The sequence below is a fragment of the Spermophilus citellus genome, assembly GCF_964194105.1.
Source record: "Spermophilus citellus genome assembly, chromosome: 5".
Lineage (NCBI taxonomy): Eukaryota > Metazoa > Chordata > Mammalia > Rodentia > Sciuridae > Spermophilus > Spermophilus citellus.
This window is the reverse complement of record NC_138186.1, coordinates 65,441,872-65,513,960: the sequence shown is the minus strand read 5'-3', so window position 1 is coordinate 65,513,960 and position 72,089 is coordinate 65,441,872. Positions and strand designations below refer to the sequence as shown.

General features: G+C 34.5%; 1 protein-coding gene across 1 annotated transcript; it reads left to right on the top strand.

Moving 5' to 3' along the window:
• Positions 1 to 44,746: 44,746 nt before the first annotated feature.
• On the top strand, positions 44,747 to 57,775 carry LOC308648807 (beta-defensin 110-like; the record flags this gene model as incomplete). Its single annotated transcript, XM_081293838.1, has 2 exons — positions 44,747 to 44,801; positions 57,642 to 57,775. The coding sequence occupies 2 exons, from the start codon at positions 44,747 to 44,749 to the stop codon at positions 57,773 to 57,775; spliced, it is 189 nt and encodes a 62-aa protein (XP_081149964.1).
• Between the last annotated feature and the right edge of the window lie 14,314 nt (positions 57,776 to 72,089).

Below are 72,089 nucleotides of genomic sequence, written 5' to 3'. Positions count from 1 at the left end.
TCCTTGGTGGTCTCAACCATGTCCTCAGATCAAGTGTGTTACACTATGGGAATTGTCTTATGAGCGATCAGGAAAGAAAGCACCCTGGGCACTTAGTTTCTCCCAAGGAGCCCAATGGTGTTCATTTATGAAACCCTGTACTAGATTCATGAGTTTCTTGGTGAAATCAGATTTTAAAGGGAAAATGTAGAGGGCACTTGTTGAGAGGACATGGATAAGGCCCAAAAAAGGCTTCCTGTGGGTTTGCATAGGAACTCAGATTATTGTTTCCAGACTACCAAAAATGAGAGGAGAAATTGTGATTTAGAGACTAAGCATTTTTTTTTCTCTTCCTGTAGCTTGACTTTTATAAATCAGGCTTATACATACAATTTTGTTTCAAAAAATACACAATTTACGAAGTTTGAAAATCTTCAGATATTTTTAACCCTTTTTTCTTAAAAATGAGAAATAAATAACACTAGGAAATGATATGAATTTGTCGAGCTCAAGTGAATAATAGGCTATACATGGGACTAAACATACCGGTAAGCATTCTAGTTCTATGACCTATGTGATTAAGGTCAGCTATTAACCCTCTCTTAATCTGCAAAATGAAGAAGATACTATGTATTTTATAAGGTTGCTTTGGATGGTAGGTGAGATAATGTCTCTAAATAATGTCTCATAACAATCTGTCAAGAAATTATAATAAGCATGAGAATTCTGAAAACAATTACCATTTATGTGAAAAGCACTAAGATTAGGATTAAGCTTATTGTCTTGAGGGAAGAAAAAGGTAGGTGTTATAGAGTAGGAAAATCACAAACTCAAATTTAATTATCGGGTCGGCCTAACATGTACTTCAGGTTGGAAACAATTTCTATGTTTCTCATACACTACCTTGTTCCCTGAGGATAACAAGTTTTTTTTTCTTTCCTTTCTGCCATCCTAAATTTTCTTCTCATTTCATTTTCATGCTTAAGACTTCTAGTGTAGTACAAATAGTAATGATAACAGTGTGTATTTATGCAATCTAAGAGGAGAAGTTTTCACTATTACAATTAAATACAAGTTTTACACTAACATTTTATTATTATTATTTTTTTTTTATTGGTTGTTCACAACATTACAAAGCTCTTGACATATCATATTTCATACATTAGATTGAAGTGGGTTATGAACCCCCAATTTTACCCCAAATGCAGATTGCAGAATCACGTCGGTTACACATCCACAATTTTACATAATGCCCTATTAGTAATTGTTGTATTCTGCTACCTTTCCTATCCCCTACTATCCCCCCTCCCCTCCCCTCCCATCTTCTCTCTCTACCCCATCTACTGTAATTCATTTCTCTCCTTGTTTATTTTCCCATTCCCCCCACAACCTCTTATATGTAATTTTGTATAGCAATGAGGGTCTCCCTTCATTTCCATGCAATTTCCCTTTTCTCTCCCTTTCCCTCCCATCTCATGTCTCTGTTTAATGTTAATCTTTTCTTCCTGCTCTTCCTCCCTGCTCTGTTCATAGTTGCTCTCATTATATCAAAGAAGACATTTGGTATTTGTTTTTTAGGGATTGGCTAGCTTCACTAAGCATAATCTGCTCTAGTGCCATCCATTTCCCTGAAAATTCTATGATTTTGTCATTTTTTATTGCTGCATAGTACTCCATTGTGTATAGATGCCACATTTTTTATCCATTCATCTATTGAAGGGCATCTGGGTTGGTTCCACAGTCTTGCTATTGTGAATTGTGCTGCTATGAACATCGATGTGGCAGTATCCCTGTAGCATGCTCTTTTAAGGTCTTCAGGGAATAGTCCGAGAAGGGCAATAGCAGGGTCAAATGGTGGTTCCATTCCCAGCTTTCCCAGGAATCTCCAAACTGCTTTCCAAATTGGCCACACCAATTTGCAGTCCCACCAGCAATGTACAAGTGTACCCTTTTCTCCACATCCTCGCCAGCACTTGTTGTTGTTTGACTTCATAGTGGCTGCCAATCTTACTGGGGTGAGGTGGTATCTTAGGGTGGTTTTGATTTGCATTTCTCTGACTGATAGAGATGGTGAGCATTTTTTCATGTACTTGTTGATTGATTGTATATCCTCCTCTGAGAAGTGTCTGTTCAGGTCCTTGGCCCATTTGTTGATTGGGTTATTTGTTATCTTATTGTCTAATTTTTTGAGTTCTTTGTATACTCTGGATATTAGGGCTCTATCTGAAGTGTGAGGAGTAAAAATTTGTTCCCAGGATGTAGGCTCCCTATTTACCTCTCTTATTGTTTCTCTTGCTGAGAAAAAACTTTTTAGTTTAAGTAAGTCCCATTTGTTGATTCTTGTTATTAACTCTTGTGCTATGGGTGTCCTATTAAGGAATTTGGAGCCCGACCCCACAATATGTAGATTGGAGCCAACTTTTTCTTCTATCAGACGCAGAGTCTCTGATTTGATATCAAGCTCCTTGATCCATTTTGAGTTAACTTTTGTGCATGGCGAGAGAAAGGGATTCAGTTTCATTTTGTTGCATATGGATTTCCAGTTTTCCCAACACCATTTGTTGAAGCTGCTATCCTTCCTCCATTGCATGCTTTTAGCCCCTTTATCAAATATAAGATAGTTGTAACTTTGTGGATTAGTCTCTGTGTCCTCTATTCTATACCATTGGTCCACCCGCCTGTTTTGGTACCAGTACCATGCTGTTTTTGTCACTATTGCTCTGTAATATAGTTTGAAATCTGGTATCGCTATACCGCCTGATTCACACTTCCTGCTTATAATTGCTTTTGCTATTCTGGGCCTTTTATTTTTCCATATGAATTTCATGATTGCTTTATTTATTTCTACAAGAAATGCCGTTGGGATTTTGATTGGCATTGCGTTAAACCTATAGAGAACTTTTGGTAATATCGCCATTTTGATAATGTTAGTTCTTCCTATCCATGAACAGGGTATATTTTTCCAACTTCTAAGATCTTCTTCTACTTCTCTCTTTAGGGTTCTGTAGTTTTCATTGTATAAATCTTTCACCTCTTTTGTTAGGTTGATTCCCAAGTATTTTATTTTATTTTTTTTTGAGGATATTGTGAATGGAGTGTTTTTCCTCATTTCCGTTTCAGAAGTTTTGTCGCTGATATACAGAAATGCCTTTGATTTATGCATGTTGATTTTATATCCTGCCACTTTGCTGAATTCATTTATTAGTTCTAGTAGTTTCTTTGTAGACCCTTTTGGGTCTTCTAGGTATAGAATCATGTCATCTGCAAATAGTGATAATTTAAGTTCTTCTTTTCCTATTTTTATGCCTTTAATTTCTTTCGTCTGTCTAACAACAGCAAATGTAATAGAAGGCAAGAAATAATTAAAATCAGAGTGGAAATCAATGAAATTGAAACAAAAGAAACTTTTGAAAAAATTAACAAAACTAAAAGTTGGTTCTTCAAAAAAATAAATAAGATTGACAGACCTTTAGCCATGCTAACGAAGAGAAGAAGAGAGAAGAACTCAAATTACTAACATACGGGATGAAAAAGGAATATCACAACAGATGCTACAGAAATACAGAAGACAATTAGAAATTATTTTGAAAACCTATATTCCAATAAAATAGAAGATAGTGAAGACATTGATAAATTTCTTAAGTCATATGATTTGCCCAGACTGAGTCAGGAGGATACTCACAATTTGAACAGACCAATATCAATGGATGAAATTGAAGAAGGCATCAAAAGACTACCAACCAAGAAAAGCCCAGGACCGGATGGGTATACAGCAGAGTTTTACAAAACCTTTAAAGAAGAATTAATACCAATACTTTTCAAGTTATTTCAGGAAATAGAAAAAGAGGGAGCTCTTCCAAATTCATTCTATGAGGCCAACATCACCCTGATTCCGAAACCAGACAAAGACACCTCAAAGAAAGAAAACTACAGACCAATATCTCTAATGAACCTAGATGCAAAAATCCTCAATAAAATTCTGGCGAATCGAATACAAAAACACATCAAAAAAATTGTGCACCATGATCAAGTAGGATTCATCCCTGGGATGCAAGGATGGTTCAATATACGGAAATCAATAAATATTATTCACCACATCAATAGACTTAAAGATAAGAACCATATGATCATCTCGATAGACGCAGAGAAAGCATTCGACAAAGTACAGCATCCCTTTATGTTCAAAACATTAGAAAAACTAGGGATAACAGGAACTTACCTCAACATTGTAAAAGCTATCTATGCTAAGCCTCAGGCTAGCATCATTCTGAATGGACAAAAGTTAAAGGCATTCCCTCTGAAATCTGGAACAAGACAGGGATGCCCTCTATCACCACTTCTATTCAATATAGTTCTCGAAACACTGGCCAGAGCAATTAGACACTAACATTTTTTATGCCAGATTTAATACATCTCTCTCTAGTTTTCTGAAAGTCTTTTTACAATTCTTGTTATATTTTTATCAGGTGCTATTTCAACATGAAGATGTTTTCCCTTTATGCTGTTCATATGATAAATTACAATGGTTGCTTTTGTAGCGCTAAATAAAACTTACATTTCTGTAAATTAATAACTGATTTTATGAATTACACTTTTAATATGGTTGCATTGCAATTTTAACGTATATATGTAAGATGTTAAGCCTATTTTCATGAAATTTATTGGGTGAAATTTTCATAAAATGTTCTCAGTTTTTGGAACCAAGTTTATGGTGACATCATAAAAGAAGATGAATTTTGTAAAGTCAGGGAGTGCATTCCACACAAGTCAACCCACATACAAATTTATGGGTTTTAACAACCCTCAGGTTGTATGATTTACTGAAAGAATTTGTAAAAGCCACCGAATACTGCCATACTCATATTGTTTATTACATGGAAAAAATATATATTAAAATCAGCCTATGGAAGAGGTATATAAGGAAAATACCAAAAATGTAGTTTCTAGTTATCTCCTTCCCATGGAGCCAATGACAGTGTTACATTCCTGAAACAAGAGTATGACAGTGCATAGAATATTGTCAAATAGGGAAGCTCACCTAAGCCTTGCTGTCCAGAATTTCTACCTGGCCTCTTTGATGGACTTATATGGCTTTATTTATTTCTTTATATTTTGGAATTGTTGATTTTTAGTCTCTAGTCCTTCTAGAGTTGATACTTCATGGCTATCCTTTGGTTATGAACCACTCCACATATTGTAGGCATGTATCATGGCAAATACCACCTCCCCCATCATAAATCACACTGATACAATATCCATTTGTGAAAATCCTAGAGGAGCAAAATACTCCAACTAGGCTGGAAGTTCCATAGGTCTTGCAATTATCTTCAACAGTCAAGTGTGAGGACTACAGACTTCTACTTGGGTAAGGCTAATGTTGTACTACACAGACAGTTTGCTTTGCTTCTCATCTCTAGATAAATACTTATGATAGTTGGTTATTTTTTCCTTCAATGTCTGGAAGATTGTGACTATCTACTGTCATGCTTTAGTAATGAGACAACTATAAATTACAGAAAGTCATATTTTCAAAGGATCTCAGAGCTGTTGAAGCATCAACATCTGCGTGAGCTTCCTGTTAGCATAGAAAACACCTGAGATAATCAACTTACAGAGAAAGGTTTATTTTGACTCAATTTTGGAGGATTCAATTCATTACATGATGTCCTCACTTGCTTTAGGTCCTGTGGTAAGGCAAGCACATGAAGCTTTGGAGTATATTTGAGATCCAAACTGCAGTAAGGACTATATGGGTAAAATTCCAGAAAGAAGGATTGTTTTTTTAAATACATCTTTGGCCCTTTTTATTTTTTATTTTGAGACAGGATCTCACTAAGTTGAATAAGTTGGCTTTAAACTTGAAATCCTCCTGCCTCAGCCTCCTGAGTCACTGGGATTATGGAGGTGTGCCACCACTTCTCAGTGGAAAGAAGATTTTCTAAGCAAGCTAAGATTTTCAGAATTTTTCTAATCTGAGATCATTTGTCCAGTTTGAGCTAAGAATTAGATTTGGTTTATGCAAATAATGTGGAAAAAGAGGAACAAGAAGAACTTTCAAAAATTTAGTGTGAAAGGTAAAAATTGGAGAAACTCCAAATATATGATCATTTATTCCAAAGGATATAGGCTGAAGAATGGCAAAAGTAGAAATTTGAGGACTGATGGAAAATACAGAGTGGACTTCCCTGTTTCTTGATGTAAATGAGGAACAAACAATTGTCTTTGAGATAACTGAAACCAAAGGAGGAATTGTAAAACAAGCATTACCCATGTGAATTCTTGATGGATTAAAGTAAATTGCCCCTCACTTGATCCCTTACGAAAAGAACTATACAATTCATTTCCAAAAAATGTTTCTTAATATACAATGTCCATCAAATAGTGAAAACAATATCACAGACCATGCAAAGAGGAAAAGAAATGTGACTTTTCTTTTGCTAAGATGAAGCCAAATAATAAAAGATATGATAAAACCCAATTAATAGAAGTAGAACAACCGTGTCTCAAATATGAGAATTAGCAGTGAGGAACTTTAAATGTTTTATGACTATTTTACATAATAAAGGCGTATAGTTTGGGCTAAGAGTAGCAGGCTTTATATTTGCCCTATTATCAGAAACGCCTCAAAAACTATAATAGATACATAAATAATAAGACACTGAGCATTTGATATTGGAGGCGAGTGATTCCAGAGAGACAAAAAAGGACAACTTTAGTCCTACAATTGCCCAGCTTAGTACTTTGGGAAGTATTCTGGACCACTGAGCACAAGCAGGGATAAGTCAGCCACAGCCCGACAGATGCCCTAAGTTAAACCAGAATAAACAGTGAGTCCAGAGAACAAGGGAGCTAGAGCTGTCAAGACAAAGTATATGAGAGAAAGAGCTGAATGAAGAGGAACTCAGACAATCTGTGGTGATTCCTCTTCAAGGATTCTGCAGAGATAAAGGGAGAGATCAGTGAAGGTCAGTCAAGAAAGAGCATGTGGACAAGTAAAGATCTATCCAAAAGGAATAGAGGGAATGGTTCCAAGATACCTACAAAATTGAGAAGAGTGTTTGATCCCTTCCACTTGATTAGAAAGGGCCATACTTCATGGGAGATGGTTGACCAAAACATTCCTTTTAAAAGGGAGCCCTGTTCAATTTCTGGTACAGGTGAATATTACCTTATTTGAAAAGAAAGGTGTTTGAATAGGTTTTGTGGAAGAGATAAGGAGATAAATACCTTGAGAGATGGCCTTTTATGGGAAAAGCAGAGATTTTGACACACAAAAGAGCAGGATGAAGTGTGACCATGGAGGCAGAAGTGAGAGCTATTCAGCCACAGAAGCAAGGTGGAACTTCATCCCTGGAAAGTCCTGAGGGAGCAAAGTGCTCCTCACCCTTTGATTAAGGCCCTTTGATACTAATTTTCGATTTTTGTTTCCCAGAACTGTGGGAGAAAATATATGACAAAATTCCAGAATTAAAAATTAAATCATTAATAGACAGAATGAAAGAGGGGGAAAATGAGCAAAGAACAGAGGAGATGAATAGTAAGTTTACAAACATAACTTTATCACATTAAATGATAAACTGAATACCTCAGTGAAGAGAGACGTTGCTGGGGTAATGGGTCAAACAATCCAACAATACCATGAGTAGTATGTTCTATAAAGCTAAAGACAAAAATATATTAAATTTTTTTAAGAAAAATATCTAGGATGAGAACATTAATTTCTAAAAAATATTTGCCATGGCTATTTAATACCAGGTAACTTAAATTATAGGGCAAAGAATGACAACTGTGGATAGTGAAAATTATTTCATCATAATAAAAATAAACTGGTCAAGAAGACAGAACACCCCAGTTTTGTGCTCCTAATAATGGAGTTGATGAATATCAGAAAAAATTGAAACATAAACAAATATATATATATATATATATATATATATATATATATATATATATATATATATTCCTCCCATGCTCCCTCTCCCTATCCCACTATGAATCAGCCTCCTTATATCAAAGAAAACATTCGGCATTTGGTTATTTGGGGTTGACTAACTTCACTTAGCATTATATTCTCTAACTCCATCCATTTACCTGCAAATGCCATGATTTTATTCTCTTTTATCGATGAGTAATATTCCACTCTAGATAGGGCAGAGGGGTTGGAGAGAGAGGGAGGGGGCATGGGGTTATAAATGATGATGGAATGTGATGATCATTATTATCCAAAGTACATGTATGAAGACATGAATTGGTGTGAATATACTTTATATACAACCAGAGATATGAAACTTTCTGCTCTATAAGTGTAATAAGAATTGTAATGCATTCTTCTGTCATATATAAATAAAAAAAGAAAATAAGACTTTTGTAGATTAAAAAAAGATTAGGATTAGTATATCTTTATACAAGTTATAGGTGTTCTAGAGATATTCTGAGCTTTCAAACTGGATTCCATGGGGGCTTGCTAACCTGAAATGTAAGCTTTCATCAAATAGGATATTTGGTGTTTAATTATCAAAAGGCAATGATCCTATTAGTTTTCTAGAAAGCACATTAGGATGCAATTTGCTATTTTTTTTAAAGTGTCAACCACTTCCAAATTCTTTGTCTAAAACATAACTATTCTAATAGCTACTTCTCACGATAGCCTTGCTGTATTTCATATGCAGAATTTTCATGTTTCACATGTGTGACAAGAACTGGCTCACAGGGCTGACTGCTGGAGAGCCTGTGACAGTGGGAACCACTGTTCCTAATTGTTTTTAAGGTTAATGAAGAATTATATGGAACACATAATGACTAGACTTCAGTAGCTGAAATAATCATACAATTGAAAGCCTCAATGAAAGTGAGGTGAAAAAGGCCAAATGAAGTACCTAAAGTAAGGTCACTCCAAAGGAAGCCAGTCACAGTGCCACCAATCCACTAATATTCAGCCATGGGTTTAAAACCTTTGGTTTCAGTTGTATGAAGTGAAGAACAGCTCCACAAGGGCTAGGAATAAAGCAAAATCTTAAAATTTAAAAAAAATTAAATAAAAAAATATATACAGAAAAATGGATATTACTCATAATATTCAAAAAGTAGAAACATCCCAAATGTCTATCAATCGATGAGTAGGTGTTAAGAAATGGGGAATACATTTTATGCAACTGAATCTTATCTACCAGAAAAAGAAACAGGGATAAATCTGAAAATTTCATGAAAAGTGATAGAGTTCAGATAAAAAAGTTGCATGTTGTATGATTTAATTTATAATTCCTTTGGAGAGCCACAATTTTTGACAAGGCTATCTCCCTTTATCTCTAAGGAGTGACAGGGATTCCCATTGATGCTACTTGTTCTTGTCCCATCATTTCCTGTTTGGCTTCTCTGCTCTTCTTTCAACTGTGTAACAAATGCTCGCAGTATATTCATTTTGTTTCCTAAAGTGTTTTGTGTGTGTGTGTGTGTGTGTGTGTGTGTGTGTGTGTAATCCTTGCCATACATATACATAGAAATATATAGATACAAATATACATATCTATCTATCTATCAATCATTTTAGCTATGATAAACTTCTGGAATCTTATTTTTAAAATAAAATAACATGAATTAGCCTTTGACTTTACATTAATGGCCAAAAAAACCAAAACATCACTGAACACAGCTCACTGGTCAAGGGAATTTTCCATATGTAATATTCCTTGTTCTGGTAACTATGGTGCAAATTTGAGCACAGGGAGCTCACTGTTTTGGTTCATTGATGCTTAATGTGGGGCAAAATGATGTATTAAAAATTTCTTTGCCCTTTATTCTCCAGGGTTTTCCAAACTCCACACATTTTCCTTACATGTTTTGATTAACCTTGGAAGCTTAGGAGGTCCCAGAAGATGTTGTTCTGACTCTTCAAATAGACTATGCCTTCATTCTCCCGATTTTCATAAGCAATACATACTGAGTGACCTAGGTATTTTGATTTACTTTTTTATCCCTCAGTGACCTCATGTAGCAGTGGTAATCCCCTCACTCCTAGGGTTGAAGGGAGGAGATGGCATTGCCTGAACTCAGAAGCTGTGACTCTTCAATTGAAGTTAGAGTACCTGCCTCACAAGACAAACATGTTTTAAGCATGGTACCTGCCTTCTAGTAAGTACTCCAAAAAGCTGCCATGATGAGCATGCCTGCACTTAAGGTTATAAATGCATGTGGTTTCTTTAGATTTAGAGATGAAAGTGTCATCTGCTGCTATTTGCTTGCTAAGCCTCATGTAGGTAGGCTGAATTTTAATTTCATTTCTAGTTTGAGTCAAGTAAATCAAATATATAGTTAAGAGGACTTGGTGACTGATGAAATTATATTCCCTATATCTGATCTTTCTCAAAGTGATCACTAAACTTAGATTTAAAGCTTTAAAATAATATTTAATAAATTTTTCTTTTCACACAGTGCTTTGTTTTTGATTTTATTGAATTTTAAGTGATAATAACAAGAAAGTAAGTGGCTGTGTATCTAATGAATATAAGCATGTTTATAAATGAAATAAATCTCTCTGAAGAGTTTCAGAAAATTCAATGTTTCTTGCTCAGGTGATGAAAAATAATAAGTTCTTAGGAAAAAAGTGAATTTAATTTGGAAATTTTTGCTTATAAAAGAGAACTCAAGGCCCAATGAGTTATTCTCCTTATTTCTTGACCAGAAGAAGGTTAAAATATTTTGTGCACATCTATCATCCAAGGTGGTGAGGTTTTTTGATAAACCTAAATATTGAAGACATTAAAACATTAATTGAATAGTGGATAACTGTAGGAGAATAAGGAAGTAAAGAAAAAATAAAGCAGTATAAAATATTGTCTTTAGCATCCTTATTTTTGTTTTAATTTCCACAGTCAGTATTTATTTTCACTAGATTCACAAACACTCCAGAACATTCAGAATATGCAGTCCTCTAACTTGGGCTTAGACCCACAGAAGGAAAATAATACACTCATGAGATATGGAACAATTTTCCTAGAAATTTGATGACATTTGTCTTATTGATGTGCATATTTTTTTGCATGGCTTTTAAAAATATTTTTTTCTTAAGGTAGTGACGGTGTCTTCTTTATCTCTTTTCTAGTTATCTGAAGTGCCTAAGTGATGGTCATGTGATCAGTGCATCCAAGCATTACTGAATAATCTAATTGTTCATGATTAAAAACTCAATACTTGTAAAGAACAATAATTTAAATTATATACATTCTTATACTCAATTAATAAAAACTGCAGATAACAATCTACTTCTATCATAAATTCTAGATTCTCCAGAATGTGTATAATTTGCTAGACATGCAGAACGATATATTGATGTAATTCTTTTTTGTTCCAAAACAAACAAAAAATTATGGAGCAGTTTTCAAGTTCTCCATTGGGTTAGACCTGGGTCACAAAGTGACTGTAATGTTATCCTGTTGCTGTTTGGAGTTTTTCTCCCTTGCATTTAACAAGCAAAATATCCAAAATAAGAGCACTATTGCTTCTCTTCTGCCATGTCATTGGAAAGGACTAAAATAGAAAATAATGAGAACTTTTCTCTTTTCTTCTGTTCACAGAATTTCTGTTAACAGAAAAAAAAGCACCCAATGTATTGTTTTTAGTTGAATTTAAATTTTGGTTTTAGTAACTAGTCAGTCCTTTCCCACAGTTATCTCATAACAACTAGAGCAGCCACAGGTACATGGTAGTATTCAATTAACATCCATTGAATTAGGTTGAATTAGGTTTATATCTCTATGACAGGCTTACCTCCCCCTGTCTCTCTCTCTCTTGTCCTTTTTTTTTTTAATACTGAGGATTGAACCCAGAACCTTGTGCACAATAACCCATATGGTCTCTTAAACAATCTCAGTCTATGTCAGATGATGGTGGCATTCTCAATAATGAGCTTCCCAGTAAGTCTTTAAACTTTTAGCATAAGCCCTTCAGTTTTAATTTATGTTTTATAGAGTAAATAGTAGTTATAGAATTCTTGGTTATAACCCTTTATTACATTGCTCAGAAAGCCTTCCCAAATTTCTAAATATCTATATTTATTTAAATTTTAATATCCGTAAGTAATATTCTTATAGCTATGGAATGGGATGACTGGGACAAATTTATAGCCAAATGCATAGTGTTCTCTTTAGATTTAGTAAGAGAATCTTCAATCAAAGAACCATTGCTCCCTATGAGGTCTGAGGAACAATTTCAACTTTTCACAATGTCTCTTATAACATAATTTGATTAACACACAAATGATCTCAGAACTAACTCCATGATACAAAGAGAAGCACATAAGTAAAAAAAATGCATTGTGATTTTATAAAGTGGGTATTTATGCATTGACATTCATAAATTTATTTGAGGGGACAGGCCTTTCTTTAAAGGGCAACTAAGCTGGATAGAGTAGTATCAATACTTATTACTATACTGTCATGATTTATGTTCATTTAAATGTCAAATACATATATTAATATTTAATTGATATTATTTTTTAAATATATGACAGTGGTATGCATTACAATTCTTATTACACATATAGAGCACAATTTTTCCTATCTATATTTGTATGTAAAGTATGTTCTCACCAATTCATGTCTTCATTCATGTACTTTGGATAATGATGTCTATCACATTCCACCATCATTCCTAAATGTCACATATATTTTAAAAGAAAAATATATGGATTACGAAATCATTTGACCCACAAGATCTCAATATTTTTATGTGTAAAATTAAATATTTCTAATGGCAATTTCAGTCTAAAATTCTATGGTTTGGATTTCTCATTACACTGAGATTCATTATTAATACAATGTTTTTTAGATAATAAATATGAATATATAAAACATGCACTTATGGACTGTCAAGGGAGTGTCTGCAGAACTATTAGTAGCCTTGTTCACTCAGTAATTCCTACCCATGTTTTGGGAACTGGTATAGTTTCTTTAAGAAACTGTAAGAGGAATCAGCAGATGGCATTTTCGTGTGACAAGGCACCACCAGCTTTTTCTATCCACCATCTCTTTGAATGCAGCACTATTCAACCACCCACAGTAATGTTCTTGCTTTTAACAAGCCTCAGTAAGTAAGACTACACAAAGGATTTCTATAAACATAAGGGTTCACTTTATCCGTGTTTCAAACACACCTTAGTTAATACAGAAGATCTGTGGAATAATTTCTCCTAGGAGATCATTCACAATGAAGATTCATATCTTTTTCTCTGTTTTTGTAATCTTTGGTGTCTTCCTACAAACAAGTAATATGAATATTATTGCCAAAAAAGTCAGTGTTAAAGGATAGGGTAACTAGAATTTTGAATCATTATTTTGATACCAACACCACTACTTTACATTTACATATAATCCTCAGAAGGATAAAATATTTGACTAATTTTTCAAGCACATTTCACTAGTAAAGACTATAAATTCACATGAAATAGAAAAAATAAGTAACATAATTGAAGTATTATGTGGTTGGACAAAAAAATGCTACATTGAATTAATCAATACATGAATGTATGTTTAACCATTGTTCAAATTTGACTGAATTTGACAAAATAGATTTGGAAAATTGTGAATGGAATGAATTTATGGTTTGAAATCATTCAGCCCCACATTTAATGCACCCACAACAGAACTTTAAGTCAGGTAAAATAGAAGTGTGACATATTACCATGTTCATAGTGCAGACAAGCTGCATGTCCAGTCATTTCTAGTTCAATTCTTCTTCTTTATCGTTCTGCTGACCCTGGATCACCAAGACTTCTTTCATTATCAAGATCATAGGAGGTCACCACAAAATATATTTGTTGCATACATGACACTCTCACACTTCAGTTCTACCCTGACATATATAAGTAGCTCTTCAGCTAACAATTTCCCACCAAAAGGGAAGAAGTGGACAAATTTCAATTGTAACATAACTCAAAGAGTGGAAGTTTATTTATATGAGAATATTTTCTTTCATCTTCATAAAAATTCATTAGAACATGCTCATTAATATTTCCTTTCTTGCTTATCTGACATTTACTGGCATATGTAAAAAATATAAATTTTAATGTGACATGATTTTTTTCTTCTTAATGATTTTAATAGCTAGTATTTGTTATCCCTTTTGAAAGGATAAATTCATAACTCTTAACAAAGGATTTGTAAGGAAACCTTATTAGTTACCAGTATATATATCATCTTATTCAATCAGATTTTAAGCATGTGTAAGATGCTTATAATTTTTAAATCTGCTTCTAAAATAAAAAGCCATAAAATAAAGACGAATACATTAGTGTCCTTATTTCTGAAAACTTTTTTCTTCTTCTTTCAATGTAATTTTTTTCTTTATAGTTGGCTCCCAAACACCTATCACCACTTCTAAAAAATTATTCACAACCTTATGTAGACAGAACTTTCAAAAACTAACCTCAAGGAGAAGTGATTCATTCACAATATCTGAAAAAGCACAATACAGGACAGATGAAAACAAAAAAAGGTAATATATAACAGGTAGTTTTATGTTTGCACATTTTGATCAATGCCTGTCAACTGAAGTGAATATCCTAAGTGTATTCTGTATCTCAGTCCCACTTAACAATTTTTGTCTGAGAAAACAGAGAAAGAAGTCTTATTTTAAAGATGATGCATCTAATTATACACTGAAAGATAACTAGATGAATACCCTACTTTCATCAGGGAAATTTTCTGATCATTATTTCTGTAACCGTTTTTTTCTTTTCTTTTCTTTTCTTTTCTTTTCTTTTTTTTTGAGACAATATTTCCCTAAGTTTTTGAGGCTGACATCAAACTTGGATCCTCCTGCCCCAGTCTTCTGAGCAGCTCCAGAATTCTTATAACCTTTATAGATACTGTGAGTCTATTATGCTTAAGAGTCTACTGCAATCTCAGTTTCCCTCCTATGTGACAGCTAGAAAAACTTCTTTTTGTTAGTCGCCACAGTCCAAAAATATTGATATCTTTGGATAAAGAAAACACATTGCCATGTTGAATAAGTTATTACACTGTTCTGGTTAATGTGAAGGTTTGTGTAGTTAAGATAACTTAAGGAAAGTTGAGCAACAAAATATAGAATAGGGGTTGGGAACATTTTTGTTGTTGATGGTACCAGGGATTTAACTCAGGGGCACTTGACCATTGAGCCACATCCCCAGACCTGTTTTGTATTTTATGTAGAGACAGGGTCTCACTGGTTGCTTAGTGCCTCACAGTTGCTGAGGCTGGCTTTGAACTCCTGATCCTCCTATATCAGCCTCCTGAGCCACTGGGATTTCAGGTATGCACCATTGTGCCTGGCTGGGAACTTATTTTAAAAAGGAACTTTTGACCAAATTGAGTTGGACATCAACAAGACGAAGAAGGGGACTTTGTAGTGTACCTCCTCCCACAAAACCCTCAATTTCAACAACTATCCCCATGTGAAAACACATTCATAAGAACTAAGAAAGCAGTTGAGATATTATAGCACCTGGATATAAAACAGAAATTAAAAAATACACATATAAGAGGGTAGGAAAGACAGATTTATTTTAGTTACAGCATCCTTCCCCCAACACTCTCTCCATCCAACATTTTAAGGGTTCAAATTTTCCCAATTTCATTAAAGCCAAGCATTCCTAAACCCTCCCCTTTCTGAACTACAAATGTTAGTTCATCTACTACCCATAATAGGCACACACAAAATATATAGGAAAGAAATTAATAGTAGTCAGAAGCTTTAAGTCCAAGGATAAGAATTAGAGGTCTCACTATTACTTTCTAGGCCAGCCACAATTCTGGCCCCAGAAAGCACAGAATGGAGAGAAAAAAACGGTTATGTGAGGGAAGAGAAAAGAAGAAAGCACTGAATATTGTTTTGGAGCTCAGCACTGGGTCCATTTCAGTAAAACCCAGCACTGTGCCTGCCCCATGGGCCCAGACTCCAGATTAGTATTCACAGGCTGAGCCTCCAGGCCCACCTAACACCAATTGGGATTCTGCAGTCCCAGAATGTAGTCCTGCAGAGCAAACATTTTTAGTCACAACAGCCCAAATTTGCAGACTACCTAAATGCCCATCAACTGGTGTATGAGTAATAAATCAATTTTAGCAAGGTCCATAATATGAAATATAGTAGTCCTTCATTATCCATGGTTTCACTTTTTTCAGTTATCTGCAGTCAATGTAGTTAATTACAATCTGAAAATATTAAATGGAAAACTGCAGAAATAAAAAATTTCATGATTGTAAATTGCATGCCAGTCTGAGTAGCATGATAAAATCTATGATTTTCTGCTCTGTTCCTCCTGGGATATAGATCATGTTGTTTTTTTTTTTCCCCCAGAGTATCCATGCTGTATGTACTACCCATCAATTCGTCACTCAATAGCCATCTCATTTATCAGATCACTTGTCACAGTATCACAGTGTTTGTGTTAAGTAATCCTTATTTTACTTAATATCTAACTTGCTAACAAGTTAGATATGCTGAAGAAAAACCATAAAGTACTTTTCTTATGTGAAAAAGTTGAAGTTTTTGAATTAATGAGAAGAAAACAATTGCATTACTAAGAGCTACTACAAGAATCTTCTATACATGAAATTGTGAAGAAGAAGAAAAATTCTTTTTAGATTTGCTATTGCAACTAAATCTGCAAAAGTTATGACCACAGGACATAAGTACTTAATCAAGATGGGAAAGACATTGAATTATAGGGATTTTGTACTACCTGTGATTTTATGAATCCACTGGCATACTGAGAACATATCCCACATAGATGAGAGGAGACTTATTACATTTGATAAAAATGCTAGGAGTTAGATATTGACTTCTTACCCTTTCAAAAATGATGATATAAGGCAATATATATATGCTAAATAGCTTGATTTAGCCATTCCATAATGTATACATGTTAAATCATGTTGTACAGCATAAACTTGTTTTTTTAATTGTTGATTAAAATATAAATACATTGCTTATGTTAAAGAAAATGATTTTTCTCTTTCAGTCTTTGTCTCTATCATGATTTAAGATATTTAACAAAATGGCTTCTATGTCTGAATGTTTTAAACCCAATGTGTTGTAATAAATTTCTATAGAAGGGTAGAGAAAAAGCAATTTTTGAGACTGTATTCTGAAAAAGACTTTAGAGTTGAGGTTTTATTACAGTTAATTTATACAGGGACCACATTTAACTTTTCGTCTTCCAAATCATTGCTGATGTTTAGCACAGTGCATTATATATAACAAGTAATCAATTATTGTCTATTTTATCAATGAATAAATGAAGATATTGATACAGGGAGAGAGAAGAATCAAAGAAATAATATAAAGTAAGGCACATATTTAGAGACAGAATGAAAAGATGAGAAAAAGACAAAAATATGTGAGAGCAAGAAACAAGGACAAAAACATGCAATATAAAATTCACTTGCTGGATCCTGAAGCCAATGTTGAATATTCTCTGAAGGTTAAATGCTATCAACTAAATGAGATTTTACTCAGATTTGTTACTATAAGAAGATTCAAAGTGAGTTGATTCTAGCGTGCTGCAAGAATTCAGTCATGGTGCTAAGCATTGATACTTAAAATCTTATATCCAGAATGTATAGGAAAATAATTTTCCATTTGTTATTCAATTTATATGTATTGTTGTTATCGCAACACTTCAATTATGGTATAAGAAAGGCAATTTTTAAGAATCAGTGGACTTTATCACAATTATCTGTATATAGTAACAGTTTTTGCTGAGTCTTTTTCTTTTAAACAAGTGTCAGTAGTCATCACTTGTTGGCTCCTAGAAGTCATTGGATATATATAAGTGAAATAGCCTGTGTTTGTGATAAAAAAAATGAAAAATTTCACATTTTCTCATAATGACTTTCATGCAAAAGTTTAGTAGAAAGTTTCTTCTATTCTTGAGTTTGCGATTCTGAATTTCTTATTCCTCTAAATCAAAATTATCTTGCCCAGACTGTACATCTATATATTTAAATCCATATCTATCTGTATCTTATAGCTATTATTATAAGTCTATCTTGATCTCTATATTTCAAAATTTATCTATACTGACATTTACATTAATTTGCCTATTTATATTAATTATTTAATTTTTAAATTTATATTAATTATAGAGTTGCATTAATATAGAAAAATAATATATATTATCTCTGGTAACCTTTGTTCTAAACCTAAGCTTCATGACTAAACAGCTCTCTAAGATTCTATGTTTCTTGCTCTACATATATAACTATGCAGAGGTGATTTGGTTATGAAATATCTTTCCTCTCTCAGGGTAAATATTGGATGTACATTATTATTATCATTACTAATAAATATATACAATTATTATCTAGCAGAACTTTTTGAAGTACTGATTCCCAGATATCTGAGTTCTACTCATTGCAAGTCCAGAGACTGATAAAAAGATATCTTTTTATGCATTTTGGTAGTGCAGTCACAAAATTCTCAACTGCTTCAGATGCTTATTACAAAACTCAACAGTGATATTACTGCTTTATTTGATATGGTTAGTATACACATAAAACACCTGTATAAAATATTTTACCAAAAATTATGGATAAGAATTGGCTAACTTTAGAATTAAAAGGTCTCTGAGATTAAAAAAAATACTTATAGACACTAGTGACAGCAGCTCACTTATTCTGGTCCACTTTCTTAAATATGCCCAGTAGTGCTTGTGTATATTTGTCTATTAATTTTAGATATGCAATTCCTAAGACAATATATTGGATAATATAAAAGCTACTTATTATAGTGATCCACCCTCTTGATGTGCTCTGATCAGATACAGTTATTTGTACTTTTGTTCTGTGATGATACAGGGAAGAAATGGAAGTTTCTCCTATAGTTTGGAACTTCTATCAGTGAAAGATGCACACTATATCCAGATCCCTATCTCTCCCTCCATGATTGTGGATGTTACAGAATCCAAGAAATTACAGTGCAAAGTGAGACTGGGAAAAAATTTATCATTTGTATAGTGTCTAAAATTTTAAAGGGAGAAAGAAGGCAGGGTAGTACCAATAATTTGAGAGACTACTGAAATGTTCATTGTGCCCACTGTTTTTGGTCATTTATTATTTCATTATGGAAATATTCAAAAAGCGTCTGCTGTTTAAACAAAATTTCTATTGTGAAAGGCTATGGGATATATAGCCAAGAGAAGGTGATAAACACACACAGATAAAAGAAAGGTTACTTTTCAATATTTCAATGTTTTTAAAATGTTGAGGTCAGGTTCCATTGGGCAATGGAATCTTGTGGAGAAGGAAAACATTTCCTGTAGACTGGCAGCTGGCCTGAGTAACAAATGAGAAGCAGGATGGAGATTAGGCCACTCATATTTAATGGTTCTAAGGGAGGAGAAATCAACATAAGAAGAGACCCTGTCTCTAAACAATATATAAAATAGGGCTGGTGATGTGGCTCAGTGGGTCAAGTGTCCCTGAGATCAATTTGAGAATCCCCCCACCCTCAAAAAAAGAAATTATGTACTTGCTGATTTCCTTGATTTGTTCTGATAAAGATAGGGACAAAAATATTCCAATGTAAAAATGTCTTTCTTTTATTTCTCTTCTATTGTCTGTTTTTTAAATGTATTTCCTTTTAAATTGTGACATTTTATGCCCAAATGATTAATTCTAACCATTCTTGTCTTTTTCAGCCAAAGATAAAAAGCTTCCTATTTCCTTTAATTGGTGGGAAGCATGTAGAATGATTGGTGGTCATTGTAAAAGTCACTGTGGTCAGGACAATTTAGGCTGTCATTTTGTACAAGGCCTACAACTCTGCTCTGTGTAACACAATGTGAACTGACAGACTCACAAGTGACTGAAGACTATGAGACCCAAATACAGGCCTCATTCTGACTACTTTTTGTTATTTCATTATTTCTCATTATTCATCTACAACCTAGTATTTCTGCAAATAGATCTGTAATAAATAAAGAATTAATTAAAATATTTTTGAGCCTGAACAATTCATGAACATTGTTGTTTATTTGGAAGATCTACTCAGAACACAGAGTGGATCTTTGAACATAGAAACAAACAAACAAACAAAAAGCAGAGTGAAGAAAATCCCAAAATGAGACTACTATGTTTTGTGAAATTCTGGGTCCAATTCTTAGCTTATTGTGAAAAGCATGTGGTAAGTAATTTGTGATATTTTACTAAAAAAGCATTCTTGGAAGTGAGACAGGACTGGGAGAAAATTGATAAATAATGTCACCCTGAGTCCAGTGAAAACTGGTGCAAGAACTTTAAAACATTATAGAAACCTCATAGCTTTCTCAAATTGCTTATACTTTTCCTTTTCACATTTTACAATTCTTTTTTTAATTGATTTTATTTTTTAAATACATGACAGTGGAATGCAATTCTTTTACACATTTAGAGCACAATTTTTCATATCTTTGTATATAATGTATGTTCACACCAATTCATATTTAAGCATTCTCAAAAATAAAAATAATACAAATTCACAGCCAGTATTTTGAGAATAACCTCAAAAGGGCGATTATATTGAACAGGAAAAAGAAGTGTGATAAATCCCTATTCCTGGTATGAAATAATAATAATAATAATAATAATAATAATAATAATAATAATAATAATCACAACAATAACAACATTTATGTGTTATGAATAGGATTAAATTCTCTTTTGTTTTGTTTGTTTGCATTTTTAAGATGTTTTTAAGATGTCCCCATATACAATCAAATTATTCTTACCATGTTAGATTACTAGTACGTTTTTAAATTAAATTTTATTAAAAAAACAGAATTATACATGTCTATGTATACACACATAGTTTTTATGACAGTAATTTCTGTCATAGCCAGGCATTATGTGGTAAGGATATGTTGACAAAGATTGAAAGGAAGCCTTGAGAGGAAGGGTCAGTGCCTGGGCTTAATGCCTCATATAGCCTAGAGACTTGTACCATGTTCAAACATCTTGGAACATTAACTCTAAAGATAGATAATGGTTCTTCAGGCCCTTCCCACTGCTGAATACTACTTTGTATTGTTCTGCAGTCTGTGTTCATGGCTGCCAGTCTTGCTTGTAAATGTGACTTATAATGTGTGGACTAAACCCAGGTTAAGGAAAGAAAGTGAGTCATTTAAATTCACAGGGGCAAGCAGGGTATATAAGTTGATAAACAGAGCCTACTTGTACCTGAGGGTTTATTTTTTATTTTATTTTTTATTTTAGGGGGGTACTGGGGATTGAACTCAGGAGTACTCAACAGCTGAGCCACATCCTCAATCCTATTTTGTATTTTATTTAGAAACAGGGTCTCACTGAGTTGCTTAACACTTTGCATTTGCTGAGGCTGGCTTTGAACTCTTGATCCTCCTACTTCAGCCTCTTGGGCCTTTGGGATTACAGGTGTGCACCACTGCACCTGGCTTGTACTCAAGTTTTTATATTTGTTTTGTTTTTTCTTAGATATTTTGTATTAACATAACATGTGCACATGCCAGTTTGGGGTTAACCTTATGAACAAAATATATCCTTATACAGTCCCTGGATACAGTGGAAATACATTGGGGTGTTCACATCATAATGTGATGTTGCTGGTATGTATAGAGCTGTGTTTTAAGATCTGTGTCAATCTGGAGCTTAAAAAAAAAGGCTGCTTGTCTTGATATTTTGGCTTATGAACTAAACCTTGAATACCACTTCAGTGGTTTCTCAGTATACCATATTACAATCTATGTATCCATTCTAAAAAGAATTAGAAAATGTGACTGAAGCTGTAATAATTTTATTAATACATGCATTCATAATTAATGGGTATATATTTAGGAGAAGCAATGTTTCAACCTAAGTTATTCATGTGTATATCTTTAGTAGATACAGTTTTGAAAATGTATAATAAAAAATTTAAGTTTCCAGAAGAAGTGTTGATATTTCTGATTGGTCCTTGTTTTTCTTAATTTCAGTTTTTCTGTTATATGTGTAAGTGTATATCATACTGGGATTAATTTCCTCTTTCCTTTCCACAAATGATGTTGAAAATCATTTTTACAAACTTTGTGGTCATTAGATATGCTACTTTTCTTGAATTTGTATTTGAATCTTATGCCCATTTTTAATTGGTTGTGACTTTTTTCCTAGTGATTTGTAGAAGTAATTTAACATTCATTTATGATAAAAAATAAAGACAGAGGGATTATTTTAAAAGTTTTAATTATTGTTGGACACAATATCTTTATTTATTTCTATGTGGTGTTGAGGATTGAATCCAGTGCCTCACGTGTGCCAGGTGGGTGCTCTACCAATGAGCTACAGCCCCAGCCCCAGAGGGATTATTTTTAAAGTGAAAAATTTAGCCATGTTGAAACCTATTTCACATGTTGAATTTAACAGTGGATTGTTAAACACTTTCCTCCGTGTTTAAAAACAAATCAAGAATGTTAAATTTGTCAATACTTCTGTACAATATTACACTACAGAACTGCACCATTGCTTTTGGCTAAAAATAAGGACAAATAGTCTAAGAAATGGAGAGGAAGAAATAAAGCTGTCATTATTCACAGACCATGAATATATACCCAGATATTTTAAAACTCTACCAACCCTAAAGTTAATATTACCAATTCAGCAAGGTCAATAAACAAAGTCAGTATGAAAAATAAATTATATTTCTATGTATCAGAAACAAATGAAAGGGCTTGGGGTATAGCCCAGTGATAGAATGTTGTCTACATATGAGGCCCTGGATACCACAAAAGAAAAACAGTAATCAACAACAAGAAACAAAATTGAAAACAAAAATTTTTAAAAAAATGATACCTTTTAGGGAAGCATTAAGTTTCAAGAAATAATCCTAATAGAATAAATTTCACCACAAAAAAATCAATATAACATAAAGATATTAATCATACTATTACTATGATTTCATTCATAACAATCATATTGTTGTTTTGATTTTAAAGTACCATGTTTAAACACTTTAATTTTTCTAAATAATCTATAGATTCAGAGAAATCAGAGTTAAATCCCAGGATTTAAATCCCACGGAAACTGAAATTTTAATTCTACCATGTGTAGGAAAATAAAGGGTCAAGAAGAGGCAAGTTATTCTTAAAAAGAGCCAATTTGAAGAATTTGTTCTACCGGATATTAAGAGCTATATATAAATTTAGTAATTAAATATGTGTGGTATTGGTGAGTGTTTTCAGTATTATAACAACTTAGGAAGTCTAGAAGTAGATCCATATATTTATAGTAATCATTTTAATTATAACACAGATGAGACATATGAGTCATAGGGGAAATTGACTTTTTCTATAAATGGTACTATTATTGAATATCACTTGTGAAAAAAAGTGGATCTTGTTCTTCCTTTATGGTCAATGTAGTACACCTTAAAATGCCAATCAGAATCCATTTCCAGGTGGATTACATATATAAATGTGAATTATAAAACAAAAAAAATCATAGACCTAAAATAGCAAATATATCAAAAAATATCTGTTAAAAATTGCTAACTAAATATTAATAAATTGTTATTTTCTTAATTTAATTTTAATTTCACTTTAATTTCTATTTACTAAAATATATTTAGGGAAGGAAAATGGAGTGGAAAAAATTTTAGACATTCCCTTGCCTAAAAGGAGTCATTCAGAATATAAAGAAAAAACCAATAAATACATGTAAACAGGTGTTCAATAAATAATTAATAATGAGCTCAACCTCATTACTAAGTAAAGTGCAAATCAAGGCAATATAAAATACCACCACCCATAAAAGGGACTAAAACAGAAAACATGGAACATAATCAAGTACTGGAAAGAAGGTGGAACAATTGGAAATATTTAAACATGGCTCCTAAGTTTATAGTCATCAGAATTATGTATTCAAATTCATCAAAAGACATGAATCAAATGTTCATAACATCATTTTTCATAAAAATTTTAAACTGAAACTCCTCAAATTACCAATGGGATGGAAAATGACATTGTGCTGTTCACAAAGTGATGAGCTATGGAAAAAGGAGAATTGCATGGAAAACAGCTCTATGTATGGTATAGAGAAATCCCTCAAATACAATAATTAATAAAAGAATAAGAGCTAATAAACTACATATGAGACTGCATCTCCACACAAAAGAATCATCATAATCATCATTGTTTAAATATCTGTGCTGCTAAAACTCAGGATTTGGGTTACCCTCGACAACAGTTAGTGATACAAATATGTGTCTGAGACCTCAACAGAAGAACTAACCCTGATACCACTAGAGGAAAACAGGGCAGTATTTTCTGGCACAGCGTTATTGCTCCTTTGCTTAAAGCTACTTATTAGACATCATCAACCTCCACGATCTCACCTCTTTTCTATTAAACCACAATACAGTTCTGCATCCCACTGAATAGCCACAGCCTTTAGATTCTGGAAGTTCAATGGCTTCTCTGTCTCTAAGCTCAAGGCATCTGCAGTTGTTCCTCTTGGGATTCTTTCACCATCTTATTTGACTCTCCAACTTCTCTATTGCCAGTATAATAAACAATCCAAATAATTATGTATTTGGATTATTTAGAGTAGTTTTGCTTTCCTGATTGGAATTTGGTAAATGAAATTGAAGTAACTTTAAGAAGCTAGGGAAAATATAGAAATAGATTAAGTAGTAAAACTAAAAAACTCAATACATGAAAGTAAACAAGGAAATTAAAATCCCCATGACTCTCACATATATTTACAAACATAAATTCACACATCAAACACACACACACACACACACACACACACACACACACACACATATATATACACACACACATTAATGCAAGGTATTTTTTTAGGCATCAAATTTAAAGATAAAAGTATGTGTGGTAAATAATTTTTATGTTCAATTAACTTTGCTTTCTCTAATATAAGTAAATCGCACACATGCCTTGTACTTGCCTTAGAAAAAAGCCTTTGAAAATGTTAGATATTGAGAAAAAAAAAACTTTAGCAATATTCTTGCCCAGCATATTTCTTGCACAAACCAACCATCTAGGTATCAGAGAGATTAAAAAGGAAAAGTCCAGGATATTCTAATTCAGAATCTAATATGCTCTAATATAGAACTGATTACCTCATGGAGTACAATAGCATCAAGTCCTAAGATTCATGATTGAGAGACAAAGCAATATATACTGAAGCTTTTAGTGTCAGTAAAAAGGTATAATCTTCCAATACAGGTTGCTGAGTCCTTAAATAAATAAAACTTTATTTATTTTAAAAATAAATAAAACTTGAAAGATCTTTGCAGTACAATGACAGAATAGCCATAACCAGAGGAAAACATGCACTTTAGTGGACCAAGAATTTTCAATAAAAATGTTCCTTCCATGAATACTCACCCATATCTCAGTTAGGTCATTTTTGTATTCAGTACAGTATGTATTATAATTTAGGGCATAAAGAATAGATGGCATTATACCTGGTTTAATGATTCTACAATCTTTGTATCAATGTTTCTGTTCATAACTTTTCAGGGCCCCCCAACTATCATAATTACAGTTCCAGAATTTTCTACTTAAATTTCACAGTAAATTGAATTTCAACTTGTTCACATAGCACTGGAAGAGTGTTCAGGGGGCCTAATTTTTAGGAGTAGGCATTCATACATATTGGTGAGGAAGATGACTATATCTCAGTCATTTTAAATGCCACTTATTTAGGTGACTATAAGCAACTTAGTTAAATTTCAAAACTTTGGTTTTATTACACACAAAATGAGGACAATTATATCTCATATCTCATAAAAATTAAATAAAAAGGTATAACATATCTTTATAAAAATCACTAAAGTTATTATTATTATTACTATCATTATTTGCAGTGGTGGTGGTAGTGCTACAGTACTACTATAACCTGTAGCACTACTATGGGCTTGCAATCACAAACACATGTTATCTTCACTGTGGTTGAATGGTAGTTAATAATTAATTACTTGAGTTAAATTGATTAAATAATATAAAACAACAATATTAGGAAATGTATTGTTGGAGCTGATTTTCTAATAGCTGTGAGTCTAGTTTGAATAGATACAGAAAAGGATATTTTATAATGTATTTCCTCTAACCCTCAATACAAGACTGTCACCTTTTATAATTTTGCATATGAAATAGTTGATAAGACAAAATAGTCATGTATTGAGACTTGATCTGTCTGAGACGTGGATAGAAAAAGGGAAGTGGATAGAATGAGAAGGTCCTTGACCCACAGTACTTTGTCCCACTCTCCTGGAGAGGACAGTAGTGAGAAGATTATAACTAACTTGAAAATTCTTGTGGAAAACAAGTTGAGTCTCTTCCTTGAGAGGACAATAGTGAGAAGATTATAAATAAGTTGATAATTCTTTTGGAAAGAGAATGTCTGACATTTTACTTTTGGTTATCTGAATAGAGCGATGTTTCTTAAGTAGTATTACAAGATAACTAATTAAGGAAATTATCATGCTGTGCACACAATAAAGAACATATAAAACTTGGCTAGGACTTTTAATATCAAATCTTTATAAACTCTATGGATTGTGATCCTTTCTTATATAGCTCTGCACACCACTGTTTTTCTGAGTTTTGTTTTGATGCTTGCTTTGTCTTTTCAAAGTTGTGATTTTTATTTATATCTTTGCTTCCTTTTGTTTTGTTTGTTTTGTGCTTTTAACCATGTCTTCAGCATTTTGTTGATATCTCGGCATGACCTATTTGGTAAAATGAACTGAGATAAATAGGGCTTTAGTATTGAAATGTTAAGAGGTACTTGTCACTCCATTTTTCTACATGCTTAACAAAACACTGTTGAAATCTTAAGAACTGTTTGCTAATCTTGTTCCCAGAATGAGCTGTCCCCAACTACCAAACTACAAAATGTAACTTCTCTCCCTGCCCTCTCCAAGAAAAGTATATAAGCTCTGCTTAAGCTGTTCTCAGGGCTCTATCTCTTTGCTCTATTCAACTGAGCTCTGATCCCCAGCATGCTGGTCCCTAAATAAACCCTTTGCTGTTGCATGAGAAGTCTCTTGGTGGTCTCTTCCTCCGACGTTTCGCTAGTCCCTTACATTTGGTGCATTGGCCGGGAAGTATGCATCGCCGGACAGGGAGACCCCAACATACTTCTTTAGGGGGTAAGTAAGGTGCCTTTTATTCTTCTTCCTCTTCTTCTCCTTCTTGGTTTTCCTTTGCAATCGCTCAGAGCTTGGTTTTTGGCTCAGTGGAGAGCGTGAGCTCTCAGAGCTTTTCTGGTTTTTCGGTTTGGGTTGGCAGAGTGTGGTTGCCAGCGGAGAGCGTGAGCTCCCCCTAGCGGTAGTGGACAGACGTGTCCTGAAGCCACAGTCCACGTCCTTCAAGGGACGCCTTGGAGGACTCTGGGAGGGACGGAAGTGCCCTCATCTGGTAGAGGGACGGTAGCGCCCTCAGTGGGACGGAAGCGCCCTCGTCGGGTATATTCTGCTGCCAACCCGTCTGGTCTTGCCCGCAATTCTTTCTCTCAGGTTAAATTCACTGTCTGTTTTTAATCTTTGCCTCTGAACTTGTGTTACACGTTTACTGTGTGTGTCCGTGTTTGTGTCACTTTTGTATTGTCCCTGTCTTTGTTCAAGTAACTTTCATTATGGGACAAAGCCATTCCATGCCTCTGTTCCTGACCCTTGATCACTGGACTGAAATCCACTTAAGGGCTCAGAATCTTTCTTTTTCAGTAAAATGCCGGACCTGGCAGACTCTCTGTGCCTCAGAATGGCCCACCTTTGGAGTCGGATGGCCCCCAGAAGGATCTTTCTACTTCCCACTAATTTGAAAAGTCAGAAATATTGTCTTTGTCTTTCAGCCGGGACCACATAGCCATCCAGATCAACAACCGTATATCTTAACTTGGCAGGACCTCTGTAAATCTCCTCCTCCATGGGTGAAGCCTTTTCTTGTCCCTGCCCATGCTCCTACTCCTTCCCCCATGATTCTGTCTCTCAAACCTTCTGCTCCTACTCCTCCTCCACCCTATGTTCTCCCTGAATCTCAAGATTTGACTCTAGTGGACTCTCCTCCCCCTCCTTATCCCCTGCCCTCGTCCCCCAACCCCCAACACCCTCTAAGTGATTTCCCTGCTGCTGACTCAACCTCTCCACCATTGGAGGAAGCTAAGCCAGCCCAGTGCCCTCCAGATGACTCCCCCATGGCACACACAGCCCCTCCTTACCTGGAGGAAACTGGCCCAGCTAAAAGGACTCAAAGAACTTGCCGGCGTTTTCACACCAGCCTACTTGGGATGACTGCCAACAACTCCTAGGGACTCTCTTCATGACAGAGGAACAAAAGAAAATCCTCCTGGAAGCTAAAAAATTATATCCTTGGACCAGATGGGTGACTGACACAACTTCCCCTTGAACCGATGCAACTGGGACCCCAACACCTTTAAAGGTAGGGAGCATCTGTCCACTTATCGCCAGGCTCTAATAGCGGGTCTCCGAGCAGCCGCTAGATGGCCAACTAATTTGGCCAAGGTAAGCGAGATTATTCAAGGGCCTGATAAATCTCCCTCTATGTTTCTAGAGAGAATTATGGAGACATATAGGAGATATACTCCTTTCGATCCTCAGGCAGAGGATCAAAAGGCATCTGTCACAATGGCCTTTATTGGGCAAGCTTCCCTGGATATTAAAAGAAAATTACAACGCTTAGATGGATTACAAGATATGACTTTGAGAGATTTAGTCAGAGAAGCCGAGAAGGTATACTATAAGAGAGAAACTGAGGAAGAGAAGGAACAAAGGAGGGAGAAAGAAAGGGAGCAAAGGAAGGATGAAAGAAGCAAAAGACAGACTAAGGCATTGACTAAGGTCCTGGTCACAACAACAAATAGGCCAGAAGTTAAGAGACAGGGAGACAGAAAGGGATACCTGGGCCCACGCCAGAAGCCACCTCTGGCCTCAGATCAATGTGCCTACTGTACAGAAAAAGGACACTTGGCCAAAGAGTGCCCTAAAAAAAAAACCAGCCACGCCAGCCAGCCATTCTAACTCTGGAGGATGACTAGGAAAGTCGGGGCTCGGATCCCCTCCCCGAGCTCAGGGTAACTTTTAAAGTGGAGGGGACCCCAGTAAACTTTGAAATGGATACAGGGGCAGTATACTCATTCCTTAAGGCCCCATTGGGCCCTCTATCAACTAAAATGTCTCTAGTTCAAGGGGCTAACGGCAGTAAATATCGGGCTTGGACAACTAAGAGGACCATGGACCTGGGGAAAGAAAAAGTCCATCACTCCTTCCTAGTGATCCCAGAATAAAAGATTGGACTATGCTCCTGCCTTATGCACTGTTTCATACAAGAAATACTCCCTCTGCTTCTTTGTGTAACTTTACCACCTATGAAATTCTCTATGGTGCCCCTCCTCCAGTAAGGGACCTAACCCCAACTCTAAGACCTAACAATCTTTTCCACACCCCCTTGCTTGACAGACTCTTGACAAGCTCTTGAAAAAAAAAAACTCAGTGATACCTGTGGAAACATCTGGCCACTGCCTACCAACCTGGGGACGAAGGAACTCCACACCGATATCAAGTGGGAAACTTCATCTACATCACAGGTGTCATCCCTGAAATCCCGCTGGAAAGGACCATACCAGGTGCTACTTACAACACCTACAGTGGTAAAGGTAAACGGAATCACTTCCTGGATCCATGCCTCTCATCTCAAGCCTGTGCCCTGTCCAGACTCTGGCTGGAAATTGGAAAAGACTGGTAACCTTCTCAAATTGCGTATTCGCCGTGTGGATAAGGCTATGGACTCTCCCCTTGACCACCAGTAGTCCTAACCCTTATCAGCCTGTACAGCAGTGATGGCTAGTCACAAATCCTACTGGACAAAAAGTATGATCTATCTCACATACAGCCCCCTTAGGGACCTGATGGCCATCTCTCCACCCAGACATTTGTCAGCTGGCTATGGGTCTTTCCTATTTGGTATCCCGGATGAAGAGGATCCCACTAAAATTCCATTAAATCCCTTCCATACCATAGATAATAGAAACAAACATTATGGATGTAGGGACACGCGAGCCAGATGCAGGTTGGCTAACCTAGATTACTATGTTTGCCCGGCAGACTATCAAAGCCACAAACAGTCACGGCTGTGTGGGGGAAAAACCGATTTCCTGCCAGTGCCACACTGGGTCCCACCAGGTCCTCTTACCAGCTAACCCAAAGCTCAAACCAGCTGAGGAGAGCCCTCAGACCCCTATCCAAGATGTAATGAAAATGGCCTTTAAAGTTGCTTTGTCATCACTGAAAACAGGTTACTAAAAATTTAAAGGCCCTCACAGGCTTTTTGGGATACTCACTCCAGTCTTCCCCTCTGCTCTACCTGTTCTACTACTCAAGTTTTTGTTGCTAGGAAAATCCCAAACCCCTTTCCCATGATTCTTTTACATCTCTCCTTCCTCATTCTCAGATCCACGGAGCTGCTCTCAGCACCGCCTTCCCCGTCCTCCCCCTCTGTACCAGGCCCACAGAAAAGTCTTAACTGACCTTCTCCAGAAGTCTTCACCATGGCTGACTTTAGGACTTTCAGCAAAAGAGTCCCTATAAAAGAGTTCAGTATAGATAAACTTCCTCTTTTCATGTTGCCCTGTTCTACTTGGCCACTGGCTGGAAAAATCAGCACTCCTAAGCTAGACACCCCCTTACTAGTTTTACACAAAATATGTGAACAGGGCCTCTGTCCTTGATCTGGGGCTTCACAGAGATAGCTACATTTCTAAGATAAAAAGTTATCAACTGGGCTCCATGGTAACAGCTGGCAAGAAAAAAAGAAAAAAGTTCTCCCCCTCCCAGGTGTCCTTGAAAAGTTAACTTGCCCAGAACAGAAGAAAAAACAGAAACAAAAACTGCTTTTTGTAAACTTCTGCAGACTGTGAACTTCTGAGCCCCTTCCCTTACATGTTGAGTACAAAATTCTGAAACTACCTAAACTTGGGGTTCAGGGGATTAATTGATCACAACAGAAGCAATGCCCTCTGAATGCGGTTACAACCAAATAGGACTGTTTCCCTGTCTTCAGTGCTGTCTTACGTGCCTCGCCTTGTCCGTCCCTACAACAGTATAATTCCATATACTTAAACATTATTTATGTTTTCATAAAATGGTCAACAGATGTAATTAATTATATGATGGTGCAGATGTTTCCCAGAGTACTCTATCATGACACAGGTTCATTTAAAGATCAAATAAGGGGACATACAACCCGGTTCCACCGGGAACCAGTATCCCTCACTTTAGCCATCTTATTAGGAATGGGAATTGCTGCAGGGGTGGGCACAGGGACCACTGCCCTGGTCCATGGGACACAACAAATGACCCAATTAGAAACAGCAATGGACCAAAACTCAAAGATATTAGAAACCTCCATCACAGCTTTGCAGGAATCTCTAACCTCTCTCTCTGAAGTTGTTTTACAGAACAGGCGAGGGTTGAACCTCCTCTTCATGAGAGAAGAGGGCCTTTGTGCTGCATTGAGGAAAAAATGTTGTTTTTATGCCAACCATACTGGAGTTAAAAAAATCTATGAGTAAATTAAAAAGACACCTTAAAGAGCGTCAGCGAGAGAGAGAGGCCCAAAAAGGGTGGTATGAGTCTTGGTTCACACAGTCTCCCTGGTTAACTATGCTTTTATCAGCCCTGGCTGGTCCTTTAATAATTCTTATATTGTTGCTGACTCTAGGACCCTGTTTGCTCAACCGTGTAGTTTCCTTTCTCCAAGCCCAAATTGGACAAGTCAAACTTATGGTAATCAGACAACAATATACCCCACTAGCAGACATAAAATGTGACACCCCCCCAATGATCACTTTTATGATTAAAAGTAGCCAGAAGAAGAAGTGGGGAATGAAAGGTTAACAAATAGGTACTTGTCACTCCATTTTTCTATATGCTTAACAAAACACTGTTGAAATCTTAAGAACTGTTTGCTAATCTTGTTCCCAGGATGTGCTGTCCCCAACTGTGAACTGTTTGCTAATCTTGTTCCCAGAATGAGCTGTCCCCAACTTCCAAACTACAAAATGTAACTTCTCTCCCTGCCCTCTCCAAGAAAAGTATATAAGCTCTGCTTAAGCTGTTCTCAGGACTCTATCTCTTTGCTCTATTCAACTGAGCTCTGAACCCCAGCATGCTGGTCCCCAAATAAACCCTTTGCTGTTGCATGAGACAGTCTCTTGGTGGTCTCTTCCTCCAACGTTTCGCCAGTCCCTTACAGTATGAGGTTCGATGTTTATCCAACTAGGAGTTACACTGTTTTCTGTTTCTTTTAGCTGTAGATGTTAGAGCCTTAATTTTGTTCTAGTGCCTTGATTTATTTTCCCTGTTGTTTCTTGAGCTTACCTAGAGATTTCTTCTTAAATAGAATTTAAATTTAAACCTCACAAATTTTAAATTGCAAACCCTATTATGACATAGACACCCTGTTGCTGTGGTGGTAAGGTGCTGTGTAAAGGGAAACATTCTACAATTCCCTGACTAGGGCTCAGCTATTTTGTGAGTCTGAGCTCCTGGGCTGTGAATTTTATATATGCCTCTCATCTTTTTCCAGCCATCTCTTTTAGGTGAGATAAGAAGCTTTCCATTTATTTTCCCCCTCCACAGGCATTTCCCATGATAAAATTGAAGCACACTAATTCTTTTTTATTTCTTGGACACATAGCCAATCTACATTTTAACACTGGTTTAAGCAAGTATTTTAAGTTGTGTAATAGGGTGAAACAATTAAGAAGCATCTTTATATACTAATGTATCTTAATGTATATAGTGATACAAATTATAATTTCAGTGTGATAGGATTTGTAAAACAGAAAATAAAAAGGTCAGTCTTCCTGAATTAGGATTAAAACTTATAATTGCATGGCCTGATTACTAAAACAGCCTTTCAATTACTTATTAAAAAATAAATCCTTGTATTAATTTTTTGATAAAAATTAATCTACCTATCTAGGACCAAAATAAAAATATAATGGCAATTGTTTTCATGGCCTGATTGCTTGATAGTAAGCTTAAATGAGTGTTTCTTGAAAAGTGTCATAGAAAGAGAGTATGACAAAGAATGTGTGAGATCACTGAAATTATCTGATCAAATATTCCCATGTGCCTAAATATTACCTAGTAATAAAAATTGAGGCAAATAACAGTATTTTGTTATATAAAATTTCTTCCATTTTTACTAATTTGTTCTTAAATTCATCCTGTAAAGTTTTACATATCACTGCTGCTATTAAAAACAGTTTGTACACAGATCTTACACTCTTTATCAAAATTAACTCAAAATAGATCAGATATAAAGTTTCCTAGATGGTAACAGAGGAGAAATCTAGATGACCTTGAGTTTAACTGTGACTTTTTAGATTCAACCTCTAAGGCATGATATATGAAAGAAATAATTGATAAGCTGTACTTCATTAAAATTAAAACTTCTGCTCTGTGAAAGACATTCAGAGGATGAGAAGTCAAGCCACAGAATGGAGAAAAGATTTGCAAAAGTCATATCTGAGAAAATAATACTACCAGAATAAACAAAGGGCATTTAAACCTGTACAACAAAGGGGTTCAGGGTGTACTGCAGTGGTAGAGCACTTGCCCAGCATGGCTGGGGTTCACCAACCAGAATGACAATACAATCACAATAACAACAACAAAATGAAAAATTCCACAAAACCTCAACCAAATAAAAATTAGCAACTCAGTTAAAAAAATGGACAATAAATCTGAACAGACATCTCTCACCACAGCAGATTTGCAGATAGAAAATAATCATGTGAAAATATATTCAAGGTTGTATAAGTCAAGATTTTACAGGAAAAGGATGTGAATGTATTTATTTTAAGAAAGGGCTCACACACTTAGAGATTGAGAAAACCATGATATATCTTCTGCATACTGAAGAACCAGGAAAGCTTGAGGTCCAATCTAGTTTAAGCATGAAGATATGAGAAGCAGGAGGTTACTGGTACAAGTTCCAGATTCCAAAGGCCTGAGAAATAGTAACTATGATGTCCAAGAATGGAAGAAAGTGGTATCTTGGCTTAAGAAGAGAGATAGTAATTTGCCTTTCTTCTGCCTTTCTGTTCCGAGCCCTTAATGAATCGGACAAGCCCATTCATACTGGTCAGGGCACGTCTTCTCTAGTCATTATCCTGATTCAAATGTCAAGCTATGCAGAAAAACCTTCACAGACACATCCAAAGATAATCTTCATCAATTACTTGGGTGTTCCTTAACTCAGGTAAGATTTCACAGAAACTTAAGCATCACAAGTACCGTACTTTATTAAGGAACTGAAAATTATAACGAAGAGTTAACACTGCACACCTATTTTAATGGCCAAAATCCAAAACAGTGGTCAAACCAAATGCTGGCAATGATGAGTGGTACCAGTAATCTCATTCATTGCTGTTAGAAATGCAAAATCATACAGTCAATCTGGAAGGCAAGGAACTTTCATAGAAAACTAAATATACATTTCCATAACTAGCAATCATGCCCATGGTATTTACTTAAATGAACTGAAAATACATCTCCTCAGAAGACTACCCAAGAATGTTCATAACAACTTTATTGTTAACACAACTTTATTGTTAACAACATTGTTAACACAATTTCCCAAACATGAAAGCAACCAAGATTTCCTTGTGTGGAGGCAACCAAGATATCCTGTGTATGTGAATGGATTAATAATGGTATTACATCCATTCCAGTCAACATTACCATTCAACAAACAAAAAGAGCTACCCACAGGAAAAAAAAAACATGAAGAGAACAGCTATATATTAGCGAAAGAAAACAATCTAAATGATTACAAGCTGTATTACTTCAATTATACAACATTCTGGAAAAAGCTAAACTCCAGAGACTGAAAGGATCAATGGTAGAAAGGGATCAGAGAAGAGAAGAGGAAGGGGTAAATAAGCAGAGCACAAGACATTTTTAGGATAATGAAAATATTTTGTATGATACCATAATGATGAATGCATACTATTACACATTTGTCAAAATCCATGGAATATACAACATTAACACAGCTCTTATGCAAACTGTAATGTCTGTGTGTTGAATATGTGGCAATATAGTTCAATTGACTATAACAAATGTATCATTCTGGTGCAGGAAATTGATGGGTGAAATTATGTATGTGTATTGGCTCACAGTATATAGGGACTATCTGTACTTCCCCCTCAATTTTTCTGTGAATTTAAATATGCTCTAAAAAATAAAGTCTATTACAAATTAAACAAATGCAATCACTATAGTAAATTCTATGCATGTATAAAGTCATTATAATGGTGGTGATCTTTGTCCCAATTACCTACTCATAATACACAGATAACTTTGATTTATCTAGTGAATGTACAGAAAAGTATTTGAAAGCATGGGCTTTGTAGCAAAAAGAAAATTAATTCACACTCTGATTCTCTCATGACCAGTTGTGTAACTTTATCATAAATAAATATGATAAAGTATGCAGTATCATTGTTGTTATGCTAAAGAAAATTAAGTTTCACACACTACAAAATTGAAAGTGAAAAAGATGAAGGGAGACACTAAATTTTCTGGTTTGGGGGACAAGATACAAAGAGAATCTAACATACCTTAATCCTTAATATTCAAAAGTGATTAATCAAATTACACTCCAGCACCAATGGTCCATTCTCTGGGAATTGCCCTGATGACCAAGAGCCTAGAGTTGCCATGTTGCTCCTGGCACCAGCACTGTCACCTCATCATCTGCATGGTAGAACTCATCAGATGGGGTGGTGCCTGGATGGAAGTGAGGTCCATGAACAATACTTCTGATGGAGCTAAACCTGCTTGACTCCGAATTGAAAATTGTTACCTGGAAACCCCCTGAGAAGCCATGGTAGGGAGATGTCCACCACTATCTCCCACACTTTGTCTCAGGATTTCAGACAGGCTTCCTTAAGCCCCATCACCTTAACAAGTATTTGAGGCACCCTATTTCCATAGGCATCCTCTTTAGATAATTTGGAAGATTTTACTTAGAAGAGCAAATGATCTTTCTGTAGTTTCCCAGAACAGAGGCAGAATCCTCTCCCAAACTGTCACTCAGCTTCTCTGCTTTCCCCAGCTTGTTTATTAATTTATTTTTTTATTGGTTCATTTTAGTTATACATAACAGTTGAAATCTATTTTGATATAATTATACAAGCATGAAGTATATCTTGTTCTAGTTAGTATCTGATTCTTATGGATGTATACAATGTTGGGATGCACTGTGATGTATCCATGTAAGTAGATAGGAAAAATGTTACATATTTATTCCACTGTCTTTTCTTTTCCTATTTCCTTTCCCTTTCGTTCATTCCCCATTGTATCATCTACTGAATATATATTCTCTCCTCTCTCCCTGTTATTGTGGGTTAGCTTCCACATATCAGAGAAAACATTCTCTTTGGGTTTTTAGGGCCAATTTATTTCACACAGCATGATAGTCACCAGGTACATCTGTTTGCTAGTGAACGTCATAAAGCCATTCTACTTTATGGCTGAATAATACTCCATTGAGTATATATATTGCATTTTTTTTATCCATTCATGTGTTGAAGGGCACCTAAGTTGGTTCCTTAGCTTAGCTATTGTGAATTTTGTGCTATAAACATTCATGTGGTCCCATCACTCCAATATGTTGATTTTAATCTGTTTGGGTATATGTCAAGGAGTGGGATAACTGGGTAAAATGGTGGTTCCATTCCGAGTTTTCTGAGGAATATCCATACTGTTTTCTAGAGTAGTTGCACCAATTTGCAGTCCTCCCAACAATGTATGAGGGTACCTTTTTCGCCACATCCTCACCAATATTTATTGTTACTTGTATTCTTGAAAACTGCCATTCTGATTGGAGTGAAATGAAAGCTTAGTGTCATTTTAATTCTTATTTATATAATTGCTAGAGATGTTGAACATTTTTTGGCCATTCATATTTCTTATTCTGAGAAGTGTCTATTCAGCTTCTTGGCCCATTTATTCTTTGGAATATTTGCTGTTGTTTTTTGGTGCCAGGTTTTTAAAGGTCTTTATATATTCTGGAAATTAATGTTCTACCTGAGGTACATAGAAGATTTTCTTCTATTAAACATAAACATTTTCTAAGCTTTCAAAAAATGTTTAAACATCAGCAAACCAACAACAAAAACAATCTAAAAGGGCTTTTTGCTAGTATTATAGTCTAAGCCAAGGTTAGGAATTGCCAGAGCCTACAATTGCTGATGGGTGAGTAAAATATAAAGTACATCCTGGGATACCAAATATCATTGATAAATGATGAACAACATAATGTGTTAAGTTCTCCAGAAGATCAAGGAATTTGTTTTACTATGAATATTACTGTCCAAGCAAAATGCTACTTGAATTCATCCTCAACCAAAGGCAACCGTGATTTGACTGAGAAGACTCTGTAAGATCAGGGTCTAAAGAAAGTATATATTAAAGTGGAAAGGTAAAGGAATTTTTAGGAACTACTAAGAAATGCACTTAAGAGTGAGTAAGTGAGGTTCCTGAATTGTTCTGGCCTTCTGTCTGGTCATGTGACCTTCTATAAATGTGCTTCTGCCATTGTGAGACATCTGTTATGAGTCCTCTAACAGAGAACTAAAACATGGGGATGGCCAATCTCAGATTTTTAGTCTCTAACATACTGATTTAAAATAAATGTATTTTCTTTATTCATTATCCAGCCTCATGTATTTTGTTATAGCAACAGAAAAAGGACTATATAAATAAATTTAATTTATACACATACATTTAAATATGTATATAATTCCCCAGAGCCTTTTTGCAGAAAGACACCAGGAAGCTGCTATCTTGATGAGGCAAAACAATTCTAATCTTATGTGATTCTTATAATTTGATTTGAATGATAAATACATTGAGAAAAGAAGAATAAGTGACCTTGGTTTCAACAAATTTCTTTAGCAAGAAATTGTAAGGGACCCCGGAAGCATAATTCGCCTCCAAATAATATTGTATTAATACATGAAGTCTTATCATTGTGGATATATAAAGTCAGACTTTTACAGAAAATGATGAGAATTTTGAGATTTGGAAGAGCAACATGGTCCCTTGGAGAATTTCTAATTAGGTTATTTTTACATTGTGTTTCTCCATAGTGCCCAAGGGTACTGACGAGTTGGATCCCAGAACACCACAGTTTTAAAAGTTTTAAAATAACTGTTTGAGAACTACAACCTCATCTTTCAAAGTCCAGTGATTTCCATTCTACTACTTTATGATCTTTGGGAAGTTATTCAAGCTTTATTTCCATTTCTGTATCTTCCTTCCTTCTTTTCTTTAATTCCTTAAGGGGAGAAAATAATAACTTAATCAGCTAGTTTTGAGTTTTAGAAGATAGCATATGTAATTACCAAAGAGTATGGTTCAGAGTAAGACTAAAAGATAATTATATTACAATTATTATTACTTGTAATCAACTAATGCTAAAACTCGTGCTAATTTTTTAAAAATAAATTGTGTCTGAGGACTAGTGCAGTAACAAACAACTTCAACACTTGATAGCACAGCACACCTTACTGATTTGGGGAGGAATTTCTAAATTCTGTGTAGATTTGGCCTGCATGAAGTTGCAAGTGTTATATTCTGTAAGTATGGTTTCTTTTAACTATTTTTTTCTCACATATTTGACACTTGGAGTTTCTAAAATAGTAATACTTTGAAGAAGAAGTCCTTGAAGGAAGAGTCTCATTAATAATGCCATGTGGTATAAAAGTAAAGAAAAGCATTTATTAAAATTCATCCATGTATTCCCACCTCTCCTGATATAAATTCTGTGGATAAGCAAGATATAAAATTAAGATTTATGCATTTGAATCTATTTGCTAGATCGATAGTTTTTTAAATTTTTTTTTTCACATAAACCTTTTGTTTTAATAAAGAATAATCATGGCTTAGATTTCAATAATACTTACAGATGAGAAAAACTTCTAGGTCCAAATAAGTAACAGTGAAGGCACTACTACTGGAGGAAGTGCATGACCACATATGATTTACATCTACAGAGCAAGGAAAACCATGCACACTGCCCTGTAGACCAGGTAACAAAAATACCAAAAAGAGTAGGAGACTCAAAGTGTGTGCAATATCATATGACCCCTCCCCTTCATGCTGCAGAGCAAAATTGTATGTCTGTAGTGCTTCAGATGAACTAAAAGTGGGTTTGATCACACTGAAGGAACCTACCATTGTTAACATCTGGCCAAGGGTGTTAACTACGGAAAGGCAGACATTAATAAATACAGAGCAATGTCAGAACAGCAAAGAGGAAGCTACAGACTCTTTCTTCTTCAGAAGTGGAATGGTAGATGAATTCCACCCCTCAAAGTTATAGTCCAAAAATTTTTGATTGGTATTTGCACCAAACAAGGCACCATCTGCTGGGCTATGAGATTGAACTGGCTTTCCAGGGTACTGGTAACCTTTATTTTATGATTACCATAATAGATCTCAACTCTACCAGCTATTTCCTCAGGCAGGTAGGCCTCCAAATCAATTATGATATCCACATCTTTCTTGACAGCAATTCTTTACATAGGAATCCCTTTTTCATACTGCAGCCTTTACGAGACAGAAATCTGTTTTCTTACAGTGAACAATCATTCTGGACCAATCCATCCAGCACCAATTGTAACCTGGTGGTGTCTTTTAGCACATTACTAATTCTGTTTCGCTTCATTCAGTAAGTCAGTGATAAGGTCAATTCTCACTCTGAGGACTTTGAACCTCCCTTGATTCATCATATTGGATATCTGAATTTTTTCTGCTACTCTATCTGTATTTCTTTCTTCTAATAGTAATCTGTAATCTTCGGTCTTTAGGTTTGCACAAGATGTCCTTTCTCAATGTTGGACTCAGTTCTGTCTTTACATCTATTTTTTTGTATTTGTTCATTGATTTCTTGTCAAATGGAAACCATCATCTACATAACCTGCTTCTGCCCACTGGTATTGAGGAGAGCCACAGGGGGTATAATGCTAGGCTGGTGGGCAATTGGCTCCAGCTCAGGTATGAAAGAGAGTGGTGGAAGGTTTGGGCAAGTAAAACAGGCACAGGTTCTGGCTTTTAAATATTTATTCTCTTAAAATTTTGACATAATTCATAAAAATAAATTTAGTCATTTTAAGGTATATAATTTAGTGGGTTTTAGATATGCAAAATCTTGTTATAAGCATTGTCATTGCTTAATTCTGGAACATTTCCATCAATCTAAAAAGAAACCTCAGCTTAGCAGTCAATACCACATCCCTCCTCCTCAAATCCCTGGAAATTACTAATCTATTTTTTGCTTCTTTAGATTTGAATATTTAGGACACTTCATAGAAATGAATTCAGAAAATATGTGGCCTTTTGTGTCTGATTTAAGTCACTTAGCATAATACATTCAAAACTCACCCATGTCTTAGCTTCTTCCTTTCTGTGGCTGAAAAATAGTCCATTGTGTGTGAGGTGGATATGATGATGCATGCCCAGATCCTGGAGCCTTGGAAGGCAAGACAGGAGGATTGCAAGTCCAAGGTCAGCCTCAGCAATATAGTGAGGCCCTATGCAATTTACAAAACATATATATATAATATATATATATATATATATATATATATATATATATATATATATTGCCAATTATAAAAAATGCTACTGTAAACTTTACTGTGTGAAGTAAAGTTGTATGCAGTCATAAAGAAGAACACAATTATTTCATTTTTAGAAAAACGGATGGTCTGGAGAACATCATGTTAAGCAAAATAAGCCAGACTCAGAAAGCCAAGGGTCCTACATTTTCTCTAATATGTGAATATGTGAAAGCTATAAAAATATTTGAAAAGTGGATTTTCATGAAAAAAAAGAAGGGAGTCTGTAGAGTAGAGATGTGGATTGGTAGGGGGGAGAAAGGAGGTACTGGGCAATGAAATTTATCAAATTATTTTATGTACATTTGCAAATATATCACAATGAATTCCACATTTTTGTGTAATTATAATGTACTAATTAAAAAGAGAGAGATATAAAAGCACTGAGCTTAAAAAATGTGTGAATATTACTTTCAAGGTTTTTGGTCATATATCTATCAATGGATTTCTTTAAACTTTTAACTTTTGAGTGAGTTCCACAATTTTTTTCCCAGTGACTGCACTATTTTATAATTCCACCAGCAATGTATGAGGATTCCCATTTTCTGTTGTTTTTCTTTTTAAAAACATTTCCTTGAGGATTAAATTCAGAGCCTCATGCTATGCACAGTTACTATCATTGAGCTACACCCCCAGCTTAGTTTTTTTTTTGTGTGTGTGTGGGGGGGGGGGGGAGAAGGAATACCATGGCTTGAACCCAGGGGAATTTGACCCTGAGTTCACATCACTGAGTCACATCCCTAGTCCTATTTTTCATTTTATTTAGAGACAGGATTTCACTGTTTTTGCCTCGATTTTGCTGAGGCTGGCTTTGAACTGGAGATCCTCCTGTCTCAGCCTCCTGAGCCTCTGGGATTACAGGTGGGTGCCACTGTGCCTTGCTGTTGTTGATTTTTAATAGACATTCTAATGTGTGTGATGTAACTTCTCAGTATGGTTTTTAATTCACATTTCTCTAATGTCTAAAAAAGTTGAGCATATTTTATGTGCTAATTGTCAATTTGTAGATGTTCTTTGAAGAATCTTCAAATGAAATATTTTGCTAATTTTTTATATTAGGTTATTTGCTTTATCATTGTTGAGTTTTAAGTATTACTTTTATATTCAGTATACTAGATTATTTTTGGATGTATAACTTGCATAAAACTCTATCCTGTATTATGTCTTTCAACTACTTTGACAGTGACCTTTGAAGGACAAAGATTGCTATGTGGATGAAGTTCACTTAATTATTTTATGTCATTGCTTTTGATTTTGCTTTTAAATATAGGAATTTGGCTGGAAAAAGGTTGAGCATGCTCATAATCCCAGGGGCTCAAGAGGCTGAGACAGTAGGATCTTGAGTTCAAAGATAGCCTTCCTTCTCCTTTTATCAGTGAGACCCTGTCTCTAAATAAAATACAAAGTAGGGCTGGGGATGTGGCTCAGAAATGGAGTGCTCCTAAATTCAAACCCCAGTACCAAAAACAACAATAACAACAACAACAAAATACAGGAAGTCATTACTTATTTCAAGGTAATGAAGATTTACAACAGTTTTTTTCAAAATCATTGGTGTAGTTTTAATTTGAATTATGTGTTTTTCACTGAGCTAATTCTTGTATATAGTTTGAGGTCAGAATCAAAATTCATTCTTCTTCATATAGCTATCCACTTATCTCCTCACTCTGTATTGCAGAACTAATCTTCCAAAAGAGAAATATTTTGGCATTCTTATAACTATCAATTTACATGACTTATGGGTTTATTTCTGGTCTATAAATTCTATTCCATTGCTCTTTTGTATCTGTCCTATGCCACTGGGCACCACTTGATCTCTGTGACTTGGTAATACATTTTGAAAGTAAGAAGTACGAGTCCTACAAATTCATTTTTCATTTTCAAAATCATTTTGGCTACCTGAGGCTGCTTCCTCTTCCATCTACATGAACTATATTTCAAAAGTTTTGGTCTATTGTGATTTTCTTATCATTCATCTTAAGTATATTATGTTTTACCTTTGTTTCACTTTTGAACCATTATTTAATTTTCACATTTGTGAATTTTTCTAATATTATCCTATTGTTGATTTCTAATATAGTCTAGTATAGTCAGAGAAAATACTTCACATAATTTCAGTTTTTAAAATATTTTATACTTGTTTTGTTGCCTGATATCTGGCTACCTTGGAGAAATTTTCATACTCACTTAAGAATGAATATTTCACATTTGATGGGTTGAATGCTTTACAGATGTCTACAGGTCTGGTTAGTTTATAGTGTCATTAATTGTTTCTGTTTCTTTACTGAACGGCCTAGTTGAATATGTTATCAAAAGTGGGATATGTAGTTCTCCAACTATTATTATACTTTATTGTGTATTTCTGACTTCAGTTTTTTAATTTTTTGCTTTATGTATTTTGAGGTTCTTAGCTAAACAAATGTTTTACTGTACCTTTCTGATGGATTGGTTGTTTAATCATTAAATAATACCTTGTCTTTGGCAATCACTTTTGTCTAAAAGTTTATTATGTGTGATATTATTGTAGTCCTTCCAGTTCCCTTTGGTTAATGGTTGTGGGATAATCGGATTTCTTCATCTATCCTTTTAACATAATCAACTGGCAAGGAATAAATGGTTTCAGTGTTAGAGATTTATTTACCTTTTAAAAATATTTGCCAAAAACTTTAGAACTCCATTTTTAGTATTCTGAATGGACTGTGACTACCATAGGATAACTTAGAAATCACTAACAATTCTGAATTTTACTGCTTCATAATATATGTGTGAATAAACATTACATGATATACATAATGTACATTGAAGTGGTCTTTCTTTTATCAGCTGTTGCTGAATTTTCATTTGTTTTCTTTCCCAGATAGTTATCATAGTTAAATCACTTTCCACACATGATTTAATTCAAACTTCTCCATTTGTATTTTATAATATAAGCATTTGTTGTAAAGTATAACCATTGTCAGGTAAGTTTATTTTTCTTGATTTTACTTTCCTCATCTCTATCATAAATGAATTTAATTAAAACCTCTAAACAGTTTCCAATTCTTTATTTATCCATGACACATATTCTGTCCATCTCCAACACTTTTCTTGTACAATGAATGAGTCATATTACCTAGAGTGATATAAGGCCCCTTTAAGTACTATTATTAGCATTCCAGAAATTATTAGAAATGGAAATGGTTGGCCTCTGTTCCAGACCTACTAAATCAAGGCAGGAGATGCCCTGAAATCTGGATTTATCAAGCCCTTCAGAGGATTATAATGCAGTTATTGTTTAAGAGTCACTGTCTTAGAAATGCCATAGAGAGAATTGATTGCTTTCTCTTTACAGCATCAGTTTCTATTTAATGGCATAAGCTGCCAGCTCTTGTTAATGTATGTTATATAATCAAAATTACAGGTATGAAAATTGAATTAGAGATCACTGTCAGTTCCATAAAAAGTTATAATATTAGAAATGCTTGACTTGGAATTTTGAGTTTGAATGGCTTATTACAAGAAACTCATAAATCATAATTACAAATCTGGTGTATAGAATATTTCCCAGATTCATTAGTGAATCTATTATTTCCAGATCATGTTATGCTTTTAAAAATGCATATTATATAATTGAAATAAATCAGTTAACCATCCTGATTCTCATGATTTTTATTTGTGAAACAAAAGTGAGCTTAATGAAAACTTCTAGCTCTAAAATTCTATGATTCACACATTCTACAACTTTAGGAGCATTAAAATATTTAATACTACATATGCCATCTATTTAAGGGTCAGATTCTTTTTTAAAATTTCTGTAAAATCCCTAAAATATTTTATCTATTTAATGTAACTCAGGTTTTATTTTTATGAAGAAACTTTAAGGATACACTTTTGTGACCACATTCTTTGAATATGGAACTATTCAGCCACGCATACAAATGTTCTTGCTTTTGATAAGCCTCAGTAGTTAAAACCATTTCCCAGGAGACTCTATAAATAAAAGGGTAATGTGTTTGCTTATTTTAAAACAGCTGACTTGAAAAAGGATCTGTTGATTCTTTCTTCCTAAGAAACTCTCTACCATGAAGATTCATCTCTTTTTCTTAATTCTGCTCTTTTGTGTCACAATTTTACCAGGTAATATGCAAACATTTGTGGGCTTACTTAGACTAATGAATTTCAGGAGACACCAATTGTTTCATGTTAAAAGCTCGATGATAATGTAGGGCTTAAAAGACTGCTATGTTAAATTTAATACAGTATTTGAGAGAAAACTTTAAGACAGAAAAAAAAAAACAGTAGTGAGAAAACCAGTGCAACGTGAATAAAATGTTGTTTTTTTTAACAGTATTGTATCAATTATACTTTCTTAGTTTTGATGAATGTTACCATGGTTAGTGAGATATAAGGAGAATCTGGCCTATCGCCTTTGCACCTTACTTGTAAATGCAAAATGATTTTCAAACTAAAAAAATATATGATCATCGCAGCACTCCCCTCACTTTCATCCTGTAACATTTCACTATAACTTAAACTTGATAGATGTTAATTCTTACTGGAAAATATTATTGTTATATAATATAATCAGCTGATAAGGGAGTAAATAGTTTAGTGTTTGTGATTTATTTACCTTTTCTTTCTCTTTAACCGATGCTACAATTTGCAGGAATATTGAGGAATACTTTGTGCTCAAGATATATATTTTTGGTGAGAATTCCCCCCGCCCCAAACTATTCCTTCACACTAGATCAACCTTCTCTTCTTCTGAATTAATGTACAGCATTGATAGCCCAGAAATGAAGTAAGTCTTGGAGATAGAGAAATCATTGTTTCTGCTCACTTCCTGTTAGAAAGCTTGAGGTGGAAGGATCATCTCAAGTCTAACCTGTTTGTGGCGGTGACAATGCTTTCAGAACCCATTTATTCACTCTAGGACAATAGCCCTTTTTAGAACTTAAGTGAACTTTTCAAGTCCAACAGAAATCATATTAGAGAGCAAGGTGATAAATGTACATTCTCTCATATCACAAAATCCAACATGACCATCTAAGTTTTCACACATAAAAAACTGACAAATTATTATTTAAAGAATGCAAGTAGAAAAAATTCTATACAGAGACCAAACATCAAGGAAATTTGAATAACATAGTTAATTTAGTTAACAAAATAACTTCCTTTTTCTTTTTCCAGAAATTATTGAAAATTGTCACCAAAATATAGCATATATTTTGTGTCACAATTTTTATTAGTTATTAGTCTGGATTTTTCCAGCTTTATTTAGAGACAAAATTCATTTGATAGATTCATATAGCTTTCAACATATAATAAATACTTTCTTCTTCTGTTTTAATAATACCTAATGTTAATAGATCACTATAGAAAGCATTTTAATTTTTTGTTACTTTTCTCTATATTATGAAACTCAGTAACTCTTAATAATAATTTAAATTATTTATGCCTTTATTTAACAAACATAAAAATCACATGCACTGCAGATTGAGATAATTATAACCCACTTAGGAGATATTAAAATGACATAGATTCAAACATCATTGTTAATATATTTTAGTGCAATTTACTTTCAAAATAAAGTTACTATTTATTTTGGTTATACATTGACCAAACTTTTATATAATTCCTACTATTACTCATACAAAAATCTCCAAGTATAATATCATAACAGGCACTCATATTTATTTTATTTTGAAATGGTAATTACAAGCTGTGGTAAAAATTATATAATCTAGTTTGCTATGCTTCTCATATTTTATTTAGGAAAATCATAAGTAATATTTAATGAAAAATTCAAAATTTTCAGAATCAATCCATGTTTGAATGTCAATAATTACTTCATATAATAAAAGCAAGTCTATTAAAATCTGAGCTGTATTTAAAAAGAAAAATTAGCCACTTAAATGTAGAATAACTAATATATTTTTATTACATGTTTTGTTACTTCTTATCACATGATTTATATTTTCATTGCTTATTGTTTTAAATATTCTATAATTAAATTTCTTTACTGGCTGTATGACATTAAATGGTAACTTTTATATGGGGAAAAAAGAAATCTCCAAGCTAAAAAAATCAAAAGCCAAAAAAGTATATATATATATATATATATATATATATATATATATATATATATATTTTTTTTTTTTTTTTTCTCCTCAAGATTAGAAGAGGCATGACACGGATTATAGAAACTAAAAACCTTAATAAAGCTGTTAGGATCCTTTCACCTTGTACCTCACCAACACATGACAATTGAACTAAACTGAGTAAAAACAAATCTATGGATGAACCCTGTCAAAGCACCTCAGTTAGTTTTACATTTCACCCTCAGTCTTGTAGATGGTGAAAGTTCCCATCCAACACTGAGGTGTAAGAACAGACAGAAAACCTACAAAATTCTTTGAAAAGATATCTAGATTAATTTTAAATTAAATTTTTAAAGCAATGAAATTTCCATTTAAGTAATTTATCTTTTTCATGCACAGAAAGTCTAGAACTAGAATATTGTGCCACTGTCATGTTTCTTTCACTTTATCTGCAAATTGAAAAATGTGTTATTGTCAATGCCCACTTCTCTTTGAATCTGTAATACACTTTGACTCTCATGCACTTTGAATATGAGATAGTATATTTTTGCACTGAAAAAAAAGACATGATTCCCACCCCCCAATCCCAATGAGGTTATTGCTAACCTAAAGAATGGGAAGCAGGTGAATAAAAATAAAAAGAAAGTGTAGGTTAAAACAGTTCACCCCATTCCAGATTATATATTAAGTGGTACTTCATATAATATTTAAATAAATACTGACACATTAGAATGTTATAAAATGTTATCAGTTACTTGTGAATGATACATATGAAGTTGTATGAGAAACAGAGAGTGCAATTACTTTCTTTAAGTCCACAGCAGAACTAGAGAAAATGTGGTATTTGAGCCCTATGTTTGTAGACAAAGACAGTATTTATTAATTTGGCTTTTCACAGTATCGCTGGATCAATGTCTCTCAGTGAGGAGTGATTTTGCATCCAAGGAGACATTAGGCAATGTCTGGAGGCCTTTCAGATTGTCACAACTGGTATTACTGGCATCTGCTGGGTAAAAGACAAGGATGCTGCTAAATACCCTGCAATTACAGGACAGCCCCCCAGGACAAAGAATTGTCCAACTCAAAAGGTCAATGTTTCTTACAGTGAGAAACACTGCCTTAGAGCCTGGTATAGAGTGTGTGTTTATCTTTGGATTAGACAAAGAGGGATGAAGGGAGAGAAGGGAAAATGGGAATAGGAAAGACAGAATGAATAAGACATACCTTTCCCATGTTCATATATGAATACACGACCAGTGGAACTCCACCTCATGTACAACCACAAGAAAGGTATCTTGCAGTTCACACACACACACACACACACACACACACACAAACACAAACACACAAACAGCACTAGGTATATACACAAATGCATATATATATATATATATATATATATATATATATATACACACAAATATATATACACCCCATATGTGTATACACTATCTATAGATAGAGAGTACATAGAACATATTTACAAGACACTAGTTGTAGTTTTGCTTCTCTTGATATAAGAAAGACCAATCTATAGGACATATTTTCCAGTATCATCAGAATATACTCAGGACTTCACCAACAAATTCCTCACTCATTTTTCTTAATTGATGAGGAGAAGAATGTGAGGAGAGAACCAGGGGTTAGCAGACATTGTGCTAGAAATAAAGTGCATAATAAATATTTTAGGTTTTATGAATTTTAGGTTTTATCTTAACTGTATCAGTGTAATGCAAAAGTAGTTGTACAATAATATATTAATAAGTGATTGTCAATCAAATCATTTACCAGAACAGGAAGCCAGCTGAATTTGGTCTCCTGTCCATAGTGAGTTCATTTGTAATCAAGAGTTGTAGCAACATAAACCATGATCGGGAGAAATCATTTTTAAATCACTTCAATTTCAGAAACAGTTTGGTGAAGTAAGAAAAAGGTAAGAATGCAATGATAATTTTAGAAATAATGTAATGACCAATTATGGCTATGTCATCCAGTTATTCCCATTTTTTTTTGTTTGTTTATCACAGCTATCCTTAGTTATAAGTCTAGGTTAGATTACTTCTTCAGGAAAATAAACCCAAAAATATACAGGAGTGTTATGAGAATGTAGATGAATCTCTTAGAATTGCCGATCTCTAAGGGTACAGTGGTACACACCTGTAATCCCAGTGGCTTGGGAGGGTGACAGGAGAATCACAAGTTCAAAGCCAGCCTCAGCAATGGAGAGGCGCTAAGCAACTCAGTGAGACCCTGTCTCTAAATAAAATACAAAATAAAGCTGGGGATGTGGCTTAGTGGCCAAATGCCCCTGAGTTCAGTCCCCAGTACCCACCTACAAAAAAAAAAAAAAAAAAAAAAAGAATTGCCTCTCTCTCAATATTTTTGAAAAGTGAAATCAACCTGTAGCCAAAATTGCTGGAGGTAGAATTCACAAAGCATGATATGCCGGTTAGATAATGTTTGAGAGAGCAGGTAAAGGACCACATAAGTGCATTAGGATGAGTGCAGAGACAGATCCTGACAGATGATAAGTTATGATCAAGTTTTTATACTTGACTTTGGGGACTGTACTTGAGTTTCTGTCCAGTCACTTGTAAGGCAACAGTCAGAACACTCAGCTTGAATCCAAGACATTTTCTGACTTCTAGGATGTTCCTTGCACAAAGGGAGAGTAAACTCACTTAAAATTTCCCCAGCAGGTGAAAATTTTCACTCTGTGATTTTTTTCTTCTGGGACTGTCTAATTTAAAAAAAAAAATGGATATTTCATAGCTAGCTTGCTAATTCCAGTCATTCTTTCCTTCTTACAGCCAGAAAGAGATATCCTGAGTATGGTAGTTTGGATTTGAGGAGAGAGTGCAAAAGGAGTAATGGTCGATGTAAAAATCAATGCCTTGAGACTGAAATTAGGATTGCTTTCTGCATAAGACCTGGAACACGTTGCTGCATACATAGTTAAGAATGACAGAAGAAAAGAGACACTGCTCCAAGAAGAGAGAACCAGTGTTACTAAGTCTTTTCATAACATCTTTCAAGGCCTCTGTGTCTCTATAAAACACAAAGAATTAAATAAATTTTAATATTGAACTATTCAGAAGGACTCTATCACAAACATATCTGGTGCCTTTACAATACATTTTTTTTCTCTTCATTTCTTGGTACCAGAAGTAAGCAAAATTTATTTTGTGGATGTCCCTCAACAACTACTCAAATATTTATGTGCCCTCTAATAGTTAGCTTAAGTAAAATTGTGGAAAACCCTAGGCCAAAGGTCAAGAAAGTGGGGAAGTATATTTTTTGAGATGCAAGCTTCCAATAGAAATGTGCTATCATTTTAATATACTACTCTATCAATTACCTCATTAAAAAAATAGAAACCCACTGGGATTTGGAGACTAGACTTGAAGAGGGAGTTCTTTCTGGTGAGAGACACAGGGCTAAAGGGAGAATATCACTAGATTGTAAGAATAAAAGAACAGAGAAAGATCAAAACAAGCACTGATTTCTACTTTTATTATTTAGTAGAGAAATTGGAGAAGGAAAGGAAGAGAAAAATTTCAGAAAGGAGAAGAAATGTACATAAATAAACATTTAGATTAGGAACTCAGAAACTTTGGCTAATAATTTAATTCAGATCTTCATTCCTAAGAAATAATTCTGTCTGAGGAGATACAGAACAAAGCAAGGAGCAGTAACCTTCACTTTCCAAATTCACTCTGCCCCAGTTTCTTTCCTACTGCCCCTGAAGACCCACAGTAGTTTTTCCTGCTGGACTCAGTGCCATGTACTTTTTGTCCAAAAAATGCTTATATCTTCTTTTAGTTTTTTTTTAAAAAACATTTTTTTAGATATTGACGAACCTTTATTTTATTCATTTATTTATATACGGTGCTGAGAATTGAACCCAATGCCTCTCGCATGCTAGGCAAGAGCTCTATCACTGAGCCACAAACCCAGCACCTAATACCTTCTTTTATGAGCTTAGCTTATAGTCATCTATATTAACTCAAAATTCTTAAAAAGCATAACAATGCAAGAACAAAGCAATAAAAAAATCCACAGATGAATCCTTTCCCCCCAAATAAAGTTGAACATTATTTTGGAAAATTAAAGAGGAAATTTGTTGAATACATACATGTGGTATAGACTTTGACTCAGAAAAAAATAATAAATAAAAAAATTCATATTTTTATTATAACATGTCTATGAATTCCTTCTATTCTCCAAATGCAGATATTAGATCTAAATATGTTCATAGTAAACATTAGATATAAAGTGATATGCATGTGGAAATAAGCTTTACCTATACAAGTAAACACACATACACACACACACACATCACATCACACAAGGAACTTATTTTTAGTGTTTTCTTTTAATGACCATAAGATTTCCATTATGAAACAATGCTGTATGAAACAATTAGAAACGTTATGAAACAATTAGAGCTGTATGTATATTTCACATATTTTAATTACTTGTAATAGATTATTCAATGTATTCTCTTGCAATATAAATATTTTCAAAAGTACTTTTATAATATTTACTTATGAAAGGGTTGCTCAATCCTGTATGCATTGGTATTTTGGTCTGTACAATTCTGTTCTAGCAGCTATCTAGTGCATTGTCTGTTTAGCAGCAGGATATTGTCCAGCATCCCTAGCCTATGCCCACTTAGATGCCAGCCGCACCACTTCCCTTTATTGTGAAAATAAAAAGAAATGTCTATCTTGCCAAATATCTTTTTTGGGGGACAAAATTCACACCTGATTGAGGACGATTGATTTACTCAGCAAAGCTCTTGTTCTCACAGAAATTAAAATTAAAATGGAAACAATAATCAGTAACATTGTCAGATATCTGAAAATTTTTTTGTGTCTTATAAGAATAATTATCTACTGAGAATTTCAGTATATTATTATACTTATGCTAGAGATGACATATTGTAAGAATCAGCCTATGTCAAGAAGGTGGTCAGTTACAATTACCTATTTGAAATGAGAGTTTGATTATTAGTTATCTTACCCAAGTAGAGACTGAGCCATCATTATCCCAAGACTTCCAAGAAGTGCAAGACTTAATATTTTATTCACATAGGGAAAATAAGAACTTGGTAGGTTCTACTAAGAAGTTGAAGAGAACTGTTCTAGTAAATACTGGAGACACCTGTACACATACCACGAGGCAGTGCCAAGACAGTATACATGCCCTCATTCTTCAGTGCTTACCAGAGAGAGGCCAAAATCCTCTCCACCATTGAGCTGTTTCCTTGTGTAGTCTAGTGAACACTCAAGCCAGCATCCTCTGCCTTCAGCTCAAGAAAAATAAAACAAAACAAACAAACAAAAGATACATCAGAAACTAAAAGGAGAATGTGAACCTGTATACATCACTCATGAAAATGATGTACTTTCCTGAAGAAATATTTGAAGTGTTTCCTATGTGTGAAAAAAAAAAAAACCCTTTCATAAAGGTCTGCAACCTACTTCTTTAAAGATATAGAGATATTACTAAGTTATTCTACTCCCATATCCTCATATACATATTTGATTTACATATGACTAATTATAATATGTTCATATATTTTTTTAAAAAAAGGAAAAGCATAAATGGAACCAAGGCTTCAAAATGGAAAGATTTCTGGCAATTTTCTTGCTAAAAAAATGAAATTTTCTTTGTGTGAATTTACAAACAAACTAGGTATTCTTAAACTATTTGAGTTCTTAGATCCTGAAAGTTTTATCCTTCTTTGGTCCCAGATATCAAATTCCATAACACTATGTATTTTTCTTCACTCGCATGGTTTTCTGTGTTTCATTAGGCAATGACTCTGATGAAACAGATATCACCACCTGTTGGATATATGTGCTATTATCTGCTATACGAATCAACTGAAAACATCACATTTAAAAGTCATTTATCACTATCAACTTTTAGCACAGACTAGGGGAAGAATTAGAATCCAACATGATACCTTGGGTTCAAACCCAACCTATTGCAGGATTTCCTTCACCTTAATGCCCTTGAGCAAGAGTAAAATCTATTGCCGATTATTTAATCAGGCAACATTTCATTAATGACTTGCTTCTCCCCAAGTATTATGTCATAGGTTTTTGACCTAAGGAACTGGTTTGACTGATCACAAACTGAAAATTCGGTAATATTCAATTTCGTTGAGATAAAAATTGAATAAGATATAGGATATTCTCCAAAATGTTCAAAGTCATTTCATAATACATACATACACACACAAATACATAAACACTGCCTTCAACATACCTTCACTGATTTATTTATGCATTCAATAAACTTTACTTGAGCATTTATTACATATCAGAAAGAGTGCAGTAAAGATTGGTACACATCAACAAACATACCAAACAATATTCCTCATATTTGTGGAGCTCATATTATAGTGGATAGAGACAAATATAAACAGTATGATAGATAAACAAACTGATGTAGTACATTAAAAGATACCTGTTATAGGAAAGGAATCAGAACAGTGTGACGAGAACTCAAAATGCTGGTGGGCTGAAATAAGTTTAAAAGAAAAAATTTTATGGGGAAATATTGAGAAGTAGAATTTGAGCAAAAGGTTGAAAGCAGTGGTCATGGGAGCTATTCTGAAATTTGGGAGCTATGTCTGAGATGTAAAAAGTGCTGGGGTATATTTCCTGGAAGAGGAAATGACAGAGGAAGTATATTGACTGCTTTCCACAGAATTTTGGAAATTAGAAAGGACCTTAATTTTTATGCTGAGAGTAATCATGGAGTTAGCCAGAGGATAAACATTATTTTAATTTTGTTTTAAAAAGACATCTTTAAAGTGCTTACATGAGTTAGGAGGTTATTTAAATAATACAAGTAATACGTGGTGGTAGCTCAGTCCAAGGTAATACAAATAAGAATAATTAGGGATGGTTGTATTGTGCATGTGTTAAAGATAGAGTTAGCCTAAGTACATGAGAGGTGGAACTTTGTGAGACAGAGAGGACAATCTAAATCCAAAATTTCTTACCTGAGCATTTGGAAAGATTGAATCTTGACATTGACTAAGATGGGAAGAATAACAGATGGAACAAATTAATGTTGGAATAGTTTTTCAATTTTGCATATGAATCAGATATTTGTTAGATTTTACAAGTGGGAAAGAGAGTTAGAAAATCAATAATCTGGCTTAGTTGAATCTAATAATCTTTTGAGTTCACAAGAGGGAGTTGCAGCTTCTGTACAAATTAAAGCATAAGTTTTTCATTAGGGTGTGGAGAATCTATCTTCACTAACACGAAGGAAGGGAGGATGCTCATATGCAGATGCCGACAGGTATGTAAATTGGGTGGCAGAAATCCATAGGAAGTGCCTTAGGATCTTCCACTGGATCATCAAGGTAGGAAGCAAGATCATTAGCTCTGAGTCAAGATGGGGAAGAATATTATAGAATTGTGAGGAGAGAAGAGAATGTAATAGAATCATTTAAAAGAGTAGAAGGCTGAACAGATTATTGGTGTTGTTTACAACAGTCATATTTCCTGTACCTTCATCTCCTTCCTGCATTTTTTGTGTCTTGTTATATCTTTACCAATTATACCTCACTATAATTTTTAAAATTTCACAGAAACTTCTATTTAATGAAGGAACCCAAATCCCATGGGCTAAATAATTTTCTCAAAAGAGCATAATTAATAAGTAGAATATCTACAAAGGACTATTAGATTTTGAAAGATAATGTACTTTCAAACTTCAAACTGACCATGGTTTTATTCCTGCCTTGATCACAACTTGTATCCACCAAAAGCAGACAGCTTCTGAAAATACCTCTTGTTCTCAACTTTGCTTCTCTATTTTCAAGGAGCATCATGAGGTTGGAGTGGAAATCTTCTGCAGAAAATTTATTTTTAGGAAGTGGAGATATCTGAGTCAGGCATTTGTCCTGGGAGTATGAAGAAACCTCTAATTCCACAAAGAACTTGGGAAACCTAACACTGAATCCAGTGTTTGGGAGCTACTGAACTTATAACATTCATTAGCCAATAAGATTGTCCCTATGTGTAAGAATGCTGGGTTTGTAAAAGATTGTGGTACTCAGTATTTTTCTACCATATTTATGGTACCTTACATTTGCAAAGACTTCCAGAAATCTTTCTGGAATATCAACTTCCTTGATAAAGGTCCCATATTAGCATTAGGTCTTTCATAAAAATTTGTTATAATTGGCCTCATTTTTCCAGTGATGCACAAAATATATAGAAGTATAAGTGGGTGAAAAAGATGATATGTGTCCTTCCTCCAGATAGTCACTTATTTTTATTTCTTTGTGGCATATATCATCTCAAACACTCAAATGTGGATGACATTTACTTAGAAGCATATAGTTCAAACATTGCTTTCATATGTATTATACAACCAGTTTTCATAACCGTACTAAAATATATTATTTTAATTCAAAACTTGTTACAAAACTTTGATTCTACAATGATATATGATTTGTGAATAAATAATTAATACAACAAAATTTGCAATGCATGACTTTTATTTTCAAATTGTGTGGTTCTGGAGATTTCTTCACAATATCTAGTCCTTCAAATAATGTTAACAACAACATTAGTAATATATTACTATTACTAATGAGTATTATAATGTTATAATTCTCTTTTCTAAATTTAATATGTCTGAAAAATTACCATAGATTTGGGTAATCAATAAGAAATAATGGTCAGAAATGTTGGTTAGTTAAATGTATCCCTATTTTTAAGTGAAATGCAATTATATATAATTTTCATCTCTAAATTATATCAAATATGGTTCTGAAAAGAGATTACATTTCATCAAAATTTGTCAGTGGTCAGGGACTCTTTATGCATTGGCTTCCTATACCCTAAGGAAATACATATATTCATGTACAAAGCTCTCTTGACAGTCTCTCTACTTTCACTTCTTTCTGCTCTTTACCAACATCTTCCAGGACAATAAAGTAGCACATTAAAAATCTTCTCTAGTTTCTGTCCACCTTTTAACCTAATGCTTAGAAAATAGTAGGTACTCAAACAAATGCCTGTCATACTGAGTTGAAATGAAACACCTTTCTAAATTTCAATTTGTTTATAGGTAGATAATTAGGTTTTATGAGTAGAAAGTAGATAATTTAAGTCTATTTTTTATGAACAATTTACTTTGTTCAGTTTAAATCAGGTTGTATTTTTTATTTTATTTTATCTTTTATTTTAAAGAGAGAGTGAGAGAGGAGAGAGAGAGAGAGAGAGAGAGAGAGAGAGAGAGAGAGAGGAGAGAGAGACTTTTTTTTAATATTTATTTCTTTTTAGTGTTTGGCGGACACAACATCTTTGTTGGTATGTGGTGCTGAGGATCGAACCCGGGCCGCACGCACACCAGGCGAGCGCGCTACCACTTGAGCCACATCCCCAGCCCCTGTATTTTTTATTTGTTCTAAATAATTATACATGAAAGAAGAATGCATTTTGACACATTATACACAAATGGAGCACATCTTCTCATTCATCTGGCTGGACATGGTGCAGAGTCACACCAGTAGTGTAATCATACATGTATATAGGGTAATAGTGTCTGTCTTATCTACTGTCCTTCCCACCTCCACACCCTTCCTCTCCCTTCACTCCCCTCTGCCTAATCCAAAGTTTTAAGTCTAATTTTGATTTAACTTATTCTCCAAATGTTAATGACATTAGTTTTCCTGACACTAGTATAATATTTAATATTTAAAATATTTTTGTGATAATTATGTTACCTATATAATTATTCTACATAATTATATTATATGTGTGTTTTAATATGTATGTTATAATTATATTATGTCATGCAGATAGGTAGAATGATGGACCCAAGATAATTAAAAATATTCATGCATTTGGAAAAAAAACAATATAAAGACATAATTGCATCATGATTAAATCCTTAAGATAATAAAACTCGAAAGTAACAAATTCTTTCTCCTTTAATATAGTTGAACATATGAATCCAAAGTAGTGATTTTAGAATCTCAGGACATCTTTCTTTTCATTATCTTAGATAAATAATGATAATAATAATAAATTAGAACACTAATGTGGGGTTTATTTTTTTCTATATATGTAATGTACATCAAAACTTTGTTTCTTTCTATATACAGAAAATAGTTTTCCTAGGATCTCTATCAGTAAGTATTAGCGTGACCACTAGACTCCAATTGTTGTAATGCACTGATTTAGAGGTTAAGATTGAGAAGAAAACATAATTATATTTTATATTTTGTCTGCAAGAACATAAATAGCATAATAAATGCTTTAGAAAATACATATAACTAAGTACCCAATCATATTACACTGTTCATTAAGAGTTAGTGTCAACCAGTGAAAAAGATTGATATATTTGCTCTAGTAGAATGAAAGAAAGTTTCACTTAAAAGTAAGATCTGGAATGGAGAACAAAGCTTTGGACAAATGATACTGTGGAAATACAATGAAAATAGGTTTAAAAATTCATAAAATATTAAAGGGAAAATTACATATCGTTAAAAATATAACCATTATTTTAATGAAAGCATAGTAAAATACATCTAACTTTAATGAACTGAACAGGTAATAGAAAATAAGGTGTCAAGAATCCCTAGGAGCTAGCCGAAGTCCAGTATTGATGTGAGCTGCAAGACAAGTTTCTAAACCTATTTGTGCAAGTGGAATGTTTCTACCAGTGTCACTTCTCACACAACAAACTGTGCCACAACACAACTTGAAGTTTCTTTCTCTCCATATTAACACACTCATGACTCCATGACTGGAACAGATTTACCATCTCCTTAGTTAGATGATCCTCCTATGAATAACGGATTGATAACTTTAGATATGATTCTTAATTGCAGGAAGAAGTGGACTTCCACCAAAGTATAGAATTGAGAGATGCCAAAAAGTGAAAGGAATATGTAAACCATTTTGTGATGATGATGAGTATGATTACGGATACTGCATTAGATGGAGAAATCAGTGCTGCATATAAACTCCGGAAAACAGAAGTACTATTGAGCATCAAATCTGGAACAGAGATGTATCTTATTTAATTCAGACTTGGTAAAAAGAAAATGTCTTCAAATTTTCATGGAAATATGCACCTTTAAATTCCAAATATATATATATATATATATATATATATATATATATATGTACTAAAAAAGTTTAGTCTCTGTTCATTGGGGGTTTTGAATTTCAGACAAAGCGACATTAATCAAACAGGAAATCAACTATGTTCATAATCTTGATATCACAGAAAATCAACTACGTTCATAATCTTGATATCACCTCTTTACCACCCAGACTCTGAAATTATTTATATGAGTTTCTTTACTCCCTTTCTAATTGGATGCATATGGTTATATTACAAAATTTGACTTTCGGGCTATGTATGCACTAAAAAGCTTCCCCATGTTCAAGGTAGGGAACACACTAATCACTTCCAGAAGTTTCCTTCTGTTCCTGTGCACACCTTCCCTCCCATTCTTTTTTTTTTTTTTTTTTTTTTTGGTCTCCCATCTTCCCAAGCAACTGTTGATTTGTTTGCTTTGGGTCATTAAATATATTGGTTTGCATACAGTGTGTGCTTTTAAAATCTTGATTCCTCTCCTCTTCCTCCTTCTTCCCTTCCTCCTCCTCCCATTTACTACAGTAAGAAGAAGACACATTCTTCTTTTTGCAGGACTAGGGATGGAACCCAGGGGTACTCTACAACTGGACTACTTTCCCTTTTTTAATTAATTAATTTATTTATTTTAAGACAGGATATCACTAAGTTGCTCAGATTGTCTTGAACTTGTGACTCCCCTGCCTTAGCTTCCTGAGTAGCTGGGGGTTACAGGTATCTGCCACCATGCCTGGTTTAAACTCTTTTTCTTTTACTCAGAATATTTTTAAAGGTTTATTCATGCTATCACTATAATACATATTTTATTTCTTTTTTGTTGGCTAGTGGTAATCTATTCTATGAATATACCATGGTTTATTTTTTATTCATCTCTTGAAGGACATTCTGATTGTTTTCAGATATTGATTATTGCAAATAAAAGTGCTCTGAATATGCCCGTGAATACTTTATGTGAACATAAGTTTTCTTTTATTCCTCTTGGGTAAATACTTAGGAGTAAAATAGCTGAGGTATGCTAAATGTATGTGTAACTTTTTAAAGAAACTGTCAAACTGCTTTCCAAAGTGTAAGTTTTAACATCTCCCTCAGTAATTATTAAAGTTACAGTTTCTACACATATTTCACAACACAGTATGGATTAGTATTTTAATTATTGTTTTGTAAATTTTTTCATTGTCTATATATATAAATGCCTTATAAAAATAAAATTTGCAAATATTGTTATTCTCTCTGTCTCTCTATATTTGGTTTTTCATTCTCTTCACTTGATCTTAGCCAAAAGGCCAAGAAGCGATGGTTTTTCATTTTTTCATTCTCTTAATAGTTAATATAGACCATAAGATCTTCATATTTTTAAAGTTTTAAATATTTTAAATTACATTTATTTTAACTGGTACCTGAAAACATAAAAATTGTACATACTAATGAGGTAACAGTGCATTGATACCCAGATACTACATAATGCTAAGTTAGGTTAAACATCTATTTTCTCAAACATTTGTCATTTTTTATGCTAAATACTTTCCAATTCCTTTCTTCTAGCTTTTTGAAATTTACAGTATATTATGGATATCAAATGCCACCCTTCTGTACAATAAATAGCAAAACAGAAAAAAAAGGTGTTCATGTTGAAGTACAATTGTAACTAAGGAATATTTTTTTTTTAGATTTGTTAGTTTAATATTTAAAGATATTCAATAATATACTTTCCAATAGTTTATTATTTTTTATTGCTTGTTCACAACATTACAAAGCTCTTGACATATCATATTTCATACATTAGAATCAAGTGGGTTATGAACTCCCATTTTTACCCCAAATACAGATTGCAGAATCACATCGGTTACACATCACATTTTTACATACTGCCATATTAGTGACTGTTGTATTCTGCTACCTTTCCTATCCTCTACTATCCCCCCTCCCCTCCCCTCCCATCTTCTCTCTCTACCCCATTTACTGTAATTCATTTCCCTCCATGTTTGTTATCCCATTCCCCTCATAACCTCTTATATGTAATTTTGTATAACAATGAGGGTCACCCTCCATTTCCATGTGATTTCCCTTTTTTTTTTCTCCCTTTCCCTCCCACCTCATGTCTCTGTTTAATGTTAATCTTTTCTTCCTGCTCTTCCTCCCTGTTCTGTTCTTAGTTGCTCTCATTATATCAAAGAAGACATTTGGTATTTGTTTTTTAGGGATTGGCTAACTTCACTAAGCATAATCTGCTCTAATGCCATCCATTTCCCTGCAAATTCCGTGATTTTGTCATTTTTTAGTGCTGCGTAATACTCCATGGTGTATAAATGCCACATTTTTTTTATCCATTCATCTATTGAAGGGCATTTGGGTTGATTCCACAGTCTAGCAATTGTGAATTGTGCTGCTATGAACATCGATGTGGCAGTATCCCTGTAGTGTGCTCTTTTAAGGTCTTTAGGAAATAGTCTGAGAAGGGCAATAGCTGGGTCAAATGGTGGTTCCATTCCCAGCTTTCCCAGGAATCTCCATACTGCTTTCCAAATTGGCCGCACCCGTTTGCAGTCCCACCAGCAGTGTACAAGAGTACCCTTTTCTCCACATCCTCGCCAACACTCATTGTTGTTTGACTTCATCATGGCTGCCAATCTTACTGGGGTGAGATGGTATCTTAGGGTGGTTTTGATTTGCATTTCCTTGACTGCTAGAGATGGTGAGCATTTTTTCATGTACTTATTGATTGATTGTATGTCCTCCTCTGTGAAGTGTTTGTTCATGTCCTTGGCCCATTTGTTGATTGGGTTATTTGTTTTCTTATTGTCTAATTTTTTGAGTTCTTTGTATACTCTGGATATTAGAGCTCTATCTGAAGTGTGAGGAGTAAAAATTTGTTCCCAGGATGTAGGCTCCCTATTTACCTCTCTTATTGTTTCTCTTGCTGAGAAAAAACTTTTCAGTTTAAGAAAGTCCCATTTGTTGATTCTTGTTATTAACTCTTGTGCTATGGGTGTCCTATTAAGGAATTTTGAGCCCGGCCCCACAATCTGTAGATCGGAGCCAACTTTTTCTTCTATCAGACCGAGAGTCTCTGATTTGATATCTAGCTCCTTGATCCACTTTGAGTTGACTTTTGTGCATGGCGAGAGGAGGGGATTCAGTTTCATTTTGTTGCATATGGATTTCTAGTTTTCCCAGCACCATTTGTTGAAGATGCTATCCTTTCTCCATTGCATGTTTTTAGCTCCTTTATCAAATATAAGATAGTTGTAGCTTTGTGGATTAGTCTCTGTGTCCTCTATTCTGTACCATTGGTCCACCCGCCTGTTCTGGTACCAGTACCATGCTGTTTTTATTACTATTGCTCTGTAATATAGTTTGAAATCTGGTATCGCTATACCACCTGATTCACACTTCCAGCTTAGAATTGTTTTTGCTATTCTGGGTCTTTTATTTTTCCATATGAATTTCACCATTGCTTTATCTATTTCTACAAGAAATGCCATTGGGATTTTGATTGGCATTGCATTAAACCTATAGAGAACTTTTGGTAATATCACCATTTTGATGATGTTAGTTCTGCCTATCCATGAACAAGGTATATTTTTCCATCTTCTAAGATCCTCTTCTATTTCTCTCATTAGGGTTCTGTAGTTTTCATTGTATAGGTCTTTCACCTCTTTTGTTAGGTTGATTCCCAAGTATTTTATTTTATTTTATTTTTTTTTTGAGGATATTGTGAATGGAGTGTTTTTCCTCATTTCCGTTTCAGAAGTTTTGTCGCTGATATACAGAAATGCCTTTGATTTATGTGTGTTGATTTTATATCCTGCCACTTTGCTGAATTCATTTATTAGTTCTAGTAGTTTTTTTGTAGACCCTGTTCGGTCTTCTAGGTATAGAATCATGTCATCTGCAAATAGTGATAATTTAAGTTCTTCTTTTCCTATTTTTATGCCTTTAATTTCTTTCGTCTGTCTAATTGCTCTGGCCAGTGTTTCAAGAACTATATTGAATAGAAGTGGTGATAGGGGGCATCCCTGTCTTGTTCCAGATTTTAGAGGGAATGCCTTCAATTTTTCTCCATTCAGAATGATGCTAGCCTGAGGCTTAGCATAGATAGCTTTTACAATGTCGAGGTAAGTTCCTGTTATCCCTAGTTTTTCTAATGTTTTGAACATAAAGGGATGCTGTACTTTGTCAAATGCTTTTTCTGCGTCTATTGAGATGATCATATGGTTCTTATTTTTAAGTCTATTGATATGGTGAATAACATTTATTGATTTCCGTATATTGAACCATCCTTGCATCCCAGGGATGAATCCTACTTGATCATGGTGCACAATTTTTTTGATGTGCTTTTGTATCCCAATCGCCAGAATTTTATTGAGAATTTTTGCATCTACGTTCATCAGAGATATTGGTCTGTAGTTTTCTTTCTTTGAGGTGTCTTTGTCTGGTTTCAGAATCAGGGTGATGTTGGCCTCATAGAATGAATTTGGCAGAGCTCCCTCTTTTTCTATTTCCTGAAATAACTTGAAAAGTATTGGTATTAATTCTTCTTTAAAGGTTTTGTAAAACTCCGCTGTATACCCATCCGGTCCTGGGCTTTTCTTGGTTGGAAGTCTTTTGATTGCTTCTTCTATTTCATCTATTGATATTGGTCTGTTTAAGTTGTGAGCATCCTCCTGACTCAGTCTGGGCAAATCATATGACATAAGGAATTTATCGATGTCTTCACTATCTTCTATTTTATTGGAATATAGGTTTTCAAAATAATTTCCAATTTTCTTCTGTATTTCTGAAGCATCTGTTGTAATATTGCCTTTTTCATCCCGTATGTTAGTAATTTGAGTTCTCTCTCTTCTTCTCTTCGTTAGTATGGCTAGGGGTCTGTCGATCTTATTTATTTTTTCAAAGAACCAACTTTTTGTTTTGTTAATTTTTTCAATAGTTTCTTTTGTTTCAATTTCATTGATTTCTGCTCTGATTTTAATTAGTTCTTGCCTTCTGCTACATTTGCTGTTGTTTTGCTCTTCCTTTTCTAGGGCTTTGAGATGAAGTGTGAGCTCATTTATTTGTTGGTTTTTCCTTTTTTTGAGGAATGACCACCAGGCGATGAATTTCCCTCTTAAATCTGCTTTCATTGTGTCCCATAGATTCCGATATGTTGTGTCTGTATTTTAATTTATCTCTAAGAACTTTTTGATTTCCTACTTTATGTCTTCTGTAACCCATTGATCGTTCAGTAACGTATTGTTCATTGTCCATGTGATATAGGATTTTTCCTTCCTTCTTTTATCATTGATTTCCAGTTTCATTCCATTATGATCTGATAAAGTGCATGATATTATCTCTACCCCTTTATATTTACTGAGGGTTGCCCTATGGCATAATATATGATCTATTTTTGAGAAGGTTCCATGTGCTGCTGAGAAAAAAGTATATCCACTTGATGATGGTTGATATATTCTCTACATGTCAGTTAAGTCTAGGTTATTGATTGTGATATTGAGGTCAATAGTTTCTTTATTCAACTTTTGTTTGGAGGATCTGTCCAATGCTGAGAGAGGTGTGTTGAAGTCACCCATGATTATTGTGTTGTGGTCTATTTGATTCTTGAACTTGAGGAGAGTTTGTTTTATGAACGTCGCAGCGCCATTATTTGGTGCATAAATATTGATAATTGTTATTTCTTGTTGGTGAATGGTTCCTTTTAACAGTATATAATGTCCTTCCTTATCCCTTTTGATTAACTTAGTCTTAAAGTCGATTTCATTCGATATGAGAATGGCCATCCCTGCTTGATTACGAGGACCGTGTGCATGGTATATTTTTTCCCAACCTTTTACCTTGAGCCTGTGTATGTCTTTTCCAATCAGATGTGTCTCCTGGAGGCAGCATATTGTTGGATTTGTTTTTTTAATCCATGTTACCAGCCTATGTTGCTTTATTGGAGAGTTTAAGCCATTAACGTTTAGAGTTACTATTGATATATGGTTTGTACTTCCTGCCATGTTTGATTATTTACCTCTTTTATTTTTCTAATTTAGTTTGTTTCTCCATGATTAGCTTTCCCCCCGTCCTCTGTCTTTACCGAGGCACTTCCCGCTGATGGTTTTGGTTATTGTTTTTCATTTCTTCCTCGTGTAGAGTTTTGCTCAAGACGCTTTGCAATGCTGGTTTTCAGGCTACAAATTCTTTCAGCTTTTGTTTATCATGAAAGATTTTTATTTAGTTGTCATATCTGAAGCTTAATTTTGCTGGATACAGAATTCTTGGTTGGCATCCATTGTCTTTCAGTGTTTGAAATACGTTGTTCCAGGATCTTCTCGCTTTCAGCGTCTGTGATGAAAAATCCGTTGTTAACCTTATTGGTTTACCCCTAAATGTAATCTGCCTCTTTTCTCTTGTAGCTTTTAATATTTTTCTTTGTTCTGTATATTGGATATCTTCATAACAATGTGTCTTGGCGTTGGTCTACTGTGATTTTGTGTGCTCGGTGTCCTGTATGCATCTACAATTTGTATATCTGTTTCCTTTTTTATTTCTGGAAAGTTTTCTGTAATTATTTCATTCAGCAGGTTACTCATTCCCTTGGCATGAATCTCTGTGCCTTCCTCTATCCCGATGACTCATAAGTTTGTTTTTTTTTAAGTTATCCCAAATCTCTTGGATGTTTTTCTCGTGATTTTTTACCAGCCTATCTGAGTTGGCTAGACTCTTTTCAAGATGATATATTTTGTCTTCATTATCTGACGTTCTGGCTTCTACTTGCTCCACTCTGTTAGTGATACTCTTGATTGAGTTTTTAATTTGGTTTATCGTTTCCTTCATTTCTAGAATTATTGTTTGATTTTTTTTTATAATCTCTATCTCCTGATAAAGATGCTTAACTTCTTCTTTTATCTGTTTATGTAATTCATTTTCAATGTGATCTTTAAGGTTCCTTTCCATCTGTCTAAGGTGTTCCTTGAGTTCTTTATATGGCCATTTTTCTGATGACTCCAGGTCCTCCTGAATATTTAGGCTGTCCTTCATTGTTTGTACTCCTTTTCTTCCTTGCTTTTTTATGCTCATGATACTTCTTGTTCTGTTTGACTGCTGAGTTACTGTTTACTCTTATAAATTTATTTGATGCTTGGGAGGAGAGGTATTAGAAGGGAAGGGAAGAAGTCACTAAAGAGAGTGAGTGTAGGCAGGTAGAATTCAAGAAAGGGGGAATACGAAAATTGAAAAGAAATGAAAAGACAAAAGAAAAAAAGTGAAAAGAAAGAAAGAAAAAACGAAAAAATAAAAATTTAAAACCAAAAAAAATTATAATGATAATAAACAAATGGAAATTAAAGTTTAAAAAATAATAGTAATAATAATAGAATAAAAAGAATTTAAAAAAGTTGAAACCATTAATAAGAAAGTTGAAGAGCAACAACAACATCAACAACAAAAAGTGAAAATAAAATTTAAAAAACAATACCAATAATCATCATTAAAAAATAATAATAATAATAAATGCAGTCATAGAGCTCAATTAACTTCTCTTCCAGGAGGTGGGAACTGGGCCAGGCTTCTCTTCTTGATGGGTGGGAACCAATCAATCTTCCTCAGCTCTTCTTCTCAGACTGTGCGGGTCTCCAATCCTGAGTGCCTAGGACCTTCTCTTGTGGTTCCTCAAGCCAGGCCCCGCTCACCTGTGAAGCTCGCCACAATACTGGCTACACGCCGGGTCTGCTGCTCCTGGGAGACTTGTTTCCATGAATGCTTGGGCAATCCTTTCTGTTTGCCTCCCTCAGACCCTAAGTTTGTAGGGCTTGGGGCTGAGGACCCCCAGCGAATTTGTTTGCCCTCAGGTAGCAACTCCCCGTGTAGCTGGTGCAAGGGACCTCTGTTGTCAGCAGAGGGATACCCTGGGTCTGACTATCGTGCTCAGTTGGCTTTTACCTCTGTGAGTTCAGGTGGGCCGACTAGTTATTTCAGCGGGATCATTAGTGCTGAGTCACTAGAAGCAGGCGAACCAGAACTAGAATGCAGCCCAATCCGGGCTCGGTGTGTTCTGAGAGGGGCAGACTGTTCGCCCGGGATCTCCTTCAGCTCAACAGTGCCTAGTGGTCCTGAGCAAACAGTATTTTGACAGTTTACTTCTCCCTATGCTCGCGCAGCTGAAGGGGTTAGAGACTTGGTCTCTCCGCGTCCGCCGCCATGTTGGATCACTTAGATTTTAAATTGTCACTCATCTTATCAGCTGTTCCATTTATCTCGGCAGCTCACTCGCACGGTGAAGAGTCTGCTCTATGGTGCTTCGCGGGAAGCGGCGGCGGCGGCGGCAGCGGCGGCAGCGGTGGCAGCGGTGGCGGGGTGGCGGCCCAGCTGTGGCCTTCGGGACCCCCGGGGAGGGGGTGTGGGCTGGGGGAGGGGAGGCAGCGCCTCGGGGCCGCGCGGGCCAGGTACCGGACACGCAGGAGAGCGGGCGGGGTGGGGGAAAGAAATTGAGATCTAGATTTAGGGACTGAGCGTGGGAGGAGAGACGGCTGGGGAGAAGCAAAGCGGAAAGGCGGAGAGAAGAGGAGAAGGGGCCGAGGGAGCTGGGCAGCTCGGGCTGCAGCCTTACTGCTCGCGCTGAAGTCGTGATGGACTCACTCCACCTTGGCTGGAGTCGTGGCGGATTCACTCCACCTAGGCCCCTTTCTTGACACGGTGCTGAGTCTTTGTCAACAGATCTCCTTTAATGATCTTTACTTCATCTTTTAAGACGCGGCAACATACGCTGCGGGCGCGGCGGCGCGGAGAACAGAGCGGCTTACTTTCCGCCGCCATCTTCTCCCCTAATTACTAAGGAATATTTGGCCAAACTTGTGAGTTTATAGTTGTACCTATTACATTGATGACTATGATGAATTTTTGTTAATTTTTGTACAGAGTATGAAATTTAGTTCAAGTTTATACACATATGGGTTTCTAATGACTTTAGCAACATTTTTTTAAAGCTCATCTCTTTTCCCTGAATTTCCCTTTAAGAAATCAATTAAAGGTGTGTATATATGGTTATTTGTCCATCTTGATATCACTAATACCCTGGGTTGATTACAATTGGTTTACACTTAAGCTTGAAATAAATATTGTAATCTTTCACCATTATTTTTTTCAAAAGTTTAGCTATTCCAGGTCATATTAACTCAACAATTAATGAATTAATATCTTTAAAAATCATATAGAGATTTTGATTTTGATTTTATTGAAAATATAAATCAATTTTTGGAGAACTTACATTTTAAATATACTAAGAATTGGAACCAAGATTCTAGCATATCTTTCCTTTTTGGTAGGCTTCTTAAAATTACTCTGAGCATTTTTACATAATTTCAGTGTAAAGTCATATATATATGAACATATATTTTCATATTTTATTTTTTATTCTATTGTGTTTCTCTCATAATATTCCATTTTAATTATTTCTAGCGTAGACAAATAGAATTGTTTTTGACACATCAATCTTGTATCCTGAAATCTTGGATAATGAAGGTTGTTAATGTGTTCTAATAACTTTCTACAAATATCACAATATTTCCTAAATATTTAATTGTGTAATCTTTAAATAAAGGCAGTTTAATTCTTCTGTTGCAGTCAGGATCATTGTATATCTTTTTCTTGCCCTATTAAACTTAATAAATTCTCCAGTGTAATGTTGAAAAAGTGACAAAAGCAGATATCCTTTCCTAGTTCCTCAACTTAGAGAAAAATGTTAAGATTTATTTTTTAAATCACCAAGTAGTATGTTAATGCTTTTTTATTATAGATCCTAATTATTAGATTGGAGAAATATTTTCAATTCAAAATTTCAGAGATATTTTATTAGGAATCACTGTAGATTCTGTCAAAATTTGTTTTTCTGCATCTATCAAGATAATTATGTGTATCTTTCTTTTTTATTCAGTTATTACAGTAAATAACCCTGACAGATCTTTAAATGGTAAACCAACCTGAATTCATGATAAGTCCTGCTTATTGGTGCTGTTGGTTGGACACTTATGCCCTCTGGTGATAGAAAGGTGTTAGTAGCAGTCTCCTGTTGTAACCTTTCCCCTGATGGCTTTTTCTGCTCTAAACTTCCTTCCTCTGTCTGACTAGCTCGAAAGACCTTCTCTTTTACTTGAATCTTTTCCTCTTTCTGACTAACTTGAGAGACCTTCTCTTTTACTTGAATCAATGTCTTCTCCTTCCTCTACCTTTGTCTGAACTGAAAGCTTTGGACTAAGCAAACAAGATATGAACGTCCACAAATGCAATGTGCCAACTGGCAGAGTCCCTGGGCTTTTCTTTTCTATTCTTTTTAAATCTTCACCATGATGGTTCCATTGTGATATATTCAACAACTCCTCCTTAAAAATCCATGGTGTACATTTTTGTATTGTATCAACGTATGCCCTGACTGCTCTTGATTTTACTGGGATGCCTCCTTCCTCTAACAATTTACTTAACACTCTTTTGGTTTGTTTTTTACTAATTTCTGATCCCATATTTCTACTATAATACAACCCAACAAGATGACGCCAAACAAAACCGAGACAGAATGAAATAAAAATGGAACAACAAAAAATCATTATAGTCTTTCTATCCTTCTGAAATGTGCATCCGTCCTTTCTCCCTATGTGTTCCTCAGATGTAAATAGTTTTTCCTCAGATGTGATCAGTTTTTCTTCCGTCTCACTCATCTCCAGGGACAGGCAACTTAAAACAAAAGTGAAGCAAAACAAAAGAGGAATCTTAAAATGGCTACCCATCCTCTTGCCCTGCCCTCAGGGGTGAGTAGTTTACCTTATCACTTACCCTGTGTGAGCCACCAAATGCCACAGTCTGGCTGGGCACAATCAGGAGCCACTTGTCAAAAGAAACTAACTTTATTTTTAGAACCACACACACCAAACAAAACAGCTCCTCAGGAAAAACCCTCAGAGCCCAACTGCCACAAGCCTCTCAACCTCCCCCACTTCTCTTGCTCTTGAGGCCGATTGGTTGGGTCGCATGGGAAGAGCCAAAAAAAGTCCCCCAATGAGCAGCTCCGTAGTCTGAAAGGGCAGGGAAACAGCCCAATGAGCATCACCGCAGAGGAGCCAATCAGCTAGAAGTTACTGGGGCCACTGTGAGCCAATCATCAACTGGCAGTCTGAAAGGGTGGGGAAATAGCTCAATGAGCATCACCACAGAGGATCCAATCAACTAGAAGTTGCTGGGGCCACTGTGAGCCAATCATCAGCTGGCAGTCTGAAAGTTTGCTGGGGCCCCTTGGGCTGTGGCTCTCAACAGTAAACCAACCTGAATTCATGATAAGTCCTGCTTAGTTCTTTATATACTCTAGGTATTAATCCTCTATTGAAAGAGCAGCTGGCAATGACTCCCTTCCATTTTTTAGGCTCTCTCTTCACCTTCTTGTTTCCTTTGTTGTGCAGATGCTTATTAACCTGATGTCATTGCATTTATTGATCTTTATTTCCTGAGTTATAAGGGCCATATTCAGGAAGTATGCCCATACCTATAGGTTGAAGTGTTTCCCTTTATTTTCTTCTATTTGTTTTAATTATTCTAATCTTGTACTTAGGCTTTGATACATTTTGAATTAACTTTTGTACAGAGAATCTAGTTTCAATCTTGTACATATGGATATTCAGTTTCTCCAGCACCATTGGTTAAATAGGATGCCATTTATATTCTTCATGTGAGAATTTGAATATTTTCTATTTTGAATAAAGTTTTGTTACATTTACTAATCTTCCCAATGACTCTGAAGCTTTATAATCATTTTCTAATTTCCATCTCAATTTAAGTGAATTATAAATAATTTTTAAAATATGTCATTTGGCTTCTAACTAGTTGAGATTTTTCCTTCTATCTCATGATATTTGTGATATTTCTCTGTTGAATTTTTATTTAATTTTATTATTGTCAGAGAACATATTGAGTGTCACTGAACTCGACAGCACTTTGAAAAAATCACCACGATCAAGTAGGATTTATGACAGCCATGTAAGAATGTTTAGCATACACAAATCAATAATCATGATTAATTACATTAACAGAATGAAAGACAAAGCCAAATGATCCCTTCAATAAGTACAAGTTCAACATTGCTTCATTAAAAAAAGCTCAACATATTACATGTAAAAGGAATATACCTCAACACCATGAAGAACACATGTGACAAAACCAATATTAAGAGAATAATGAGTTGGAAAACATTGAAAGTTTTTCCTCTAAGATCTGTAATAAGACAAGATGAATACCTTTTATATTTCTGCTCAGTCAAATACTAAATGTCCTAGCCAGAGCTATTAGGACAAAATCAAAGTTATCCTAATTGGAAAGGAGGAATCGAAATTTACTCTGGTTACAGATGACATAGTTTTATATATGTAAAACTTTAATGACTTCATCAAAACTATTATAAAAAGAAATGAATTCAGTAAAGTCTCAGGATACCAAATCCATATTAAAGAAACAAACAACAAAAACAGTAGTATTTTTATATGCTAATAGCAAAATATCAAAAAAGAATTCAGAAAGTAGTCTCATTTGTAACAGCTATAGTAATAATATTTAGTAATAAATTTAAACAGGGACATGAAAGAACTCTAGAATGAAAACTCTAAAACATGAATGAAGGAAACTAAAGGAACAACAACAACAAAATTACAAGGCTATCTCATGTTCACAGAATGGAAGAGTTGATATTATTAAAATATCCATGCTACCAAAACTGATGTACAGATTCAATATAATCCTTATCAAAATAACAATGATATTCTTCACAGAAATTGCAAACACTAGCATAAAATTCATATGGAAGCACAAAAGATCCCACATGCCAAAACAACCTTCCTCAAAAAGAGCGAATCTGGCTTCTAAATACACTACAACATACAAATACAATACATGACTTCCAAATACACTACAAAGCTATAATAATTAAAACTGTATGGTACTAATGTAAAAATAGACAAATGGGAATAAAAAAGAACTCAGACAAGAACCTGAATTTTTGGCATTATTTTGACAAAGGTGCTAATAACATGCATGGGGCAGAGTATTATTCATAGATGATGCTGGAAAAACTGGATAGCCACAGGAGTAAGTGTGCAATTAGATCTCTCACATATGCAAAAAAAAATAAAACAAAACATATTAAAAAGTTAAATGTAGAACTCAAAACTATATTAAAACATAAGAAAATGTTTTATGACAATGGTCTGGGCAATGATTTTTTGGATATTGCCTCAAAAGCAATGGCTACTGTTATTCTGTTTTCTGTTACCATGAAAAAATACATGAGACTGTGAAGTTTGTAAAATAAAGAGGTTAATGTAGCTCACAGATCTGGAGACCAAAGACTTGGCATTATATTCTGATTGGCTCTATTGAAAGCCTTATGATAGAAGGCCTCATAATGGCATGTGTGGCAGAGAGATTGCATAACTAGACATAAAACCAGAGAATGGGGAGGAGCCAATCTTGCTCTTTTATAGCAACTCCTTCTCACAGTATCAAATTGGGATCCTACAAGAACTGTCACATCTTTTGTGAGAGCACATGGCCATTGACCTAATCACCCCTCATTAGATTCCAGAAACGTTTGCAGGTGATATATATCTGCATATTATTAGATATATAGATTAGGCCCATATAATATTACTAGGTATATATGTAAAGAATATAAAATCAATGTATCAAAGAGATATTTATGCTCCTATGTTTATTGCAAAACCATTCACAATAGCAAAGATTGAGAATCAACCTATGTGTTTATAACAAATGAATGGATTTTTTTAAATGGAATAGATACACAATGAAATCTCTGTCTACACAAAAGAACAAAATCCCATTACTTGTGAGTACATGGATGGACTTTCAAACCATAAGATTAAAAGAAATAAACCGGGCACAGAATGACAAATACTGCATAATCTCACTCATATGTAGAATCTACAGAATTTGATATCATTGAGGTAAAAAGTGATTTATAGAGATGGGAAGATGTTAGATAAAGTATTGTACCTACATAGGAGATATATTTCTAAGTGTGTCCAAAATAGTCAAATATATAGATGTAGTTAGTAGATAAGTGATCACCTGGGGCCGGGTTTGAGAGCAAGGATAGGTAGGGCAAGGAGATAAATGGGTAAAAGTCTTCTAATGGCTACGCGATTTCTTT